Here is a 72,089-nt window from a genome sequence, read left to right as displayed (position 1 = left end):
AAACTTCTTTCTTATGTAAGCTTTCCAAGGTTATATACTACAATAAAGGACTACCAAATGACATAAGCAGTATTCCAGCTCTCAAAACTTTTAAATGGAGACTTCTGCTTGTCAAAAAATAGGAAATAAAAAGTTCCTGAGTGTCAGGGGATGAACAAAAATTTCTAAACTGCCATTTTGTTCCTTGCCATGGCACAATAGCTGAAGAAAAGTTATAGTCTTTTTCTGTTCTAAAATACTATGCTGTTCTTTCAAACACCATTATACTTTATCAAATATATGCTTCTCATTTTTGTCTATGAGGCTTAAGAACATATGCCAGTTTAGAGCTCTCCTGCATAGTCTCTTAGCACTAACACCGTCCTGATGTACAAGTGACCCATAGAGACTTGTGGGACCTGGTAATCAATACTGCATGCCTAAGACAGATATGGAATCCTAGTTCCCAGCCATCAGAGTTTACACTTTAAAAACAAAGGATGTTCCATAGAATATCAGTGAACAGGTACCACAAATCATGCTCAGTGATTAAAATTATGCACAGTGGAACCCCCTTTAACTTCTCTCTAAAAAGCAACTTTAGCTATCTTATCTATGCTCCAGTTACATAAGGTTTCCAGTAAGAAATAGGACATCCATGAAAGATCCATGATGTATGCTCCAAAAGGCAGAAGTCTATCAAGGTTTCTAATTCTAGGAGTCTGTGTACTGATTCCAGAAGAAATTCCAACAGGCTTTAGAAGGGGCAGTTAATTCAGGCTGGATACAGGCTCAAGCAGCAAATCACTGAGTGTGTTCATATTCAACTTCTTATTGTGAGTTTCAGGATGTAACTGCAATGTCAATGCAATGGAAAAGATCAGATAGTCTTAAAAGATAACAAAAAGAAGACAGTTACACAGCAAGAGTAACTTGTTATGCTCCTCAACTTTATGTGTATGACAAAATGTACTGAACAGCAAAGATTTCTTAGAATCTCTCTTCTCACATGATGACACCAGGTCAAAATTAAGTCATAGTCAAACACCTGGCTGTATCAGAAGATTCTTCTTGTGAAGAGAAAATAGGGAACATAGAAACATGTGAGAGCAAAAAGCTGCAAGTAGAGAAGGTTAGCTTCACAGTCTCATACCAATCAACTAAAGGTTTCTGTCACATCTCCCAGAGGATTTCTTTTTTTTTTTTTTTTTTTTTTTGGTTTTTGGGCCACACCCAGTAATGCTCAGGGGTTACTCCTGGCTATGTGCTCAGAAGTTGCTCCTGGCTTGGGGGACCATATGGGACACCGGAGGATCGAACCGCGGTCCGTCCAAGGTTAGCGCAGGCAAGGCAGGCACCTTACCTTTAGCGCCACCGCCCGGCCCCAGGATTTCTTAAAAATTAACAAGGAATTATTTTTGGAGCAATATATAAAGATTCCTCTAAAAACATACCAAAAAATTTAAAAAATACTAAGAAGACCTGAGCACTTTTCTACCGTAGTTGTAAAGCCAACATAGACACAATGCCAAGTATAGATACAGGACAAGTATTTATTGATGAACAAGATTAAATAGGAAGTATAATTTACTTCCAGAGATGCTTTAAAGATTAAGGAAGTTGGGTTTCTAAGGGAACTATACCAATGCAGGTATCAGACCAGGTAGTCAAAATAAATAATCTGAAGTCAGAATCAACAAAGATAGAGTCAAAATATGATTAACAGTCCCTGTTTCCACTTTCAATTTTCAAATAATACTATTACAATATTTCTGATAATTTCTTCTAAGATGTTTAATCTTAGCCTGAATAAAATTTGATTTGACAAAACAATATAAATCTTATAAGGGACAGTTTTGTTTCCCTTTATATTCTGTGAATCCGTGGAAGAATCTCAAGATTTCCCCCAGATTTGAGAGCCAGGAAGAAGGCAGGCCAAGGATTAGGGACTAGAATAAGAAAGAAAAATATGAGGTGGGCTGGAGCGATAGCCCTACATTGGTAGGGCATTTGCATTGCACACAGCTGACCCAGGACAAACCAAGGTTCAATCACCTGGTGTCCCAAATGTCCCCCAAACCAGGAACGATTTCTGAGCACATATCCAGGAGTAACTCCTGAGCATCACCAAGTGTGTCCCCACCCCCAAAAAAAAGAAAGAAAAAAAATGAGCAACTTTATAGGATATGATTGTAATTTTCTTATAAATATCAAAAATGAAGTTAAAACTATGAAATTGAGATATTGTTTTTTTTTCCTTTAGGTCACTGGCAAAAATTCTAATCCGATTAGAAAATAATCAAAACAGAGATAAATTGGATTCCATAAATTCCATGAATTTCATGAATATATTCCACGAAGCATCTCTAAAGATATTAGGTTTGATCTAAGGTGAGCCAGTAAAGTATTGTCATGATAACTAAATGCTACTTGGTATCTATCACTTGTTTTGCTCTCACATTTTTATCTTTTATCCTTGCTCCAAAAGATAAAAATAAAATGCAAATGGAGGCCAGTCGTAAGCATGACCATTGGGGGGAGAGGAATTGAAAACTACAAAAATTAACAGTGTGCCCTTTTCTAAGCATAAGAGTTTATCAAGGAATTGAACCTCACCTAGCTTTTACCTACCCACACTGAGTATTAAGTATCACCTTTTTGTATGTAAAGAATTACAATTCACCCAATCTGGGCCACTCATTTCAAGTTGATTAGTACTGATATGTCTGAGCTCTTCCAAACTGCCTGAGAGAAATTATTCTCATGGGAGTATATTCAGTCTCTTCCCACGGAGTAATGAAGTCATATTTGCAGAGTACTCTATACTATCTTGGAAGAAAGGCAGTGCACAGATTCACAACATTCTTTTCACATTATGTAAGAAATAGCTATCACTGCTTTCTTTCTTATTAAATCACCACGAGAGACAGTTAAAAAGTTGCTGACAGCTGAGTTTCCATCATACAATGGTTCAATACCCATCCCTTCACCAATGTTAATTTCCTGCCATTAATATCCCCAGTTATATATTTCTTTCTCTTTCTTCTTTCTCTCTCTCTCTCATTTTTTGGCCCCATGGTTTGCAAGTTACTAAGGGGTATCTTTTCAATTCCCAGTTCTTATTCAATTCCAACTATTGTTATAATTAGTGGCCCTTCCTCTTTCTTAACTGCCCACCTCCATCCTTTTGATTGTCTTTGGATATTATTCTCACATTATTAGCCATCCTTTTTTTAGTTCTTGTTTAACGCTTAGAAAAATTGTTTAACCCAATGAGTATTGTGGAGTCTTCATAAAAAAGAAATAAAGATTTTTTTTCATGGTTTTTCTAGATTTTCTGGTGAGTGTTTTGAGTTTTTATGGTTTTTGTTTGTTTTGGGTCAGACCCAGTTGTACTCAGGGCTTATTCCTGATCCTGCATTCAGAAATCACTCCTGATGGACTTAGGGGAACAGATGGAATGCTGGGGATCAAATCTGGGTCAGCCATATTCAAGGCAAGTGGTCTACCTGTTGTCTTATTTCTCTGACCCCAGCTGTTGAGTATTTTGTATTGTTTGTACCATTCAACTCTCTTTCCTTTACTTCTTTCCTGAGTTTCTAGCAAAGGGGAAGATGATAGCAACAATGAAATATAAATAAAATTAAATAAACATCTATCTTCCTTGTAGTCTCTTAGTCCCAGAAAGGTGCCTTTAAGAGGTTTTCTAAGAACACCAAAAGAACCTGATTAATAGATCTGTTCAGAGATTTAAAAGCAAATTTACAAACATGTACTCATTCTTTCTCTCTCTTTCTCTCTCTCTTTCACACACACACACACACACACACACACACACACACAAATACTCCATAATTTTTGCCCTCAAGGCAATTACTTCTTGTAGTAAAAAGAATAAGATTTGATTGTAAGGAATAATAGTGGTAATATTGGGATATTATAGATAAGATCAAAATTAAATATTAGATTCAGTAGTAAATTTAAGTATAACTCAATTCTAAATCTCTTCAGTTCAAATACCCCTAACACTCTAACCTTTTTAGTAGTCCATCACTACTTAAGAACTCTGGCCTGCACCTCAACAGGGCCTAGTTATTTCCTCCCAAATCCCAGTCAAGTTAAGAACATAGATTGATTTTGATTGTTAACCATTAATCACCCTTTAATCTGCATCAATCTCATGAACCAGCTTTCAACCCTATAAAGAAATCTCTCCCAAAGGGTAAAGATGTTTATTTTCTTCACATGCAGGGATTGTCCACTCAGAAAAACAATCAGACCCATAAATTTGCTATGACAACTTACTTTCAGAGAGAATTCAATTTTTCAGAGGGTGAAAAAATAATTAATACCTAGATATAATTCCAATTTTTAGCAGGCGTTAAGAATGTTACCAGTATGGCATAGTAAAATCCAACTACAACCTACACTGTTTTCCCCTCAGGTTATCAATTGAAATCACTCTCGCTTTACATTCAAATTATTCTTTCCTTCCTACAACTTACTCAAAGACTCCTTTAAGATTTCAATGGAAGACCTAGCTTCAAATAAAAGTGCTTTTCCTATTACCATAGAATCCTCTTCACACTTTGATCTGTCTATTCATTTATTCCAGACTTCTGACTCTAGGAATCATTAAGTAGCCTTTCCTCTTTTAGATAGCAAACTCTGTCATGCCTCATAATTGAGTGGGCACTCAATAAATGAATGCTATAGTACTCTGAGGAATAATACACTTCCTATTGGCAGCAAATCCAAGAGAAACTTCCTCAGAAGAAAGAACTGTCAATTACCACTTAACAAGCCTGTGTTTTGGCTCCCCTAGAAAAAGCAAACAATAACAACTTGCTCCCCAGCAGCTGCCACATTGCTCTCTGGTTGTAGCCCTCCGGTCACCTGGCACATGGTGGGCCTCACAGAGGTGTTCAACAAGTTATTGTTGAGAGAATGAAAGCCTGAGATGGGTGGTATGTAATCCATCACTGATAGGCTGATGCCAGCTGGGTTCCTACCAGTCTGGCTGTGCAGTGTCTGACCTCCCATGGTTCTTGGCTCTCCCACACATTTAGCTAGATTTGAGCTGCCTGCCCAGGAGTGAGGACTGGAAGGCCATTCTGGAATAGTGAGTGAAGGGGGATTTGTTTTTGTTTCTTCTACAGAAATCATCAGCCTATAGTGAAGTCTATTCAAACATGACCACACAGTCTTCCCTCTATGTTCCAAGGCTGGCCAAAACTTTAGGCTTGACACAAAGTAAGCCACAATTAGAATGTGAATCACTTGGAAAGCTTGCAAATGCTCTCTAATACCAAGGCCCCATTTCGAGATATTAGTATTCAATTGCTTATGTGCAGACCTTCAGTGAGTGTTTATAGAATTTATAGAATTCATAGGTTGGAAATCCACTGCACTCCATTGTTCTAATCTTGGGCTTATATCTTTGATTCCTTTGAATTTATCTTCTCTCTCTCTCTCTCTCTCTCTCTCTCTCTCTCTCTCTCTCTCTCTCTCTCTCTCTCTCTCTGAATTTCTCTTATCTCTCTCTCTCTCTTAGCCCATCCCACTTCTTTGGATTTTTTTTTTACCTAGGAGCATTGACAACAGAACAACAGCAGGAAAAAAATCCCATTATTATTAACTGTAGTAGCTAATAATTCCTGTGCATGTATTATTTCCCAGACAGTTCTAAGTACTTATAGAAATGTACTGAGTTCTTGCAAGAAATGGGTGTACTTGTTATTCCTTTTCTGGGTAACAAAAACAAAACAAAACAAAAACCAAACATATAAAGTGATTTAAAATTTTCACAGCTAATAAATTATTGCCAGGCTTTGAATCCAGAAAAATTGATCCAGCACTATCCCTGAAAATTCTTCAATGACTCTGTATTCATTCAATCACATAGAGTTGAAGGCATAAATCGGTGTTTTCTAGATTATAAACAGACATGATCCCTTTCTTAGTCATATTTCTTAATACACAAATATGATTTTTTCATCTCTTGATCAAAAGCTTACTACTTATTAGATAAAAATCCAAATACTACTGAAATAGCAATTGTACTTGGCTACCTCAATGGAGAAACTCCACCTTTAAGTGGAGTTTTACTTTACTGCCACTCTTCTAATTCACTAAAGAACCCTCAAAGGAGCTTGAAATCAGGTGTACTTTCTACAATTTCTACTTTCAGCACTCCAGATGAGATCATGAGTAGCATTAGAATTCCAATAACTTGGGGCCGGGCGGTGGCGCTAAAGGTAAGGTGCCTGCCTTGCCTGCGCTAGCCTTGGACGGACCGCGGTTCGATCCCCCGGTGTCCCATATGGTCCCCCAAGCCAGGAGCAACTTCTGAGCACATAGCCAGGAGTAACCCCTGAGCGTTACCGGGTGTGGCCCAAAAACCAAAAAAAAAAAAAAAAAAAAAAAAAAAGAATTCCAATAACTTTGTTTCTAAAACAAATTAGAGATATTAGGACAAACTGTTCAATCAAGCCATGCTGGAAGAAAGTGTATTCATTTAGAAACTCAATTCTTTAAGAAGTACAAATAGCAATACAGGATAAATTTATACTTCATCACATAAACAAGCAAGATAACATTAATTACCTCAGCATTTACTTCCACAGAACTTCTAAAACTTGAAAAAACCAAATCTTCATACAGTAAATGACTTAAGAATTGCTGCACAATTCAAAATTTTAGATTCAGTTCTAATGCCCTAATAAGCATCTTAATAGACTTAGCTGGTTCAGCATGGGCTTAAGAAGCTCACATTCCAAAGAGAGGGCCCTTGTAAGAGTAAGAGTGTTTTAAATATTATATCACTGCATTCATTCCAAAGTCTCTTTTTAATTGGAATTTGCATTTATGATTAAATTGCATTTATAACTAGTGAAAAACTCAAATTTGGGGCAAGAATCATAGAAATTACTGATCAGAGTTCATGGAAACTAAAGCAGAGGTAGGCAAATACTTCATTCCTATGTAAGAAAACAAACCAACCCAACCAACAGTGGGCAAAATAAATGAGTTTAGAATATGGCCAGAATGAAGCTTCTCTTAGACCTGTTTAATTCAGTTTAAATGTAAACTACTTATGGTTTGCTTACATCTTCCAGCCCTATAATCTACCTACTCTCCTCTAATTCACATCTTTTCATCAACTGACAAAGTTCAGGATTTGCTTTCCAGGGGTCTCAAACTCAATTTACCTGCGGGCCGCAGGAGGCAAAGTCGGGGTGATCCTTGAGTGCAAAGTCAGTAGTAAGCCTTAAACATTGGGGGTGTGACCCAAACAATTAAAACAAAACAAAACAAAAAAAGATTCCTCTAGGGCAGGGCCACAAAATGTTGTATGGAGGGCCTTTTGCGGCCCGCAGGCCGCAAGTTTGAGACCCCTGGTTTAGACAAAGTATTTTTCTGGTGAGCAAAGTTCTAAATAATTTCTCTCTGATTTGTTCCATATTAAAACCTCAGACATTTAGAGAATTATTTAAATTTACATAAGTTTATTTTTAATTGCTTTATTTAAGCACCATGGTTACAAAATTTTTCATTGTTGTGTTTCAGTCATACAATGAACACCATTCTTCACCAGTGCACCCTTCTCATCATCAATTCTCCTGTTTCCCTCCCACCCTTTCCCCCTTCCTACTCCTTTCAATAATGAGATATCATCTCATACCACAGACTGGCACACATTACAAAGAACAAGAACAATCAGTGCTGGCATAGATGTATTGAATCACTTAGAGTTTTTTTTTTGTTTTGTTTTGTTGGTTTTTCAGGCCACACCCGTTTGATGCTCAGGGGTTACACCTAGATAAACACTCAGTAATTGCCCCTGGCTTGGGGGGACCATATGGGACACCAGGGGATTGAACCTCGGTCCTTCCTTGGCTAGCGCTTGCAAGGCAGACACCTTACCTCTAGGACCACCTTGCCGGCCCCACTTACAGAGTTTAAAACATTCCTGATGTCTAAAATTACTAAAAATCTAAGTGATGGCCAGTCCCCAAACATGGCAATTACATCCCAATAATATATCCCCTATCTCTGATAGGCATCAGTAAATTTAGGGTAGGAGAATTTTGAACACATAGGACCACACCTAAAGTCATACTGAAGCACTCTAGTGTGTGTGGCACTAGGGATGGAACTTGGGTCAGCTACATGCAAGGCAGATGTCTTAAATCCTATACTATTATGATGAAACTTTATAATATGCATCTCTGGATTTATAATTGATTTATAGCATGTACTCTAAAGAAAGGATTTTATTTGTGGGCAGAAAGTTGTAAAAGATACCTACCCTGGCTGAACTTAGAATGAACTTCTATGTTTCAAGCTAAGAAAATCCTGACTGTAAGAAACTCATTGTACGCATACTGATAAGATGTCGTGATGTGAATACATCCCCACATTGCTGGAACATGAAGCAAAGTAATGATAATTTTGGAGTAATGTCCTATAAAATTAGGGTCTTGGACCCCTGAGCTTTGTCTAAGGTTTCAGGTGCTTGTCTAATCCAAACCAACTGGTATAATAAAGACTGCCTTGTTCTCCTGCCATCAATTTTCAAAGTCTGCTTGATTAAGTCAACACCTCTTATAAAATTTGGAGACCCCAGTAAGATCTCAGAGATATTGAGAAGCCTCCTAGCTCTATGAGTGCAGGGAGCCTGGATCTAAAGGGCAGGTGACCCTACAAAATTCAGAAGCCACAGAGAATCAGATTCCCCTGACACCAAATGACATAGGAGGGGCTCTCATTTACAGAAAACAAGGTTAATTTATTTCAAGTACCTTTCCTCCCTCAGTCCCCCCGCATTTTCCCTCCTGATGGTATTTTGGGGAGCAGTTTGGAGTTTTTCCCCTCTCCCTGAAGGTATTTTGTGAGAGTTTTAAAGTATGAGGATTCTACCCTCAACGGTATTTGCAGGAAAAATTCTCTAGGTCTTTAAAGCCTGATTGATGAAACCCAGTGGAAACACTGGTGGAGTCTATTAAATCTATTACATAGGTTTGTGACAATAACCTGAACAAAAATTTTAGGGAGAGATTGTGTGTGTGTGTGTGTGTGTGTGTGTGTGTGTGTGTGTGTGTGTGTTATGTAACAATTTGTTTTTAGGAATTTCTTTTTGATCATTTGATGGCCTTCCTCTTTTTCACTGCTACATACAAAGCTAATATTCTTAATTTTCTGACACTTCCCGAAGTTCATAGTCAGGGTGCCTTTACCACCCACACCATCACTTTAGAAATTGAAAGCTAGGAATGATAAAAAATATTACTGTCTTATGATGATTAGTTTTGAAATTAAGAAGTCAAAGCACTGAATGCTTTATTCATTGCTGCAATAAGCAACAGCTAAGAAATAAAATCAACCTAGGTGTCCAGTGACAGATGAATGGATTATGAAGATGTGGTACGCACATACACACAGCTTCAAAGAATCATGAAATCATGCAATTTGCTGCAAACTGGTTAGAACTGGAAGATATAGTGTTGAGTGAAGTAATGCAAAAAATAAAAATACAGAATAATCTCACTTATCTGTGGCATATCAAAATAATTATATTAGAAATTAAAATGTAGTAAAGGGGGATATCTAGATGAGCTTTGTCTCCAGAGTACAGGGAGGAAAAGGACAGAAAAGAAAAGAAATCAAGGTGGAATGAAGATGAGAAAGGGAAGTAATGGGGAAATAAGAATCAGAAATTCAGATATATTGGGGGTGTGGGAGAGTGATTTAGAATATCCAAAGCACACACTCAATAATACTGAAAACATGAGCTCTAAGTGAAACTACTGAACTTATACTGTGCCTGTCAAGGTGGCAGGTAGTGGGGGAGAAGTTTGGTTTGGGCCTGGGGAATGATGGAGTATGGTAGAAAGTGATGAAACTTGGCATTGGTGGTGGGATTGCTGATGAAATAATATATACCTAAAACTCAACTATCAATAACTTTGTAAACCATGGTTCTTTAATTAAATAAAAATGTGTAATACTAAATACCTTATGAATATAGAATATCAGAAAGACAAAATAAGTATTTATAATAAAATATATTTAAGATTTAAAATATTTGGTATAATACTAGAGTTTGACCTTTAATTTGGAAAAGACGAAAAGGGGCCAGAGTGATAGTATACTTGGTAGGGCTCTTGCCTTGCATACAGCCAACTCAAGTCCTATCCCTGATACCCTGGTATCCTAAATGATCCTCTGAGGACAATCAGAAGTGATCACTGAGTGCAGAGCCAGGAGTAACCAACCCCTGAGCAACACTGGGTGACATCCAAAAACCAAAATAAAATAAAATATGAGAAAGAATATTTGACATTCAAATTAAGATGAGCATAAGTAATTGAAAATTTTGTCCACTTTTCTTTATATTGTGATATTTTTAAAAACTGCTTTAAAGATGTAAGCTTATACTGCTTATAAGGTTATCTGACTTATGTATATAAAATACCTAGACCACATAAAATGGATTGTTTTTATAATTTAAAGAAGAAAGTCAGAACATCACCTGTTTTAGAATAGCCCATTAACATGATCCTGATTTTTAAATAATATGGTCCTGATTTAAATAAATGTAATTTTACTTGCAATCTTGTGTGTTTTTGATAAATGTACCATTTTGATTAAATGTACAAATAAATGTTTCAGAATCATTTGTATAAAATTTGTGGAAATTTATAAGGTTATAAAAATTGGTCCTTAAGATAACTGATTGGTAATTAATTCTTTTGCAAGAGAATAAACAAATTATTATTGTATAAATGTAAACAATTTGGAGATATCATATGCTTTTTAAGTGATTTAAGAAACTTTCTGTGGAAGACTCTATTATAATATAAATAAAATATTTTATTTTCTCTCTCCTTTATGATTTTTCTACATTTTTATTTTAAAGCAATGTCTTTTTTTGCATAGACACAGGAAGACAGATAATGCTGTTTTCATAACGTGGGAGTTAATTGGCTCTAAAAATACTAGTGTTCATATGAATCCTCATAAAATCCTGAGAATTCATTATATTTACTTAAGTTTCCTTTGTTCTAAGATTGTCCTTAGTTCCTAACACTTCAAAGATAGGTCCCACTAACTAAAGTCCCCTATCTTGGGGCGAGCCTTAAGCTACCTAGCTTTAACAAAGAAGGGTCTCAGGGCCACAGAAGAGTGTGATCATGAAATAGGCTCTTACCTAGAGAAAGTAACTGATAAGAACCCTATCGGGTTTTGAAAAGCTAGCCTTGCCTGAGGACTATAGTCTCAGAAATATGACGAGATGTCTCCAGGTAAAATCACTCTGCTCAGACCTTTTCCTTGAACCCAGAAAGACCATTTAAGCTGATCAAAGTGGTATAAAAATGAATCTCTATGTTTTACTGTATTATTGCAAATGACTGTAAATATTTATCAGAAGTAAATTATATCTGCTACTGTGTTTGCTTAGTGGATTACCAGTAGAAAAAGAGAGAAAACAATGTTTCAGTAATTTGCCCTTTCATATAAATTAGATCTTGCAGAAATAATTAAACAAGTGTGTCTTAGTAAGTTGATTTATGGGCACTACCACTCTAAAGTTGGTATTTCAGAGTATCAACCAGAGTGAGTCCATAAACTCCCCTCTGCCTGAGGATGTCCAGGTAGCAAAAAGATTCCAGTGATATTCTCACACATGTTCATGAAGCTGTCCAGCCAGCAACGCATAAGCTTGAGGAATGCAGTATTCCACAAGTTGAGGATAGTGCCTCTCCATCTTTGCAGTGTGCTGACACATGAACTCTGCTACTGATACATAGACTGGTGGTTAATATTTCTGAGGATTGGGACTGAATAGAAAAGACTTTTTAGTAGCCTCATTTATTTGGCCCCCTAATTTCAATTGATATTCATGGGATAGAAAAACCATTCTTTTGCTACTTGACTTTCTGGTTAGACCTGTCATTTGTTAAATCGATGTTAATGTGCACTCATTGTAGCCCTGTTTTTCTGACCAAATATTTGAGGAATAAATTATTTTATATTTATCTGAACAGAAAGGAACATTCTGATGGAAATTTATATGTATCTCTATTTTTTATACTTGATTTATAGCATAAACTCTAAAGAGATCATTTTGTTTGTGGTAGAAAGGTTTTAAAGATGCTCACTCTGGATCTGAATTATAGGACAGAAGGTAGGGCACTTTCTTTGCATTCAGCCAAGCTGGTTTCATGAGCCAATGTCACTTGCGGTCCCCACGAAGCCACCAAAAGTGATTTCTAATCACAGATCCAGGAAGTAACTCTTGAGCACTACTGGGTGTGGCTCTTCAAAAAATATCTGTATGCACTTAAGATGAACTTCCCCTTATTCCAAGTCAATACATTATTATTTTTGAAAACTTTCTATAGCTATACTGATAAGATGTCATGATGTGTGCAGGCCCTCACATTGTTTTAGCAGAAGCAAAATAATGATGAGTTTAGAGTGATGTCCTCTCAAAATAGGGTCTTGGAGCTCCGACTTTTGTCTAAGGTTTCAGGTATTGGATAGACTGATGTCTTGGTGTGCTCAATTAAGTAAAAAAAAAAAAAAAAAAAAACCAATACAACAATTCTATCTCTCCAGGTCCCAGACTTCAGTGCTTTTACATCTGTTTGAGTGATTCTGACGCACAATCAACTGTGAGCACCATTGATTTAGATCATTAGACACCATCCAAGAAACCAGAAACGGAATGAATCTCATTCAAAGTCACACAATTAGATAATGATTTAATGGAAACTAGGAAGCTACAATCAAATGACTTTATACACTTTATTTCACATCTTACTTTCTGTGATGAAAAAATACAGTAATCATCACTTTTCCAACTAGCAACTCGATTGATGATTTCATCTTCTGTCTACAATTATTAGCTTTCAAAGCCTGAAGAAAAGTAAATGGACAATGCTAGTTTTCACTGACTATGTGCTCTAACAAGTCTCCTTAACAAATGAAAGAAATATATTTATTTAGTCGATGAAACTCCATAGCAGATGATCTTCTCTAAAAACATTTCTTATAGGTAGTAGGAAGCGTGCACTGGTGAAGCATGGTGTACATTCTATGACTCAGATCCAACAATTTTGCAACAATGGTACTTAAATGAAATGATAAAAAAACACACGATAAAATGATGAATCTAAAATCAAACAAACAAAAGAAACATTTTGAAACAAAAGAAACATGTGGTCTCTAAAGATCACAAGGTATAAATAAGGTGACATACAATTTTGGATTCTACTCCAGACCTATTAAATCAAGATGACCAAGGAAGAAGCTAGAAATCTTCATTATTACCAAATATTTTAGTTGTTCTTTATGAATTAAATGTGTTCATGTTTTAAAAATTAAATCTAGGGGCTAGAGTGAAAGTAAAGATAGGTCATTTGTCTTGCATGAGGCAGATCAGGTTAGATCCCAAACATATCCATATAGATACCAAAACCTGCCAAAAGTGATTCCTAAATACAAATCCAGGAATAACCTATGAGCATTGCTGAGTTTTCTGAGCTTAGCTCCAAACTAATAGCATAAAAACAAAACAAAATTATATTCTACCTTGCTTACTAAATAAGCCACCCATCACAGTGAAATACAAATATTAAGCCTTGAACCAAAACCCATTGCAATAGTATTTTCCTTATAGGAAACAACTAAATAAATTTGTTAACTGTCAGCATTTTATTTCTTGGAGGCAAAAGATAACTCACACTTTTAAAAAAAATTATAATTTACAAAATAATATTAATTTATAGACCCACAACTGAACCTATTGTAATAGGTTAACTCAATAATGTTACCTGACTATTAAATTAAATGTCACTGGTGGTCTGGAAGACTTGCCTTGCGGGAACTCAGCAGATCTAAGTTTAATCTCTGGGAACCCCCACCACATGGTCCTCCAAGACTTCAAAAGTGATAGATCCTTAAATATAGAGCTAGGAGTAAATCCTGAGTATGGCTGGATGCAATCCAAAAACAAAGAAATAAGATAGCTTAATATCTTTGGACATGAATAATACATTATTTTCTCTTCCTTTTTATGCTTTTATGTATTTTATACTTGCCTCATAGTGAATTGTACACCTTAATTTTTTTTTATCCGAGACAGTAGTGATGAAGGCTGGAAGGACTGGCCCATAATATGAAGCTTACCACAAAGAGTGGTGAGTGCAGTTAGAGAAATAACTACACCAACAATCATGACAATAGTGGTGAGTGAGAGAAATAGAATGCTTGTCTCAAATACAGATGGGGGAGCATGCAGGAGATGGGGGCATTGGTGGTGGAAAGGCTGCACTGATGAAGGGGGGTGTTCTTTTCTATAACTGAAACCCAACTACAAACATGTCTGTAATCATGGTGCTTAAAGATATTATAAAATTATGTTTAATCTATTACAATTATTTATCATGGCCATGGCATTTATCATGGTGCACTCATAAGGGTCAGCATGAAATACAAGTTCCATGTAATTCAAATCTCACCTTTCTTCCTTAATTTCACTTCTCTTTTTAGTCCATTTAAAATCCCCTACTCCATAAACTATTCTTAATTCCTTTCATTTATTTAAATAATCAACATTCTTTTTTCCTTCTGCCTCTCATGGCCTTCTTCCCTCTTTAGTCAGTGTTTCCATCATATTAAAGTATGTTGAGGGCCGAAGCGGTTACACAAGTGATAGGGTGTCTGCCTCACACATGCTAACCTAGGACAGAGCTCGGTTCAATCTCGCATTGTCCCATATGGTCCCCAGAGACAGGAGCAATTTCTGAGCGCATAGCCAGGAGTAACAACCCCTGAGTGTCACTGGGTGTGGTCCAAAAATAAAAAATAAAAAAAATATGTTGAGTTAATGGTATTAGTACCTAAAGACAACAAAGTTACTGTCTTGTTCTTTTAGGATCAATGTTTTTTGTCTTTGTTTCTTTTTTTCAAAAAGACAACCATGATAAATATTTTAGGTATACTCACATTTACTTATGATTGATAACATGAAGTTTTATTCCAGATAATAATGGATGGAGCTTTCCCCATCTTGTAGTCAGACATTGGGTACAACTTCAGTACCTTCATACACATTTCATGTGCAGTAATTTGAAGATTATTTGCTGTCATATAGTAGTGAAAATGGAATAAGATGTGATGGTAAACCTTAGATGCATGGTATCTTTATTGTTCTTGAACTTCTGAAAGGCCATCTGATAAAGAGCCACATATGAGCAACAATTTCTTATGCATATTCAACTTTTATAGTCTTTGAAATATTGCAAAACCCATTTTATTCACAGCCATAAAATTAGCTCTGACCATTTGCTGACCTCTACTCAGTGACCACTGCCAAAAACATGCAGACAGAAAAACTACCTATATAGTCATTCATAAATTGAAGTAAATGACAATGGAGTCAGACTCTTCTTGTCATCATGACGAAGGAAAGAGAGAAGAGGATTAATTGAAATACTCCAGGCTACAAGAATCAACCAATAACTTCTGCTTGGAGGTAACTATCCAAATTAGTCTTCAATCCCATTCAATAAAAAAGGAAGTAGGAAGTATGATCCCACTATATATTGATCAATATATAAAATAATAGCTTAGAAAAAAATTGATAACTCTGTTAGGCAGGAAGACAATGCTCTGATAAGTCTTTTCTGGTACCTTTATCCCTTAGTCAAATTTAGCTACTCTTCCTCTGAAAGCTTATAGCTTCATGAAAAATCCTGCACTATCTATGGGCTACCATAACTGCAACTGCTCTACTTTCCAAGTAAATCCTGAACTTCCTTGCAGTAATCATCTCCATAAACCAAGCACAAGGTCTGCTCTTAGTGGATGTTCAAGGTGTGTTTGTTTCTTCAACACATACAATAAATGTGCCAGTTCAGGAAGTCAATGGGAATGCCAACACATTTCTCTGAAGGCTTCTAAATCCATCACTGCCAACTTCTCTGGCCCAGTTAGTTCAATCACGTGTCTCCATTTAACATATATTTTCCTACACAATTTTTGTTATTTTCTCCAATTAACAAATTCATCCCTTCTTATTCTTATTCTTGTAACAACCAAACCTTAAACAGAACTGGTTCCTACAACTACAGACCACTTGGGTCCTGTGTAGATCAGTTTTGTTTTCAGGTTACAGGTCAACAGTTACAAGGCTAATCCTTTTGATTCAATTAGAAGAATGTTATGGAATTGAACTTGGAGCTGCAGCTCAAGTCACCTGTTAGTATATTTACATTAGATGGAGAGATAGATAAAGTAATACATGTTGGTCAGAGATAAGACTTACTGTGCCCTATCAGTATTTAGCTTGTAGCTGTGTGCATTTATCTTAATAAAATATTAGAAACAAATCATGGCTATTCATTAATGTTATAACCTATTATATTAATTCCATTTAACCAATGAACCACTATCCCTTTCTGTAGTTATGCATCTCATTATTACATGGCCTTTCAATAAAAAAAGTAAGTAGGAAGTATGATCTTCAAGAACATCGAGAACACCACAGACACCATGTAACTAAAGTTTTACCTTCACATCTTATTGCATCTTCATTACTATAGGACAATAAATAATCTTCAAGTCACTTGCACATACAACATGTGTGAAGTGCTACAGTTGAACCCCAATGGCTAACTACAAGGTGTGGGAAACAACTTCAGGTCATAATACTGGGTCTATTAGTATATGGAGTAAAACTTCATGTTACCAGTCACAAACTGGAAACCTGCATAAACTCTGCTTCCCACTAGAGTGTATCCTGAATCACAATTTTCTCCTCTCTGCCTCCTGGCTATGCTTTAGACTTTTAGACTTCCCGTCCCAGGCTACACTGACAAATAATACTTTACAGAATCAGGACACAAAGAATACACACACACACACACAATACTTTACAGAATCAGGACACAAAGAATACACACACACACACACACACACACACACACATACACGGAACTGCAAACCACTTCTCAGATTACCACTAGCACAGCAACCAGAGCATGGTTTTCCTGTCAAGATTGAGTCCTACAACATAAAAAACTTCTTGTATATGTGTGAATAAACCATTTTAAAAATAAAGATGTAATAACTCTGACGTGCCCTCTGACTCCTGTTTGGCACTTAACTGACCACAGCAAACAATACACCACAAATAAGAGAAAGTGAACAAAACTGAAAAATAGGCTCGGTACCGCCCAACAGAAAACAAGAATCAGTCCCTCCTTGGAGTCTTGCCTTTGCTTCTTTTCCACTTTCCTTAAGCTTTATAATTGAATGGTACAAAGCATATCAAGAAGAATAAACCTATGGGCTCCCCCTCCTCCAAACAAGAAAAGGTTAAGCGTTTAATTATAGGCCCTGAACTATCATTTTATGCAATTAGCAATTAACTATAATCGTTGATGAGAGAATGCAGAGCAGCGCTGGCAACTTCCCTCCTCCTCATCCCAGACTAGGTTATTTTAGCCCCGTTCTCCTCTTCTGAGGACAAGCTACAACCACTCTTCTCTCTCTCTCTCTCTCTCTCTCTCTCTCTCTCTCTCTCTCTCTCTCTCTCTCTCTCTCTCTCTCTCTCTCTCTCTCTCTCTCTCTCTCTCTCTCTCTCTCCCTCTCTCCCCTCCCCCCCTCAAAGATACATTTACTTTTCTTTTAATAGCAAAATGCCATCTCAATGTGCACTTGGGACAGGTGTCTGGACCACCATACCAAAACAGCCCCAAACATTTAGGAATCACACACCTCGACCCTCCCTTTTGTTTTCATCACTTTTCACTTGGAGAGTTGCTGCCCCAGAAAGATGCTGCTACCTACCAGCCTCAGTCCAGTACCAACCTCTCTTGGAGGTGCAGGAGAGGGTGGTAGAGAGTTGCTTATTGCCCCCCACCCCAGGAAGCTGCAATTCTCCTCACACACACCCCCCGCCCCCGGGCTGCGCTGCATGCCATGCATGCCCCGTTCCTGGGAAGGCGGTGGCAACAGCGGCGACAGTTGCATCAGCGGTGACCGCGGCTGCCTTGACTGTTGGCTGCAGCAGCGGGTAGGACAGATACAGTCATGACTGTAGGGAGCGCACAGCTGCGGCGGCGGCAGGTTCGCTCCCTGGATCAGGAAATTAGGGCAGGCACCGGGGATTGGAGGCGAGGGCGGCGCGCGAGCCAACCAGCGGCCGCCCCGGGCCCCCGTGAGCCCCGGGCGGACGCGGGGAGCCGGCGGAGCCCCAGGAGCAGTCCGGGTGGCGGCGGCGGCCACGGCCACTCACGCACGCACGCTCGCTCGCTCGCTCAGCAGCGCACACCCCGCGCAGGGAGGCAGGCAGGCGGGCAGGCGGGCGGGCGGGCACCTGTCTGCCCCGAGCTTCTGGGAGCGACGCGTCGAGGGGCCAGGGGGGCGCACTTCTCCGCCGCCCGCACCCCAGCCCCGCTGACCACTCCCCCTGCCAGCCCCCTCCTTGCTTCTCACCCTGCCTGCCAGTGTGGGTGCTCCGAGGCCGGCTCGTCGCTCGCTCTTCTCTCTTCGCCTCTGCTCTCTGGGGGTGGGGTGGGGGGGCTCCCCACCCCTTTCTTGTCTTCTCCTCTCCTTCACAACCCCCCCCCCCTTCCCCAAGCCTTCTGCAAGCGCTCGCATTATTTGCTGCCAGCAGCAGCTCGGTTTGCACGACTGCAGCCGGGGGAGGTGGGTGGGTGGGTGGGTGGGGAGGAGATTGTGCAAGTTGGAGAGGAGGGGGTGCCTTCTTCCCAGCTCCTTCGCGATCCCCCCTTTTTTTCTAACTCCTTCCCCCTCCTCCCCCTCCCCCCTCCCCGCCCCCACCTCCTTCCTCCTTTGCAAGGGCTGCTAACTTGTTGTGCGGAGCGAGCGAACGAGAGAGAGAGAGCGAGCGAGCGGCGGCGGCACCATCCCGGCGGGCACCATGGGCACGTCCGCGCGCTGGGCGCTCTGGCTGCTGCTCGCGCTGTGCTGGGCGTCCGGGCAGAGCGGAACCAACGGAGCGGGTGAGTGTGGGGGCGCGCCCCTCCGCGGGCGGCCCAGAGGGGACCCATCGGGGTGTGCCGGGGAGCCCGAGTGGCGGGGGTCTCCTTCGCCCACCCCCCTCCGAGGAGGCGCCTCTTGGCTCCCGTCGCCTTCTTTCCCTCCCTCCTACCCTCTCTCCCTCCCCACCCTGGTGGCGCCTCTGAGCTGTCAGCGCCGCAGCTAAGCTACCGGAGCGGGGCTCGGTGGGGGGGACAGTCAGGGTGCCAGGAACGGGTGGCTAAGGGGTGACCTGAACTCGTCTCCCTGCCCTTCTCCCTGCCTCGAAAGTCGCCGCTTCGCCCGGGTTGCACCCCCGCCTGGCAGGGGTTAAGGAGATGTGGGCTTCCGAGCCCTTGAACAATGGTTCTGTCTCCTCTGCCAGGCGGAATGTTAGGAAGAAGGCAGAGGGCTGGGCCCAGACGGGGAACGGCCTGGGCGCGCTTCTCCGACTTTGACTTCAGGGCCCCATGCCCGCGGGGCCCTCTGGAGGGTGGTGGGCACCTTGGGGGGCGCGGGTGGGGCGCTGCCGGGAAGCCTGGCGGAGCCCGCACAAGTGCGCAGCGTGCGCGCCAGGATCGCGACCCGGTTCCCGAGAGCGCCGGGCCGGCTAGTTCTCCGGAGCGCGCGGGGGGTCTGAGGATAGTGAGGTTGGAAAATACGAGTCCCGTTCCAGGTGTTTCTCCCTACTGTGCTTACCCCTCCCCTTCCTTCCTGCTTTGAGCTGCGTTTGTAAGCCTCCCCCCTCTCCCCGAATCTCGGGATAGCTACACGAGGGAGGGGATCGAAGACTTAATCGGGTTACTTGGCTGGTCCTCCTCCCCCACACCCTGAGATTTCCTCTAGGGGAAACTGTGTCCTAAAGCACGGGCTGTAATTAGCCTTTTCTAAACAATAGATCAAGGGTAGCTCCAGGACCCGTGTGTGCGTCTGTGGTTGGCTGGAGAGAACCCTGGGGACTGCTGTCCAGTCCCCTGTGTCTGCCACCCGGGCCTTGGAGAGAACCTTATCCTTAGCCAGCCTCCACTTGAACTTTGCAGAAGGGGCCAGAAGTCTTTCCCAAAGATCCTCTTGGGATCCTGGCTGGTCTCTGAAGTGGGCTTGACCTGACACCAAAGGGCTTTCTCTTCAGCTCCAGGGAATCGAGACCTAAAGCACCCTGGGGAATGAATACCGGTGCCAGAGTCCCTGGCTCCTGGAGTCTACTGACTTAGGAGGCCCTCCTGCCTGCAGTCATGTGTCTCCCAAAGTGCCAGGGATCTTTACAATTTGTGGGCAAGCAGCCTCTCGGGCAGTCCTTTCAGCCTTTTCAATCTCCGAGTGTCCTCTGCCCTTTGGTTCCCACTGTCCCGAGCGAGCGTGTGAAACCAGGACTGGTGCTTCTGCCCGCTGCGATTGGCTGTCCGCCCTGATCACGTTTGAGCAGGTCACATGGCTCTGTGCACTCTAATTTAGCAACCAGAACTGGGCTATCTTCAGGGAAATACGTGCAAGGCCAGAAAGGCACCGTGGAACTCTTCTCTCAAATGCTTTCCCACTGCCCTGGCTCCTTGACAAAGGCCAGTCAAGAGAGAAGATGGCCTCTGATATCTAACAAACTTCAGAACCTGGAAAAAAAAACATGCTTACCCGAGTTTTCAGATTCAGATAAATTATTAATGAATAAGCAATGCTAACTTTTTAGACGATTCTCAAAATAATGCTTTGACTTGTATTGTACTTTCCATGGCCTTTCAAAACACTAAAAAAGGCCAGAAATTACTGACAGTTATTCAGGAAGATAGGAAAAAAGATCCATCTCTTCCTAGATTTGAATTTAAGGTGTGATAACTTTACATGGACTGCTAACTTGAGCCTAGGGGGATGCTAGAAATGCACCTAAACAGTGGAAATGAGTCCAATCCTTATGTTCACCTTGGATTACCTAATTCGGAGAAGGATCCCTCTGCTCTCTTGGTCACATATCCTACTTGTGACATGCTACGATCAATGGAAAGTAGGAAGAGCACGCAAGACTTAGTATTCATCAAAGAAAAAGTGGCACTTTCTTGTTAAACTGGAAGAAATTTGGGATTGGCTGTATTGAACCTAGGCCAACACTGGCTCCTGCCTGAACTAAAACTAGGGTATGTGGGCTGACTTTTTTTTGGCCTTGGTTTTGCCAAGATTTCCTCTCCTCCATCTTCTCATGGTGCTACTCCAGAAAAGGTCGGGCTTGCTCACAGAGTGGAACCAATTTAAGTTAACCAATTTAATTTAAGTCAGGATGGTGTGAAAAGACAAAAGTCTGTAGTTAGCCTATTTGTGAACATCCATGAGAGTTCAGTATTTTCCTCCAACCTAGGGAGTCAAGATAAATGTCTGGAGTACCATCTCTCTAGGTCAGAGGCTACAAGTCCTGTAGTTTTGTAAGGGGCTTAGATAGGGTTTGCACTTAGCAGAAGAAAGGACAAAAGCTTCCTTATGAGGGGAATGGGCTGGTAAATAATGCTGGTTATCTGGTTAACCACTAGGAGTGGTAATGATTGTAATCCCTAAGTAGGCCAAAGAATGAGCAGGTGAGAAGACTAAAAAAGTAGGGGACACCCTCATTGTTAGTGACAGATCTTGTTAAGTGTGGAACAGCTTTGTTCCCTTGAATCACCCCCATTTTCTACCCCATTTGATGTTTAGCTCTGTGCTTATGCTGTATAATTTTGACTTTTTATTGTTTATGTCTCTAGATACCTAATGCATGTATAAAGGCCAACTTAAGTGAAATTGCCAAAAGTTAAACTTGATTGCAACAAACTGGATATTTAGTGATAAACCTTTCATGCAAAGGTAATTATGGCAATCTCTATGCTCAGTGGAGGTTTGACTGAAATGTCTGTATTGTGCAAAATTGGATAATCATAAGAACAGTTTTACTTGAGAGAGAATATATACATATTCATGTGTAGAGTGCCATTCACAATTCTAGGAGATGGGAAAGTCCTAGTAAGTTTTTTCTGCTCCAGCAGTATACACTGTTAAGACTTGGTAAGAGCTGGAGTTCAGATAGCCCAAAGAAACCAGCAAATAGATAGCTTTCAGCTTTGTTGCTTTGTGCTTTGATTCGAATACTAGAAAACTTGGAGGACAGCATAGAAATTGAGATAACTGACAATAACTAGGTCAGATTCTTTTTCCTCACCAGATGTAAGTTATTCTTTTTAGTAGAGGAACTGGTAATCAATTGGCTGTAATCATATTTAAATTTATTTCAGATATTGACCTATATATTTAAAGGTACCTCACATACTAGCAAGTAAGAAATTAAATCTCTGGCCAATTCCATTTCAACCATATAAGCCCCCCACCCTCCAGCATGTCAAGGATATCCTTAAAGCACAGAAATGAAGAATATGAGAACTGGTCTCTAGTAGGAAGCTTCACTGGGAGTTGGAGAAAAGACTGGGAGGAAAACACTATGATAATGTTGGGGAGAGTAGCTACTTTGGAGGAAAGGGGGTGCTGGGAGATGGTAACAGGATTGCATGAACCCTTCTGTGTTGTAAACCAAAGTGACTAAAAGAAAAAAATGGTGCCTGCTATTGAGGCAGAATGGAGAGGTGAGACAAAAACTGGAAACACTAGTGGAGGGAAGTGGACAATGGTGAAAGGATTGATGTTGGAAAATTGTATGCCTATAGCCCAGCAACTCTGTAAAGCAAGTTGCCTCAATTTAAAAGGAAAGTGATCTCTGAGCACAATGCAAAGAGTAAGCATGAATACTTCTGAGTGTGGTCTGACTCTCCTCCACCAAATTTGAAAGAATATAAAGTTATGTGGCTAGGATGTACATACTGTACATACATTGGTACTGTACATACATACGTTGGTACTGCATATCCTTTAGGATACCACTAGCTGTGTTCTGTTGTACTGGCAAGGCTATTTCACAGAAAAAGAAAAAGAAATAAATTTTCATTACTATAACAAGGCTTTTTATGACACTAGCTATAAGTGTCTCACTTAAAAGGACTGCTCATGGTGGACCACTCTTGTTACTCTTCAGATAACTGGTAGCTAAGAGTTATTCAGGATGCTTCCTTCCATTCTAAATTAATCTTTACAGAGTACTTAGGCCCATCCAGAAATGCTACCTTTAAGTTCAAGAATCCAGTATTACCTCTGTGGAGAGGAGAGATAAGATGCACTTACTGAGTGCACAGGGCCATATTCTTATTCTTTCCCTTTTTGTTTTCCTTCTTTTCTTTTTCCCTTTCCTTCTCCTCCTCCTCCTCCTCCTCCTCCTCCTCCTCCTCCTCCTCCTCTTTCTCCTCCTCCTCCTCCTCCTTCTCTTTCTTGCACCCATCTAAAAGGTTATTGACTAGGAAATCTGAGGATGGATAGTTGTTTTGTTTTGTTCGCTCTTGCACATAGGAATTACTTTATTTTTTTAATTTTTATTTTGACCAAAGTGGATTACAAATCTTTCACAGTAATGTTTTAGGTACATAGCAACTTTGAATCAGGGGCATTCCCACCACCAATGTTGTCCTCCCTCTACCCCTTTCCCAGCATACATCCCATATCCCCTTCCTTTACCCCCCAGGCTGCTAATATAAGTGGTCCCCTCTGTGTTTAGCATCTTGTAGATTGGGTATTGATTCTGTTGTCGTTGGCTTTAGATTTGGTGTTTAAGTCTGATCATTTTTTATTTCTACTTAATGTTCATACAACTGTTTGTTCTTGGTACCCTCCATTATTTCCCCCTCAATTTGTGAGGTGAACAAGATGGTTCAATTTATATGGTTTTGTTTGAAGGAAAGAAAAAAAAATAAAATAATATTAGGCAAAAATTAGACAAACAAAAAAAATAGGAGTCCTTCTAAACTTATGCTATAAATATAAATTTAAGAGAAGAAAGGGAAAAGGGAAGAAAAACATAACAACAATTCTAAAAAAAAATTGAAGAATCAAATAAAAAACTGGAAAAGCACCACAGCAATAAAGACAACAGCCACACAATAACCACGGTCCTGAAATAAAAACAAAACAAAGCACAAAATAGTAAAAACATGGAATAAATAAAACAACAAAATAACAAGACCAAAAAATTTACCATAGCAAGACTCTGGAAACAACCAAGATGCCCTTCAACAGACGAATGGCTAAAGAAACTGTGGTACATATACACAATGGAATATTATGCAGCTGTCAGGAGAGATGAAGTCATGAAATTTTCCTATACATGGATGTACACGGAATCTATTATGCTGAGTGAAATAAGTCAGAGAGAGAGAGGAAAAAAGGCAGAATGGTCTCACTCATCTATGGGTTTTAAGAAAAATGAAAGACAATCTTGCAATAATAATTTTCAGACACAAAAGAGAAAAGAGCTGGAAGTTCCAGCTCACCACAGGAAGCTCACCACAAAGAGTGATGAGTTTAGTTAGAGAAATAACTACACTTTGAACTTTCCTAATAATGAGAATGTATGAGGGAAATGGAGAGCCTGTTTAGAGTACAGGCGGGGGTCGGGTGGGGAGGAGGGAGACTTGGGACATTGGTGATGGGAATGTTGCACTGGTTACATGACTGAAACCCAAACACAATCATGTATGTAATCAAGGTGTTTAAATTAAAAAAAAAAGAAAATTAAAAAAAATTAATTTGTGCTTCTCTTTTTTTTTTCCTTTTTTCTTGCATAGGCACACTAAATATTGGGAGATTAGAAAGGAAATTCCCTTGGTTAAAGAGATACAGGGTTTCTCCGCCCTTGAAGTATACTGTCATGGGAATAACTACAGGCTCTGTACATGTTCTTTTACTCTCCCCTAGGTCCTTTTGTGGTATCTGAAAACTTTCCACTCCACTGTGGATGATAAAATCATGCCTCTGTAGCTAGAGATCTTGGTATTTGCACTGGTCAAAGGCTGGATCCTAGGATGGAGTCTTTCTTTACGGTTCTAGGAGTTCTGTTCCATCACTGTTGTTTTAATCAGTCTTCTAGTTGGTGGTCTTGGTTTTTGCCCCGATCCTAGGATGAAGCATAAGATAGAGTCTTTCAGTATGTTTCCAGAAGATCTGCTCGGTTGCAGTTGTCTCAGTCAGACTTCTGGAATTAGAGATCTTGGTTGTTGTATAGATCATAGGCCCAGGCCTAGACGAGGGCCAAAAGACCATTTTTTGTGCCAGGAATTAGACAAGTGCTTTAAGTGCTGGCCCCAAGTTTTTAGAAGACAAACAGTCTGACTTAAGTCTGGGAGCATCAGAGTTTCTCTCTGTGTTTAGTTTGTTTGTGGATGCAATACCAAATAGTTTTTTTTTTTTACCAAATAGTGTTTACTTCTGGATGTTGGAGGTTACTCCTGATCATGGTTGGGGTCCAGATGGTAGTGGGGATCAAGTCCAGGACACATTACATATGTTAAGCATGTGTTCTAGTGCTTTAAGCCAACTCCCCAATCTGTACATTTTAATCTGAATTCTTATCTCTCCTAAAAGTATATGTGTATTTTCAATAAAAACTCTAAATCACATTAATATAACCAATTTAAATGCACTAGCTATACTATAGGAGCTAAATGAGATGACTGGTGACCCCTTACACTAAGCACTGTATACCTTCACTGAAGTCTCCTAGGAGAGAGCTTATGCCTACTATTTGAGTTATCTAAGAAAGAAAATGCTAATAATGGACTACTATTTACTTGGACTTTTTTTTTTTTTGCCTATTATGTATCTAAAGATGCTGTAGGGCTGGGTGGAACTGGAAAGGATAATTCTAATCTGGTTGTTAAGAGAAATGTTGACACTATAAACTATCTAATGTAGCCACTGATTAAAGTTGTTGATATTGTCCACTTGTATTACCTGGATTACACCTCCTGGCTAAGTCTCTATATGACTACATGTAGTATTGAAAGGGGTTGACTTGGGTTTAAAATTTTCTGATCAAAGTGGATAAAACCATTTTTGATGATAGACATAACTGATGGTTAACAAATACTTTATGTGTTCATATGTTGTCACTAAATAATTTCACAATATTTTGAGGAAATAGGGTTTCTATCTGCCTCTATTATTTGGTTGTTCTAAGAAGACTTTTCAACATCCAAATTATTAACTGAGCTATAGATATTCTTCTTTCTTTCTTTCTTTCTTTCTTTCTTTCTTTCTTTCTTTCTTTCTTTCTTTCTTTCTTTCTTTCTTTCTTTCTTTCTTTCTTTCTTTCTTCTTTCTTTCTTTCTCTTTCTTTTTTCTTTCTTTTTTCTTTCTTTAAATATATTTTATTTTATTTAAACACCTTGATTGATTACATACATGATTATGTTTGGGTTTCAGTTATGTAAAGAACACCACCCATCACCAGTGCAACATTCCCATCACCAATGTCCCAAATCTCTCTCCTCCCCATCCAAACCTCGCCTGTACTCTAGACAGGCTTTCCATTTCCCTCAAACATTCCATTATTAGGACAGTTCAGAATGTAGTTATTTCTCTAATTAAATTCATCACTCTTTGTGGTGAGCTTCATGAGGTGAGCTGGAACTTACAGCTCTTTTTTCTTTTGTGTCTGAAAATTATTATTGCAAGAATGTCTTTCATTTTTCTTAAAACACATAGATGAGTGAGACCATTCTGCAACTTTCTCTCTCTCTCTGACTTATTTCACTCAGCATAATAGATTCCATGTACATTCATGTATAGGAAAATTTCATGATTTCATCTCTCCTGACAGCTGCATAATATTCTATTGTGTATATGTACCACCGTTTCTTTAGCCATTCGTCTGTTGAAGGGCATCTTGATTGTTTCCAGAGTCTTGCTATGGTAAATAGTGCTGCGATGAATATAGGTGTAAGGAAGGGATTTTTGTATTGTATTTTTGTGTTCCTAGGGTATATTCCTAGGAGTGGTATAGCTGGATCGTATGGGAGCTCGATTTCCAGTTTTTAGAGGAATCTCCATATCGCTTTCCATAAAGGTTGAACTAGATGGCATTCCCACCAGCAGTGGATAAGAGTTCCTTTCTCTCCACATCCCCACCAACACTGCTTGCTCTCACTTTTTGTGATGTGTGCCAATCTCTGTGGTGTAAGGTGGTACCTCATAGTTGTTTTGATTTGCAACTCCCTGATAATTAGTGATGTGGATCATTTTTTCATGTGTCTTTTGGCCATTTCTATTTCTTCTTTGTCAAAGTGTCTGTCCATTTCTTCTCCCCATTTTCTGATGGAATTAGATGGTTTTTTCTTGTAAAGTTCTGTCAGTGCCTTGTAATATTTTGGAGATTAGCCCCTTATCTGATGGGTATTGTGCGAATAGTTTCTCCCATTCAGTGGGTGGCTCCTGTATCCTCAGCGCTATTTCCTTTGAGGTGCAGAAGCTTCTCTGTTTAATATATTCCCATATGTTAATATCTGCATTCACTTATTTGGAGAGTGCAGTTTCCTCCTGGAAGATGCCTGTAGTCTCAATGTCCTGGAATGTTTTACCTACATGTTGTTCTATATATCTTATGTTTTCAGGTCTGATATCAAGGTCATTAATCCATTTGGATTTTACCTTCGTACATGACGTTAGTTGGAGGTCTAAGTTCAATTTTTTGCAAGTGGCTAGCCAGTTGTGCCAACACCACTTGTTGAAGAGGCTTTCCTTGCTCCATTTAGGATTTTTGCTCCTTTATCAAAAATTAGGTGATTGTATGTCTGGGGAACATTCTCTGAGTATACAAGCCTATTCCACTGATCTGAGGGCCTGTCTTTATTCCAATACCATGCTGTTTTGATAACTATTGCTTTGAAGTAATGTTTAAAGTTGGGGAAAGTAATTCCTTCCACATTCTTTTTCCCAACGGTTGCTTTAGCTATTCTAGGGTGTTTATTGTTCCAAGTGAATTTCAAAGGTGTCTGATCCACTTCTTTGAAGAATGTCACACATATCTTTAGAGGGATCGCATTAAATCTGTACAATGCCTTGGGGAGTATTGCCATTTTGATTATGTTAATCTACTAATCCATGAGCAGGGTATGTGTTTCCATTTCCACGTGTCTTCTCTTATTTCTTGGAGCAAAGTTTTATAGTTTTCTTTGTATAGGTCGTTCACATTTTTATTCAAGTTGATTCCAAGATATTTGAGTTTGTGTGGCACTACTGTGAATGGGGTTATTTTTTTTAATGTCCATTTCTTCCTTAGTACTATTGGTGTATAGAAAGGCCATTGATTTTTGTGTGTTAATTTTGTAGCTTGTTATATGAGTCTATTGTTTCTAGAAGCTTTTTGGTAGAGTCTTTAGGGTTTTCTAAGTAGAGTATCATGTCATCTGAAAACAGCGAGAGCTTGACTTCTTCCTTTCCTATCTGGATTCCCTTGATATCTTTTTCTTGCCTAATCGCTATAGTGAGTACATCCAGTGCTATGTTGAATAGGAGTGGTGAGAGAGGACAGCCTTGTCTTGTGCCAGAATTTAGAGGGAAGGCTTTTAGTTTTTCTCCATTGAGGATAATATTTGCCACTGGCTTGTGGTAGATGTCCTTAACTATATTGAGAAAGGTTCCTTCCATTCCCATCTTGCTGAGAGTTTTGATCAAGAATGGGTGTTGGACCCTATCAATTGCTTTCTCTGCCTCTATTGATATGATCATGTGATTTTTATTTTTCTTGTTATTGATGTTGTGTATTATGTTGATAGATTTATGGATATACACCAGCCTTGCATTCCTGGGATGAAACCTACTTGATCGTACTGGATGATCTTCTTAATGAGGCATTGAATCCTATTTGCCAGGATTTTGTTGAGAATCTTTGCATCTGCATTCATCAGCGATATTGGTCTGTAATTTTCTTTTTTTGTAGCATCTCTGTCTGATTTAGGTATCAAGGTGATGTTGGCTTCATAAAAGCTATTTGGAAGTGTTTCCGTTTTCTTCAATTTCATGAAAGAGTCTTGCTAGGATTGGTAGTTTGAAAGAATTCATTAGTGAATCTATCTGGGCCTGGGCTTTTATTTTTTGGGCAGACAAATGATTGCCATTTTAATTTCATCAGTAGTGATGGGGGTGTTTAGATATGCTACATCCTCATCATTCAACCGTGGAGTCCAAGAATTTATCCATTTCTTCCAGGTTCTAATTGTTAGTGGCATAGATTTTCTCAAAGTAGTTTCTGATTACCCTTTGAATCTCTGCCATATTGGTAGTGATCTCTCCTTTTTCATCCCTAATACAAGTTATCAAGTTTCTCTCTCTCTCTCTCTCTCTCTCTCTCTCTCTCTCTCTCTCTCTCTCTCTCTCTCTCTCTCTCTCTCACTCTCTCTCTCTCTCTTTGTTAGTTTTGCTAGTGGTCTATCAATCTTGTTTATTTTTTCAAAGAACCAACTTCTGCTTTCATTGATCTTTCGGATTGTTTTTTGGGTTTCCACTTTGTTGATTTCTTTTCTCAGCATTTTTATTTCCTTCTGTCTCCCTATTTTTGGATCTTTTTGTTTAGCACTTTCTAGTTCTATGAGCTGTGTCATTAAGCTACTCAGGTAAGCCCCATCTTCCTTTCTGATGTGTGCTTGCAAAGCTATAAATTTTCCTCTCAGTACTTCTTTCGCTGTGTCCCATAAGTTCTGATAGTTTGTGTCTTTATTGTCATTTGTTTCCAGGAACCTTTTGATTTCCTCCTTGATTTCATCTCGGACCCACAGGTTATTGAGTATGAGACTGTTTAACTTCCAGGTGTTAAAGTTTTTCTTCTGTGTCCCTTTAGAATTCACATATAAATTCAGAGCCTTGTGGTCAGCGAAGGTAGTCTGCAAGATTTCTATCCTCTTGATATTATGGAGGTATGTTTTATGTGCCAGCATGTAGTCTATCCTGGAGAATGTCCCATGTACATTGGAGAAGAATGTGTATCCAGGTTTCTGGGGATGGAGTGTCCTATATATATTCACTAGGTCTCTTTCTTCCATTTCTCTTCTCAGGTCTAGTATATTCTTGTTGGGTTTCAGTCTGGTTGACCTATCCAGTGTTGACAAAGCCGTGTTGAGGTCCCCCACAATTATTGTGTTGTTATTGATATTGTTTTTCAGATTTGTCAACAGTTGTATTAAATATTTTGCTGGCCCCTCATTCGGTGCATATATGTTTAGGAGAGTGATTTCTTCCTGCTCTACATACCCCTTGATTAATATAAAATGCCCATCTTTGTCCCTTACAACCTTCCTGAATATAAAGTTTGCATTATCTTATATTAGTATGGCCTCTCCAGCTTTTGTATGGGTTTTGTTTGCTTGGATAATTTTCCTCCATCCTTTTATTTTGAGTCTATGTTTGTTCTGACTATTCAGGTGCGTTTCTTTTAGGGAGCAGAAAATTGGATTGAGGTTTTTGATCCATTTAGCCACTCTCTGTCTCTTAACTGGTGCATTTAGTCCATTGACATTGAGAGAAAGAATTGTCCTGGGATTTAATGCCATCTTTATATCAAAATTTGGTGTGTTTTTTTGTTCAGTCTTTTCTTAAATTAGGTCTTTCAGTTTTTCTCTTCAGACTGGTTTTGTGTCTGTAAAGTTTCTGAACTGTTTTTGTCTGTGAAACCATGTATTCTTCCAACAAACCGGAAAGTGAGTTTTGCTGGGTACAGTATTCTAGGTGAAGCATTCATTTCATTGAGTTTTGTTACTATGTCCCACCACTGCTTTCTGGCCTTGAGTGTTTCTTGTGACAGGTCTGCTGTAAATCTCAAGGATGTTCCCTTGAATGTAATTTCCCTTTTTGATCTTGCTGCTTTCAGAATTCTGTCTCTATCTGTGGGATTTGTCATTGTGACTAGGATGTGTCTTGGGGCACTTTTTCTGGGGTCTCTTTTGGTCAGTACTCTTCAGGCATGCAGGATTTGATCGCATATATTTTTTTGCTCTGAAAGTTTTTCTTTAATTATGTTCTTGACCATTGATTCTTCCTGGAAATTTTCTTCCTGGGTTTCTAGTATTCCAGTGATTCTTAAAGTTTTTTCTGTTGAGCTTATCATAAACTTCTATTTTCATCTGTTCCCATTCTTTGACTAATTTTTCCATTGTCTGTTAAGTTTTTTTTCTAATCTCTCCTGCTGTATGGAATTGTTATTTATCTCATCTTCCACAGCACCATTTCTATTCTCAGCTTCTGTTACCCTGATGTAGAGCTTATCCATTTTGTCATTCAATTCGTTTACTGATTTTTTTCAGGCCTGTTATTTGACCTGTTATTTCAGTTTGGAGTTTTGTGATTTCTGTCTTCATATTTTCTTGGTTCTTATTAGTGTTCTCTTCAACTCAATCCATGGTTTTTTTGAGTTCTTTGAGCATCTTCCATATTGCTTGTCTAAACTCCTTATCTGAGAGATTGATTAGTTGGTTGGTCGTTTTCTGGTCATCAGAACTGTCATCTTCATTCTCTATGTTTGATGCTGGCCTGCATTGTTTCCCCATTGTCACACTTGTATTGTGGGTTTTTCTACATATTGTGGTGGTATTCATTGGCTAAATGATATACAGGACACGCTCCTCTGGCTCTGCCCTTTATGGGTGGGTTGACTTGCCTCCAAGTAAGGGGTGTCCTCCATGGATGAAGCCTCAAACAGGATGAAATATTAGGCCCGAGCATACAGCAGAGAAGACAGTCTGGGGAGAAATGCTGGGTTTCAGTAATCTAGCACAGTTCTCAGTGTGATTTTTTTTTCTTCTTGTTTAAATGGCATTCTTTCCTTATAAAGAGCGCGTAAGGAAGTGGAGTGGCCGTGCTCTGCTGGAGCCTCTTTTCGGCCCACTCCCAAGAGGTTCAGGTGACAGGACAGAAGACAGACACACACTGGCAGCACTCACAATTTCTCATGGTCGGGCCCCACTGGGCAGGCTTAGTTTTGTACATTTTCCCAGCCTGACGTCACCAGCTATAGATATTCTAAGTGGTGAGAGATTAATAGTAGCCTTTCATGGACATTTACTTGAAACCACTTGACTTGCATCTTGGAACACCTACTACCTGTCATGTGACAGTCACCAGGTATACAGGACACAGTGACCCTAATGGTAGCTGGTCCCTTTCACCATGGCATATAATTTAGTGGGAAGGGGAAAACAAGAAGTCAGTGACCAAAAGAGAGCCTTAAATAGAAGCCTTGGGAAGGAGTAAGCATATCATGCAGTTACAAGAAAAAATGAGAGCATAAAAATTTGCTACTGGGTTAGAACTGATGAGCACTCTCCGAAGTCAACAAAACTAAAGCTCTGATATGACTAAAGCAGAAATTATTCTACTCCTATACGTGATCTCACAAAGATTATCTGAAACAGTGTACTGCCGCAAACATAGCCAAAAAATGCTAAAATACACCAAGAAGTAAAATTGGGGTGCTTTATGTCAAATTCCTAACTTGAACATTTAGCCCCTGCTAGCTTCCTCTGAGTGTCAGAACATCACTCCTCACATGAAATGAGGTTGACCTCACCAGCCTGACACACTCATCCTGCTGACAACTAAGAGGAGGATAGATCGTTGTGTTTAGATAAAGTGTCACAAGATGAGGTAAAAGTACCCTCAGAGCTGCTGGGAACAGTGGCCCTAACCCTTATAACCCAACAGAGGTCCCGAAATTTATTTAACCTAAGGTTCCCATTTCAGGTGTGTGATGGGGGTGAGAATAACTTAGTGCGCCACCTGGAAATCTTTTAAATCTTTTAAATATGATTAGAAAGTGCCCCTCCAGTTGTAACCAAGGTTATACAAATGACCCTTTTGATCTTTCAGCACACTCCTTCAGCAATAGTATCCCCCACTTTGAAAAACATAGAAAAGTATTTCAAGTATTCTAGCTAAGGAAGGAAATAATCACACTTGATTTCAAATTCAGGACTTGAAATAATTAAATAAAAGAAATCTAGCTCGTAGTAGCTTTTTTAGAGAATTAATAATTTAAATAGTTGTACATGGAAATACTGATTCTAAGGATCTATTGATGTCAGGTACTCATTCCTGTGTAATAATAATAATAATAGTAGTAGTAATAATAATAATAAATTTCAGAATCTACCATATATAATCCTCATTTACAGTGATGGAAAGAAGTATATAAGGACATCTCAACACATAGCAGTTTTGTGACAGACATAGTGGGATATAAGAATAATCTTATTTAAGAGGGATCATTTAAACACATTCCAGATAATGAAAAGGGGTTAGGGAAAAATCAGGACAAAAATGGTAAAGGCACAAGCCAAAGAGGAAAGTGGATCTCTTTCTGTGGTCAGATTATATGGTGTGTGTTAAGAAAAGGTGGAGGGCTCTAGCCTTGAGCAATAGTACAATGAATAGGGTGCTTGCCTTGCACACAGCCAACCCAGGTTGAATTCCCAGTATCCCATCTGGACCCCCTAATAATGCTAAGAGTAATTACTGAGTGAAAAGCCAGAACTCACCTTTGAGTATCATGGGGTGTGACCCAAATAGGAAAAGGTGGAAGTAGGAGGAAACCAGAATCAATCCTTGAAGACAGCAGAGGCCTAGAAGTTCTTAGTACTCCTTCCCATTTTAGGTTGTGTGAATCTCCTGTTTGATTAGGATGCAGAATATGGCAGTCTCCATCCAAGCTGTGGAGGAGAAAAATTCAGATTGAGATGAAAGCTTGCAGATGGTTAGGACTTGAATATGAGAGGAGAACTGTAATTCATGATTGAATAACTTCAAACAAGTCATGGAGCCCAAATCTAGGATAATGGGGTGAGGGGAGGTATATTTTACACAAGCATGTTTACAATGCATGTCCGTTAAGACATCTAAATAAATTTACCTAGCTCAAAGCTTTACCTTAGGTTGTCACCAACTGGCATTTATCACTAAGGTATATCTAGTGGTGGGCAGAAGGGTTAGTATTATATACTGCAATCCTAAAGTTGAAATAGTTGCCTCCTATTGTGGGTAGAATCTTTGCTGCCTAATCTTTGTGCACTGGTTTTAAAGTGTGGTCAGGGACTGACTAGTTATGTCATCATACAGGAACTTCTTAGAAATACAAGCCATGGGTCCACCCTAGTTCCACTAAATCACAGTGTGAAGAGGTGGGGCCCAGCTCTGTGCATTAATGAACCCTCCACATAATTATGATGATTTAGTCACAACATGAGCCACTGACTCAGTAGTTAGTCTACAAGGACTAATAAAGTGCCATGTAAACAGGGTGGAGAGTCTTTGGACAGTATGTAGTAAATAAGAAAACCAAGCACTTAGGATACTCAAAACTATTTTTTGTTAGCTTTTGTGCCATACCTAGTGATGCTCAGGGGTTACTCCTGGCTCTGCATTCAGGAATTACTACTATTGGCATTTGGGGGCCCATATGGAATGCCAGAGATCAAACTTAGGTTGGCTGTAGGCAAGGAAAGTGCCTACTTATTGACCCCCTCACAACTCTTTTTTTTTTTAGAAGCTGAAATGGCACTGAAAGGAAGGGATCTACCTTAAATACTAAGAATATTAGGAGGGACTGGAGCAATAGCACAATGGATAGGAATTTGCCATGTATGCAGTCTACCTGAGTTTGATCTCCAGCATTTCATATGGTCCCCTGAGCCTTCAAGGATTAATTTCTGAGTGCAGAGCCAGCAGTAACCCCTGAGCACTGCCAGGTATGGCTCAAAACAAAAAGAATGTTAGAAACATAAAATCTTGACAACCTATCTATTTCTGAATTCAAGCTGGCATTAGTAACTAAATTATATTAAGTTAAAGGTAAATTTTTGAAGGCAATAGGAGGTACTCTGGTATGTTTGCATACTCAGTAGTATAGAATGTGGAGCCAAGATTACCTGGATTTAAATTATCATCCTGCTCAGGTTCATCTGGGAAAAGTACTGGATTTCCATTTTCCAAACTGGTTCCCTAACATGTGGCAAAATAATGGCCACACTGACTGTGTGGCCACAGGATTGAAATTAAATGAGCAAAGAGAAGTGTGAAAGAAGAACCATTTTAACACATCGTCCTTTTTTCATTAAATCTTAAGATTATCTCAACCCAATAGAACTGGAAAAATTATTTGACAATTGAACTCTAGGTGTCTTTTCCTTCAGTGAATTTGAATAACTACCCTAATTTCGAACAGCCTTCAGTTGGCAAACACTGGTTCTAACATTGCTTCAGAAATATAACCTATAATCCAGAATATAACCTTCGCACTTGACAGAACAGGCCCTCTTTCTTAGCTTTACTGATGGCCCTTCTTCCCTCTAGAATCACCTTTGCTGACTTGCAAATCTGTTTGTCTGAAAATAAGGTGTTTTTTCCCTAAGAATGGAAAGATTGGCATTAAAGCAGCAAGCAAAGTGAGCACAACTAAAAATAAATGCCCTTGGCAGCCCCACAAGTGCCAAAGCAAATGAACTGAAGAAATTCCAGTAGATGATAACACCTGTATGCTCAAACAGTGAGAAGGGGTGGGAGAGATCTGAAGCTTTGGCCCCACTCTTCCCAGTGGAGTGGCCAGTTCAAGCTCATGGCTAAGCTTGGTGTGCAGAAACATCTCCATATACAGGGCATTACTGTTGGCGCATACCCACACAAGAGGTGCCCAAGCCCAACTAGGAAATGTGTGGCCCTCTTTGAAGACTCAATATTAACTGTAAGGTCTCTGAATTATTTGGCTGAAGCTTACATATTGTTCTCCCATGTTAACCCTTGCAGGGATAATTAGACATCAGCAGGCTGACTTCTATATGCATTAAAAACCCTGAGTTTCTTGGAGCCAATGAACTGCCAACATGTCTGGGTAGCAACGTTTACTATTTAGGTAAGCAAGGCTCCTGGGACATGGGTGCCTTGAACAAAGTTTGCTTAGTCTGATTCCATCTGTGTAAGTGACAGTATAAATAAGTAATTTTCCACCATTCCTAGGCATTTATTAATTGTAAATCTAAATCATATCTGTGACTAGATATGTCTAGCCCTTTGGGTTATTTGATACTTATTCTGTGTATTACAGATCCAAATCATCTAGAATTTTTTTAAATCAATATGATCTTTTCCAAAATTTTTAAAGGTTAAAAATATCCTTCTGGTTGAAAGGGGATAAAAACCTAATTTTCCTACTCTCTCCATTTGTACTATCCATGACCCTAAGACTATCCTGTGGAACATAGGACTTTAAAGAACTCAGTAAATATAGCATTCACTCCTTTTGGCACAGATAGACATTGTGGTTTATAGAATGTCTAACACTTCGACTCCTAAGTTTATTTTTAAAGATATCTTAACTTTAGCTTAGCCCAAGTATTTAAAGAACTAGAAAAGTGATTTTTAGCTCAAGATTTTCCCTTTGTTAGACTATGACACTGAGCTGGAGATTTAACTGTCATAGATGGAAATAGACTATGGTTCACAATCCTGTAATCTCTGAAGCTTTGGAGACAAAAATCTTCTTAACTTGCTTGGGTTTTCTCTGGAGTTCTGCACATTCCCAGTTGAGCAGTCATAGTGAAAAGGTAAAATTTTAGAATCACAGGGGAAGAAATAGTATTGTAATAACATGACTGAGGTCTCAGTCTTGTGGTATAGAATCTGAATTTTCACTGCTATGCATGATACAGAAAATTAAGCAGAACTAGGAAGCACTTTCTGCTGAGGAGAAATTTTAGGACGACATGTTTAGAACTCCTGCATGGCATATTGATTCTTGTGTGTATATCCAGTGGCTTATAATTGAAATTTTTTTTTTTTTTGGTTTTTGGGCCACACCCGGCAGTGCTCAGGGGTTACTCCTGGCTATCTGCTCAGAAATAGCTCCTGGTAGGCACGGGGGACCATATGGGACACCGGGATTTGAACCAACCACCTTTGGTCCTGGATCGGCTGCTTGCAAGGCAGACGCCGCTGTGCTATCTCTCCGGGCCCATAATTGAATATTTTTAATTAACACAATATTCAGGGAACCTTTGGTAATATATTACATTCCAGAATCCTATTATGGAAGTGCACCACTTTTGACAATTGGGAGACGCTTGGGTCATGTCAGAGCATGTGAGATCAGAAATCTAGAAGTTATGGGGAGACCAAAGTCAGGTAAGACCCTGATTTGATCCCAGGTTTAAAGTATTATCCTTCAAATACTATCAAGGGTGATCCCTGAGAAACAAGCCCAGAGAAAGCCTTAGTAATAGCCAGGTGTAGCCCAACCCTTCTTCTATCCTCAACTTTCCAAAAGAATATAAATTACATTTCTTTTAACTAGGGTTTTAGAATACTGAAAAAAATGTCCTCAACCAGCTCAATATCAAGTACTGAAGTAATGTTACAGGAATTTTGGTTTTATTAATTAGTGCTAGTGAATTTGTATGTCACTAAATTTAGATATCTTCAGGGCTTTGTTGTTTTTGTTGTTGAGGTCAGTTGGCAGTTGTGGCAACCATGTGGCCCCAGGGATTAAACCCAGAGCTCCTACATGCAAAGTATATATCCCAGCCTGCTGAGCCATCTCCCTGACTAGAGATGCTCTTTAAGGTGATACTGATCTGAAAGTAATACATCTGTTTAGTACATTATGTGTCTTTATTAAATATTAGACCCATTTGAGAAACTACAAAATACGTAATCTTCAGTTTTTATTTATAAAGAGCTCTTCTAGGTCTGTAACTCTAAAATAGAAATTCATTATTTGCCACTGCCATTCAGTTCTCCTTGTCCATATTGGTTTTTTTTTGTGGGGAGGGCACACCCGTTTGATGCTCAGGGGTTACTCCTAGCTATGCGCTCAGAAATTGTCCCTGGCTTGGGGGGACCATATGGGACGCTGGGGGATCAAATCGCGGTCCTTCCTTGGCTAGGGCTTGCAAGGCAGACACCTTACCTCTAGCGCCACCTCACCAGCCCCTCCTTGTCCATATTGGATGATATGATATTATTTTGGACAATTGACATTCCAGTACCAATGTTTTGGTCTCATTTGACTGAATAACTTTTGTGAACAAACAATTCAGGACAGTGGTTGGAATAGAGCAGTCAGGGCATTTTCCTTGCATGCAGATGATTTGGGTTCAATCCTTGGCATCTTATATGGTCCCTGAATCCTTCAGGAGTAACTCCTGAATGCAGAGCCAGGAGTAACCCCTGAGCACATCTTGGTATGGTCCCAAAACAAAAGCAAAAATTAACTTGAGAACTTTGCCATCTTCACTATAATTTGGTATATTTTTTGTTTGGGGTATTTTCTTTCTTTTTCTTTTTCTTTTTTTCTTTTTTTTTTTTTTTTTTTTTGGTTTTTCAGGCCACACCCATTTGATGCTCAGAGGTTACTCCAGGCTAAGCACTCAAAAATTGCCCCTGGCTTGGGGGGACCATATGGGACGCTGGGGGATCGAACCATGGTCGTTCCTTGGCTAGCGCTTGCAAAGCAGACACCTTACCTCTAGCGCCACCTTGCCGGCTCCTGTTTGGGATATTTTCTAAAGACAAATTTATTTTTCTAATAAAACTTAAAGTTGGTTCATCCCACTGACAGTCTTCAGAGGTAGTTAGAAAGAATATAGAGCAAGAGTTGGAAACCCTAGAAAAGGTGCCCTCACATTGAGAAATCTGAGAATATACTGAGATGACAGTGATCATGGAGGAGAGGGCAGGGAACAACTGGCCTTTTGCGATATGGTCTAGCAGTATCAACACTAGCAGATTATGCATCCTGATAACCTCTGCAGTTCCCTCTTTTATACTCCAATCCAAATTCCTAAGACCTTATACCCAGTAAAAGCTATGGAAAAGATTGAACTGTGTGAAATGTAGGTAGCAAATTTTCTAGAGTCATACCACTTTGAATCTGTGCCTTAATTTCTCTAGACTCTTAGTAGTAGAGTGGTGCATATGGTTTTTCAATCATTGCATTTAGGATCTAGGAAGCAATCACATCCTTATGGGTAAGCTTATCTTAGACCAAATTTTCATCTCCTTAGGAATTAACCACATAGCATAAATTGCTCCCAGACAGAAGGGTGTAGTTGGTAGTGGGGGTGGAGACAAACTAGAGTTCTGTGTATATAATACAAGAGTTCCAGTCTGTGCTTGTCACTGTAGTATCTGTTCTTATGCCAACATGCCACAGCTGCAGATGCTGAAAGGTGGCAGGAAACTGTGAGGCTCTCAACTTGGAAAGCATCCCTCAGAAATCATCATGAAGTATAGGTCTCCACTGGTGGTCTCAAATATTTGCAATTTGCAATAGATTTGCAATAAGCCACCAGGACTTTGCCTCGTATGTCAAAAAATAAAATTCTCTAAGACAACCTGTGGATGATAGGAAACACCTGTATGTTAACTGTCCCATGCGAGACAAATATACTAAAAGCCCTACTTATGAGAATTAGTTTCTATTTGTATGTGAACTTGTGATCTGTACGGTGAGCATAGGAAATCTACGGGTCAGAGTAACTGTGTACAGATCCATAACCAAACCAGCTTTGCTCTTTTCCCCATCACTAAGCTTTAAAAATGACTCTTTTTGTCTCTTAACTGTATTTTCTTCATGCTTTTTATCTTATCTTGAAGCCATTTTGTGAAAATGTCTTTCTTTTTTCAAATTAGACCTCAAGTTCTAAGAAGAGGAATCATGTATTATTTGCTTTACTTCTATCCTCTCCCTACTTTTCCTTTCTAAATCTTTATTTTTCTTATGATAGGATCATGGTTCAATAATAAAAGTATGCAAAGTGGCCAAAAATGGCTTGGTAATGACTTAAAACTTCATTACATAATTATAGAGGCACTAATGAATTAATGAGGAAAAGGGTATCCAGAAGCAGGGTGAATTGACCTCTGTGGTCCATGAATAATCTGGGTTCCTTCTATTCAGTCAAGCTCCATTGATCCAACATTACTATTTCAGCTACCATATCTAATGTTCAGAAGCCACAAAGGAATAAGAAGTTAGAAAACATATCTCCTAAAAATATACCTTTGAGAACGTTTTCTAGAAGTTGTTTATATGGTTTCTTCTTTAAATTCCATTAACCAGAACTTAATTTCATTGTCATCCCTTTAAGGGTTAAGGAACCTATCTGATGTAGTTGACATATGTCCATCAGGAATTCTGTTACTGTCAGTCACTGTGTCATGGACCATCCAATTTTGCTGATTAGAATGATAGCCTACTGAGTCTGTGTGTAACTATGAAAAGATCCCTATCTTGAAGTCTGGGGAAATTGCATCTCCCCATTATCTCCCTTACATCCAATATTTAGCTAATTATTTTCCCTTAATTTTAGGGAAAAAAGTCAAATGTGACTCCTCCCAATTCCAGTGCACAAATGGCCGCTGTATTACAATGTTGTGGAAATGTGATGGGGATGAAGACTGTGCTGATGGCAGTGATGAAAAGAATTGTGGTGAGTACAGAGTCTGACAATCTCACTTGTCACTTCAGCATTTTATTGAAATGTCATGATGTCATATTCATTTCTAAAATATATAGAGATCCTGAAATTGTATCCAATTGATTTGTACCAAGGTTCAATGGTTTCTAGTCTAGAAAAATATTTGACTGTTTGACATGGGGTTACCAACTTGAGCATGGGTTGTTAAAGAGGAGTTAAAACGACAAAAACTGGTTTAGCTTAGTTTAGCAAACTTTTGATGTAGGAAGCTAGAAGGAAGGATCAGAAGTAGAGACAAAATTGCTTAGTATAAACTTTATTTTTTAATTTCCAAATGGCTCTTATCCTAGAACAAAAAGCAAACAACGGGTACTAAGAAACTGCATAAAGCTTCAAGGAACTTCTGCATAAAAAGTATAAGCCTTGTTGGGGCTGGAGCAGTAGCACAAGGGGTAAGGCATCTGCCTTGACCATGCTAGCCTAGGACGGACCACAGTTCAATCTCCTGGCATCCTATATGGTCCCCCAAGCCAGAAGTGATTTCTGAGCACATGCCAGGAGTAACCCAAGCATCACCTGTTAAGGCAGAAAAACAAACAAACAAAAAACTATAAGCCTGTTTGGGCTGCTGGTGGTAAAGAGTTAAGATAGCAATTAGAACACATAACTACTATTGTGCACTTGACCTGGGTTCAAGTCTGTGCACTAAATAATTTCCCAAGCATTGCCACGTGTAGACCTGGAGGCCCCAAACACTTCCAGTGTAGTTCAGAAATATCCAGAGTTGAAGATTTAGCATTAGATAAAACCTTCTGGCCCTTGTACTGAACCACAAGCCAGCACAAGTTAAAGACCAGAGAAAGATTCTTTATTTCTCTGTGTGTCTATAATAGAACTTGGTTTTGAAGTATTGAGCATAGTGGAAGACACTGTCCTTCCAAGAGATTTGGGATATACCATCACACCTGTAGATCAACATCAAAATATTAGTGTAGGAAATGCCCATTAAGCCATATAAATAACCTCATATCAAACTCTGAAAACAATTGTAAACTATTCTTCAAGGTGGATGTAGATATTCTGAATATATACTAAAGTTTCCCCATGATTACATTGTTCTATTATTTAAAAAATTATAATATAGTATTGTGTGAATGTAAGGTATATGTGACATTGTTATTTGACTTTAAAAAGTATATATACGGGGCCAGCGAGGTGGCGCTAGAGGTAAGGTGTCTGCCTTGCAAGCACTAGCCAAAGAAGGACCGTGGTTCGATCCCCTGGTGTCCCATATGGTCCCCCCAAGCCAGGGGCAATTTCTGAGCACTTAGCCAGGAGTAACCCCTGAGCATCAAACGGATGTGGCCCAAAAACCAAAAAAAAAAAAAAAAGTATATAAAGCTATCCACTAAACAGTCTAGAAGTGCAGACAGTAGGAGCCAAATGCAAGTTTAATTGCTGACATTTTGTCATTACCTTACCTATCTTTTCATTCACAATTATGAAAACATTAGAGCTTAAGCATCATGGTCAACTTTGTGTCCATAGGAGATCAAATGGTAAATAAGTATATAATCAACATCATACTACATGGAAAAAGCTAAATATAAGCTTAAAGGTAAAGAATAAAAGTGGAGGAAAGCCATAGAAAATTCTAAATGATTATTTGGTTGGGGGCCAAACCCATCTGTGCTATGGGGATCATTTGGTGATCCCCTTTAGAGATTTACCCACTGTATAATCTCTGATTCCTAAAAATAAATATTTTTAGATCTTCTTCCATGCAAGAAAAATGCTACAGTGTTATTTAAAATTTTGAAAGCCACTTCCTAGCTTTCCTCCATAATCTCTTGTTACTGAACTTGGTTACAGTTTTTAGCAGGAATTTCTCTCAAGCATGTTCACTAGCATACTTAATCTTCAGCTTGTTTTTTTTTTAATTTAATTTACTTTATTTAAATAACATGTATTGTATAGTTGACACCGCTGATTATAATACATTTATTTCCAGGTAAGTGGGAGAGAAATTATTAGAGATAGAAGAAAAAATAAAATAGAGCAACAGAAAAATTTGTGAAAATTATTGTATCTTGCAATGAGATGATTAAGTCAATATCAGAAGGTTTAATAAGCTCTTATTGCTAGTTGACCATTCTATTACTTCATTTGTTTCTGAGAATCAGGTGTGTTGCATTAAATAATTAACGATGGGGCTGGATGGCGGTGGATTTCTTTCCGTGCCATCCCAGTCCACGTGGCTCTGCAACCTCCATGCAGTCGGCGAGTTCCAGGCCCAGGTGAAATCACTTACTCACAGTCAGGCGTCAGAAAGCAACAACTTTATTTAAGCCCTAGCCACCACGTGTGTGTGGCCTATTCATAACCTTTCAAGCACAGCAATATTTTGCTAGCCCTGCATCTTATTTCCTGTTAGCCATCTTCCCTTTGGGCTCCATGCTGGTCAAAGACCAGAACACAGAAACCCAGAAGCCAGAGCACACAGCAGCGCAGAAAGGGCAAAGAGCCAAAAGGGGCCGAATTTCCTTCGTCCAAGCCTTATCTAACATTTCCAAAACCCCTCCCAGGAATGGGAGGGTCTCGCAGGTAAGGTTACACCTACTATTCGGTTCCCAAGACCCCTCCCAGAAATGGGTGGGTCTCAGGGTCTCAAATAGGTACACCCACAAGGTGGATTTCAATACATACTGACATCTAAATTGTTGTGTGTTTCTATGTGGGTGACAGTATTGAACAAAAGAGTTGTCACACATACAGCTGTGTGGTTCAGGAATTCCAAGCACTATTGCTAATTCTGTGGCTTTTATGGTGTATGTTTTTGACTGGTCTTCCAAAAATACAGGAAGGCAGGGAAAAGGTGCCTGCACTCAATCCAAAAAAAGCCCTGGAGATATCAGCCCAAATACCAGCATACCTGGAGTTCTGGTCAAATTGGTATCTCAGCAGAGAACTGTTGAGAAGTGGTGAAGCAGGACCACTAGTGAAGTGATGATGGTGTATGATGGGTGCAGCAGGCACTACTTTGGCAGCATAGGGACTTGGCTTGCCCTCTTCTTTTGAGATTGTCAACTTTCAACTGTGTTGCCAGTGTACCCATAATTTATTTCTATTGGTCACATAGTTCATTCTTTTTGTTTGTTTTTGGGCCACACCCAGTGACACTCAGGGGCTACTCCTGGCCATTCGCTCAGAAATTGCCCTTGGCTTGGGGGACCATATAAAACGCTGGGGGATCAAACCGTATTCCTTGCTAGGTTAGCACATGCAAGACACACGCCCTACCGCCTGTGCCACTACTCTGGCCCAACATGGTTCATTCTTTTATAAGTGCTAGGCTAAGATAATAAGTAACTTAGATACTCAATACATCTGCTATGACATCTTCCTTCCTGTAGAATACATCTAGATTTCTATTTTTGTTTCTAAAGACCCAGTTCAAATATTATCTCTTTACACTCCCTGTTTATACCAATGAAGATAAAATCTAAAGTTTGTTTTTTTCTATTTATCTTTTGTTTAAATATTATTACGCTGCCAATCTATTCTATTCTTGTGACATTTTTGCTTCCTAAAAATCACATGAGTTCGAGGCTAAGGAGATAGCTCAATGGGTACATATCTTGAATGCAAAGACCCCAATTTTAAGCCTCAGTACCACATGGCTCCCACCACATAACTTACTCTTAAAACCTCAAGAGTAAACCAGAATCAATTAACAATATTGAGGAAAATATAGTCAAACTCTCCAGGAAATAGACTTCAGAATATCTTCAGTGATTTGACTACACTGAAACTACATCAAACTAGCATTTTTTGTTATAAACATGTTTTTAATAAAAATTTAGGTTGAAAGTATAGGTGTGCAGTTAAGAAAACATGGTCTGAGAAGTATAAGTTTAGAGTATTCTATGTGACTACCTCTCAAGTCTATATCTAATCTCTAATATCTTAAGAAATAGGGGAACAAAACTGGTGTCCTTAGGAAAATCTTGGTTTATGTTCATCTTCCTACTATAAGTAACAGTACAACAGGTATAAACATGAGACATATAAATAACTTCTGGAATTGTTCCTCTATGAACAACAAATTGTATAGTCAACCTAATCATAGGCAAAGGCCTACCCTAGTAAGAATTAAAAAAACTAACATCTTACATAAGATTGTTTTATGCCTAATGTTATAGTCGCTTCAACAACTTTTAGCTGGATGGTGTTAGTACTTACCTTATTTAGAATCCTAGTCACAAGAAAGTACAATTTTTGCTATCTGCCATTTTCAATAAGGATCTGGTAAACTATGATTCAATCATTAAATAAAATGTTTGACTATAAATAAAGTACTTGAATAATGTTGAAAAAACTCACAAGTAGGATAAGCTTATAATTTTGTGATATTAATGTTTTACATCGACTTCAGTATCTACCAAATCATTAGTTTCTTCTTAAGTATTTACACCAACTAATGTTTCCTATACCTTAAGACTTTTGACAATCTTTTTCCTAATTGTTTCCAATTTTTAAGAATAAAGCACAACAAAGTAGTTTCTTTTTTTTGTTTGTTTGTTTTTTGGGACCACACCCATTTGATGCTCAGGGGTTACTCCTGGCTAAGCGCTCAGAAATTGCCCTGGCTTGGGGGGACCATATGGGATGCTGGGGGATCAAACCGCGGTCCTTACTTGGCTAGCGCTTGCAAGGAAGACACCTTACCTCTAGCACCACCTCGTCGGCCCCCTATTAAAGTAGTTTCAAAGTAATTTTATTCCTAGTGAGAATAACTCTGAGATGATTTCAACTTTAACTCTAAAAATTATTTTCATAGAAAAGAAGACATGTGCCGAGTCTGACTTTGTGTGCAACAATGGCCAGTGTGTTCCCAGCCGGTGGCAGTGTGATGGTGACCCAGACTGTGAGGATGGCTCTGATGAAAGCCCTGAACAGTGCCGTGAGTAGGACTTGCTTGAGACTTAATTTCCAAATATTCATAGCTCTAAGTATTCTTTATTATTTGGAGTTAGTGGGGTTTTTTTTTTTGTCTACTTAATAAGTTGATCAACTGTAAAGTGCATCAAGTCATTAACCAGTGATTTTTCTTGAAAGAATGGTTTCCCTAGTCTAAGAAGACTAACATTCTCTTGGGCAGCTTTACTACTGAAAATTTAAGACTGAAGTCCAAGTTTTAATTAAGAACTCCTTGGCTAGGTGCATAGATTACAAATGTTTAATAATCATGACTGAGCAGATGGTAGTCTGGTCCTGGAAGCTAAGTCAACACCTGAGGATTCTTCTGACCCAAGTAGAAACATTTGATCCACTGTTTTTCATGGTATAAAAAATAAAATAAATTAATGAAGAGGTTAGGTTGCTAGTCATGGGGTTATAGAGTGATTTTAACACACAACAAACCTAAAATTATTAAATTAAAAAAATTATTAAATTAAAAAAGAGAAACATTTCAAAGGATATGTATTACAATGATATTCAAAGAGAAAGTCTCCGAGCTGATAGAAAAAGATGGCTTTAGTAAAATCAATTATGATTGTTTGAATGTCAAGATGAAAAAGGCTTGAAAGGCTCAGAGTTCATTTTGAGGCAGTAGAGTCTGTCAAAGCAATAAAAGAGGATGACTAATGTTAATGAATATTTAGTTCCATGAAATGGCTACAAAAGAAAATCAAGCAGAAAGATAAGTGTGTTCATTTCCATCTTCTAACAAAGAAGTGAAGAGAGTGATAAGAATAGTGGTTAAGGCAACTAAGCTACCACAGATAAAGCCTAAGACTTAGCTCCAAAGTTTTACTGGTGAACTAGTAAAGAAGTAGGGTATATCATAACTCTTTGCAATATGTAAATCAAGTTGTTTGTGGAAAAAAAAAACCTTTTCAGGAATCCAAGCAAAGGAAGACATCACAGTTGTTAAACCATCCAGTAGAAAAATAATCAGGAGCAAGCCAACTAATAAATATTGCCACACTAAATCAAACAAAATCTAGTATGAACATGCAAATGGAACTCTAAAGTAGGAACATGGCCAAAGTGCACCTTTGGTCATGGGTCAAAGCCAGGTAGTGTAGTTTGACATGGCTTCAAATAGAATTTGCAAAGTTTCTGCCCTGGCTTCAATTAGTAAGTTCAGTTTAACCAGTGGCCAGGCCACTGAGTTTTATATGTAACATTTCCAGGCAGCACAGAGCAGCAGCTTTGCACTGATGAGTTTGAAGGCTCTTTTGAGACTGTATATCATCAACAGATATGAGAACATGCCGCCTAAATGAAATCAGCTGTGGCGCCAGTTCTACTCAGTGTATACCAGTGTCCTGGAGATGTGATGGTGAAAATGATTGTGACAGTGGAGAAGATGAAGAAAACTGTGGTAAGAAGATCAGTGTTCAGTGGCTTATCCCAGAAGCCCGTTTCCACAAAAGGGTGGGCAGGGGACGCTAACTTAAGCGTGAAGATGGTAGTTACATTGACTTGCTTTTCAGTGACTTCACTATCTGCTCAAATACTTGTCCTTCCTAATTGTCTTTAACTCTGAAAAGTTCACATGGTAATTGATTATTGCTTGCTTTGGTGTTTCTTCTAAGCAAATAGAAAGAAGGTAAGTCATTCAAGACACCAGTACATAAAAGCTTAGTGAAGATTTTGTTCCTTTACAAACTGCAATCTGTTTGCCTTCCTCACTAGTAAAAATAGAAAGAGACTAAGGCCAGGAGCTGGAGCGGTGGCGCTAGCGGTAGGGCGTCTGCCTTGCAAGCGCTAACCTAGGAGAACCGCAGTCCCCCGGCATCCCATCTAGTCCTCCAAGCCAGGGGCGATTTCTGAATGTATAGGGAGGAGTAGCCCCTGAGCATCACTGAATGTGCCCCTCCCAAAAATAAAGAGCCTAAGACCAGAAAACACTTTTGGTCCAAACTAGAACTACTAGTTATAATCAGCTCAGCATTTTATTAACATTTTTCAAAAATTTTACCTGTGTAAAAGTTAAATTGGAGAGAAATGTGAATCAGCAACTTGCTCACAGTTTCCAAAAGAAACTCTTCTCAACACACAATACCTTTGACTTCTACCACAGTTCTTACTTGCAAAAACTGTTTCCTATTCTGTAATATGACTTTTATTGGAAAATGTTCTTCTCATAAAATGCTACACATTGAAGGCGAGGCCCTGGGAAATTCTTGAGTTTATGCAAACATTGCTTCAAACACTTTCAAGCTGACACTCACTTTATAGGGCTCTAAAATGCCAGTTTTCCAAGTGTGTCTCCTGATGACGTATAGCAAGTGAGCTGAAGGCACTTACAGTTGAAACACCAGTCTTGCATGTCGAAGTCATCTCCTGAGGTCAATTCTGCTGCACCTAGTCCAATGAGTTTTGGTGTTTAATCCTAGAAAAAATTCTAGAATTGAGCTGTTGTGTGTTGGTAAGCCCTGACGCTGCCAAATATTTGCTTCTTAATTCTTTGCTCCCCAAGAGAGTTATGGTCTCTACTTTAATCACCACCAAATTGTGACTTTAATTTGTTTAACAGGAATTTGAGTCCTAGTACAAACAGGCTAGTCTGACTGGCTTATCATTATTAGCATACCTGACTGCTAGATTGCTATTCAAGCCTTAACTGTGACTTTTTAAAACCTCAGTGTTGAAAACCTGTTATGCCTGACCCTCATTCACAGGACCAATAGAGGAAAAATCTATGCATGGTAGTATAATAAATAGCTTATTTTTATACTGTTGTGGTACTTGTCATAAGTACATGTTTCCCCATATTGCTAGTGCCTAATAGACTCAACTGGTGATTATTTAGGGAAGACTGATATGTGGTATGGTCATTTAAAAATAACTTAATTTTTGCCTCTGAAAATGAATTCTTTATAATTAAGTAATTGATCACTCTCTCCCTTGAAGAGTTGACTATGGTTCTTATCTCAAGTTAATTAAGTATCTTCAACTGTTTTTGATTCTTTACATCTAGTACTATTCAACTGTTCCTCCTTTTCCCTTTTGTATTTGTTATGATGAAAATATCCTAATATTTGAGGAACTTGGATATTGCTATGGTTTTATATTAGCTTTTTTAAGTAGAGTTTTAAAGATTCATGATCAAAGATCAGTGTAGGAGTTTTGGGGTTTTAAAACCAATCCTTATTTCTCTGCATCTTCTTTCTCAATAGGTAACATCACATGCAGTGCAGATGAGTTCACATGCTCCAGTGGCCGCTGCATCTCCAGAAACTTTGTATGCAATGGCCAAGATGACTGCAATGATGGCAGTGATGAGCTCGATTGTGCTCCACCTACATGTGGAGCCCATGAATTCCAGTGCAGCACCTCTACTACCTTCTGCATCCCCCTGAGCTGGGTGTGTGATAATGACGTGGACTGCTCAGACCTGTCAGACGAGACCCTGGAAGAATGTGGCCGCCAGCTAGTAATGCACACTAAGTGCCCAACCAGTGAAATTCAGTGTGGCTCTGGTGAATGCATCCACAAGAAGTGGCGATGTGATGGGGATCCTGACTGCAAGGATGGCAGTGATGAGGTCAACTGTCGTAAGTAGCTTTCTATCACAACAGCAGATTAGTTACAGGTACAATTACCACGGGAATCATTTGGATCACAGCATACTGTAGTAATCCCTTCTTTGTAGCTTCTAGAACCTGCAGACCTGACCAGTTTGAGTGTGAGGATGGTAGCTGCATCCATGGCAGCCGGCAATGTAATGGCATTCGAGACTGTGTAGATGGATCTGATGAAGTCAATTGCAAAAATGGTAAGGCCCTCTTCTTGAAAGTTCTCAAAACAGCTGCTCTGATTAGACCCAGTAATGGAATCCCTCTTCTGTGTTTCTCTTTATAGTCAATCAGTGCTTGGGCCCTGGAAAATTCAAGTGCAGAAGTGGGGAATGCATTGATAGCAGCAAAGTATGTAACCAGGAACAGGACTGCAGGGACTGGAGTGATGAGCCCCTGAAAGAATGCCGTAAGTGAGGGACTTGCTGATATATAGGCTGGAAAGGTTAATTGGACTCAGCGTAGCTTTTGCTTTTTGGATTCTGCATACTGCCCATAAAAGATTCTACTTTTTTTTATTGTAAGAATTTATTCAAAAGACAAAATTAATTAACATAATGAGGTAAACTAACATAACATAATATAGTGACATAACATAACATATAATATAATTGATATAATAATAATACATGTAAGTCAAAAAAAGTTTCTAATTAAAAACATATTTTTTTCTATAATGGCTTACATATCTTTCACAGTAGTATTTTAGATACATATTAACATTGGGTCAGGGGAATACTCATCACCAACTATGTCCTCCCCCCATTCCAGTTCCCTTTCTATAAACCATATACCATCACCTCGCGGGCTGCTAGAGTAGGTGGACCCCTCTTTGTCTGGCTTACTATTAGTGATCACATATCTGTTTGGTCCTGGAACCCTCGTTTCCCCTTCTATTTAAGAGACAGAGCTAGAAAAATCGAGGTATGTGGTTTTGTTTGAAGGCAGGAAAAGCAATAGAATGGGGTACAAAATAAGAGGGAAAAAAAAAAGAAAAAAAAAAGAAGTCAAAAGTCAAATACGCTGAAAATGGGCTGAATCTCTCTAGAGGCTTCCAACCTCAGTTTGAGGGGATGTGAAAAAGGTAATTAAAATACCACAATACTACCGAAAAAATTATCGAATTAAATAACTGGTGAGCACTACAGCAATAAAGATAGGCACCACACAATAGTCTCGGTTCTGAAATCAACTCATGCTCGAGTGCAAAAAGAAAGAGAAAGACAAGACAAAATAAAATAATTTAGAGACATCAACCGTAATCTCCACACCAAAATAAAGACGTCAAAAAAATCGATCAATTGATAAATAAACATGTGGAAAAATGATTTTTTTGTGCTTTTTTTTTTCTCTCCTTTTCTTTATCCCCCTGCATAGGCACAGTAACTATTGGGGTTATTGTAGAGGGAAAATATTCTACTTTTAATGAACTAGTTAAACTGATGATCTTATGAGTGAAATTTGATTATTTAAAAGCCCAGGCAGTGTCAAACTGGTTCATAGTTTTACCCAAAGTTGACTGAACTATAGACACATACTAAGGATAGAGGGTCTATTATCCCTCTATATTCTCTGAAATATATTATTTTTAACCACAATAATAGATTAGGACTTCTTTATTCATGGATCAGACCAAACTAATGATATATTAGTTGTAACAAGTAGCTGTGATATTTAAGGACAAAATATTTTTATAGAACACCAACTTGGAACAAACTGAAATAACTCAAATATATTTAATTTCAGATGTAAATGAATGCTTGATTAATAATGGTGGATGTTCCCACATCTGCAAAGACCTAGTTATAGGTTATGAGTGTGACTGTGCAGCTGGATTTGAACTAATCGATAGAAAAACCTGTGGAGGTGAGTTCAAGAAGAGAATCTAATCCCTTTAAGGGATGGGAAAGGATAGTTTGTCTCTGGCAAAAGGAACAGCAAGACTAACTCTCAACTCCTTTCTAGATATTGATGAATGCCAAAATCCAGGAATCTGCAGTCAAATTTGCATCAATTTAAAAGGTGGTTACAAATGTGAATGTAGTCGTGGTTATCAAATGGATCTCGCCACTGGTGTGTGCAAGGCAGTAGGTAAATGGACTCAATACTTGGTCTAAGCTTTGTTCAAGAGCCATAAAATCTGTACCAAATGGCACTGGTAGGTAAATGGACTTATACTTATACTGGTATTACTGATATATACTGGTATACTTATACTGATAATTCTCTAGTACCTTTATAAGTTCACAGGCTTCTCAAATTGCAACCATTGACTCCAATAGAGTAGACAAGAAATTAAATAGCAAATGTCCTCAGTTACATTCCTTGAACAATCCTTTGGCCAATGACACTATTATATTGTGCAGATTTGCTTGCTCTCGGCTTCTACAATTTGAGAGGAATTTAAATAAGTCAATTGTTCATCATCCACTCTATTGTTGGATGTTGTGATCACACGCACACATACACACACACACACAAACATAAGCTCACACACACAACTTCTTTTCTTCCTTCCTTCTTTCCTTCCTTCCTTCCTTCCTTCCTTCCTTCCTTCCTTCCTTCCTTCCTTCCTTCCTTCCTTCCTCCCTCCCTCCCTCCCTCCCTCCTTCCCTCCCTCCCTCCCTCTCTCCCTCCCTCCCTCCCTCCCTTCCTTCCTTCCTTCCTTCCTTCCTTCCTTCCTTCCTTCCTTCCTTCCTTCCTTCCTTCCTTCCTTCCTTCCTTCCTTCCTTCCTTCCTCCCTCCTTCCCTCCCTCCCTCCCTTCCTCCCTGCCTCCTTCCTTCCTTCCTTCCTTCCTTCCTTCCTTTCTTACAACTTCTTTCTTAACAGTGAAAAGTGCTTAGAGGTCCCAAGGCATGAATTCTGTCAAGAGTACTCCAGAAAGTACTTTAGCAGTGCTTTCATTTTCTAAATCACACTTTGTTGGGTAGAGGAAACTTAGATGGACCTTGCCTTGCTTCAGTGAAGCTAAAACCTGACTTTTGTCTTGCAGGCAAAGAGCCAAGTCTGATCTTTACTAATCGACGGGACATCAGGAAGATTGGCTTAGAGAGGAAAGAATATATCCAACTAGTTGAACAGCTAAGAAATACTGTGGCCCTGGATGCAGACATTGGTGCGCAGAAACTATTCTGGGCTGATCTAAGCCAAAAAGCCATCTTCAGGTAACTTTAGTTCTAATCTAAAGTGGAACAATTTGGAGGAATTTAGTCCAACCTAAAATTAAATTAAATGTTCAATCTAAGCTCTGGTTTTTAGTGCTTAAATTATTACTGCTTTCAAATTAGAAACTAGCAATTACTTATAAAGAGGGCTATAGTTAAAAAATATAGCAGATGATGTATTCTTTCCTCACATTTTCTCTCTCTCTCCTGCAGTTAATTGAAAATAGTAGTCATTACAGAAAGAAATACTAGTGACAATTTTGGCTATAGTGAAAGTGTGCAAAACAAATTATTGAACAGTGTTTTGTTCTTACATTATAGAATAGATATCAGCAACTAGACAACCAACATTATTAATTCAGTATTAGTAAGCAGCTTCATTAGATAAGTTGAGTTCTGAACTATGGTCTTGCAGAGGTCCTCTGAACAAAACTGTTGATAATTTTGCAAGCACAAAGTCCATTTTATAGGCTTTGATGGTGTCAAAATCTTAAATTTCTTGTGGCCTATTCTGTTTCAGTGCCTCAATTGATGACAAAGTTGGTAGACATGTTAAAATGATCGACAATGTCTATAATCCTGCAGCTATTGCTGTTGATTGGGTGTACAAGACCATCTACTGGACTGATGCAGCTTCTAAGACTATTTCAGTAGCTACCCTAGATGGAACCAAGAGAAAGCGCCTGTTTAACTCTGACTTACGAGAGCCTGCCTCCATAGCTGTGGACCCATTGTCTGGGTTTGTATTTTGGTTTTTATTGCATAGCCTTTTATATCCTGTATGAAGTAGTATTGAAAGTCCATAACAAATAATTATCTGGCACAAGCTGCCAGTGTTGCTACATTGACCAATCCTAGGATGGTCTTATCTAGATTAGAGCCCAAAATGTATCCCCTAAGCATTATGAGTGTCGACAACAGCACATTAATGAAACCTTTCAGATCTGAACCCTGTGGCTACTCAGCTTCAACACAAGTAGTTTTTAATTTTTCTCTGAACACTTTGTCAAGTTAGTTCTGTAGGATCAGATCTAAGCACTAGCATAAATTGTGGGGAGTTTGGGTGAACTCATTATCTCAAGGCTTTCATCTAAAAGTTCAACTTATCTGAAAATCTAATTAAAATAGAGATTCCAAGAACATTTCTAGGAAAGGTTTTCCTAAATTGCCACTTACGAATATGGAAAACCCACTTAGGAAGTTGACTAAGCCTATTGAAATCACAGTAGGCTCCCAGGAAGCCTCATTAAGAGCACCATCAAACAGCCTTTAATATAAAACTCAACAGATACTCATCTTTCACACTGCAAAAAGACTTGGCCTTTCATAACAAGTGTATAACCTATGCCTTTAAGCTAAAATTGAAATGTCAGCGTTATAGAGATTAATATGGTTAACAATGAGCCTGTAAATTCTTAATGTTAACTTCTGTTTACTGAGAACATAATTTAGACCCTAAGTGTTACTGTTTGTCTTTAGAGAAGTCAATCTCTAGAATTATTTAGTCACTCTTTGAACTTGTCTCAAGCTACAACTTTATTCATTCTAAACATCTATAACTTATTTCTAATTTAATTCTTCCTAGCTTTGTTTACTGGTCAGATTGGGGTGAACCAGCTAAGATAGAAAAAGCAGGAATGAATGGATTTGATAGACGGTCACTGGTGACAGTGGATATTCAATGGCCCAATGGAATTACACTTGGTATGGATCTGATTCCTTCATGAATTAAGCTATCTTCACAGTTTTAACTCCTCTCTATAGTTAAGTCTGTACTTTCAGCAGATATCTTTCATGGTTTGCCTTTAGAATTGAAATTTTGGATGAGAATTTATGTGGAATGGTAGACTTAACCAGTTATATGCTCCATAATTACTAGGATTATTTTTCCATTTGTGCATAATATGTGACAAATTCATTGACAATCTCCCTAAACCCCTACCCCTGCAGGGTCTGATTGTCATTCTAAATATTCCTGGCATGGGTGGCATAGCATTTCATGAATTAGAAAACTAAGTTTTTTTCTTTGTTTTGCCTGGGAACACTACCAAATCTAGCTTCTTATACTACTTCTGTAATGTAAATAATATATTTTAAGTTGTTACTTTGAAAAAGTTGAGGATCTCCTTGCGTCCTCCATGGGAGTGAACCATGTTTCTTCTAATGATTAGTGGAACCCATATTAAGACCCCTTTGCTTGTGATATATATGAGCTTTTTAACAGCTTGTCATCAGGTGCCAGTGATGAACTGACTTACCATACAATGACATATTTTTTTCTATTTAGACTTAATAAAGAGCCGCCTCTACTGGCTTGATTCCAAGTTGCACATGTTATCCAGTGTGGACTTGAATGGCCAAGATCGAAGGATAGTTCTAAAGTCTCAGGAGTTCCTGGCTCACCCTCTTGCACTAACAATATTTGAGGTAAGATATTTGTCTCATACCTAAGTATAGCATTTAAATACTTTAGCATCACAAAGAGGAATAAAAATGCAAAGAGGAAGGAGCAGAAAAGTATAAATTGAATTAATTTCAACTTAAACTTAGGACAGAGTAAAAGTGGATTCCTTTTGACACTAAGACACTTGAACTTCTTTCTCTATGGATGTATATCTATATGGATGTATATCTGATGCCTCAGATCAGCATTAAATAAGTTGTTCCTTAAATTGCCAGTAAGTGACAAGGAATTGAAATTCTGATGTTAGCCTTTTACTTTTATACTAATTTGAGGGTTATGTTTTAGGATCGTGTCTTCTGGATAGATGGGGAAAATGAAGCTGTTTATAGTGCCAATAAATTCACTGGTTCAGAGCTGGCCACACTAGTCAACAACCTTAATGATGCCCAAGACATCATTATCTACCATGAGCTTGTACAGCCATCAGGTAATGTTGGAAAGCATAGCCCTTAATGATTATGCCACAGTACCTTCTAGGGATCTTTTGGAAAACAACTTGCTCTAAAATGGACATTTTCCCACTTGCACCTTATCTAAATGTAAACATGTCAAATATTTTGAACCTATTATATTTTATTTATTCCCTAATGAAAGAGTTATAAACCTTCATCTCTTATTCATCCTCCCAGTCCCCAGTGTTCAATCTCCTTGTCCTTCATATCAATGCCCTGCATTACACTTTTTATGCCACGACATTCTCTACCTTTCTTTCTCTTTTTGTTTTTGCTTATATATTGATTGTCTAATCATCAACAATTTAATAATTTTTGATGGTCTAATCTTCAACAAGTTTGATAAATTTTGTTCCTGATTAAAACACTTGACTCATTCTATCTAAATGATTCTCCTCATACTTCCCTATTGCTGGGGGGGGGGGGAGGAGCAAGGCAAAACAAAACAATGAGAACATGCATAGCTTCTTCCTTTGAGTTTTCATGAACCAACAATGAATGCCAGGTTTGGCACTTTTTCTTTTCACTCACATTCTTTTTTTTTTTTTAACACCTTGATTACATACATGATTGTGTTTGGGTTTCAGTCATGTAAAGAACACCATTCACTCACATTCTTACCAAAAGTCTCTGCATTATAGAACTTATATTTCGTTTTGTTTTGTTTTGTTTTGTTTTTGGGCCACACCCGGCGGTGCTCAGGGGCTATTCCTGGCTGTCTGCTCAGAAATAGCTCTTGGCAGGCACGGGGGACCATATGGGACACCGGGATTCGAACCAACCACCTTTGGTCCTGGATCGGCTGCTTGCAAGGCGAACGCTGCTGTGCTATCTCTCCGGGCCCAGAACTTATATTTCACTTACAAAAAATGTCTTTGTCCTATGATGTTCTTTGAGCATACAGCCTGTACCCTTATGTTTACTTTTCCGTGGTAGTAGTTTCTCTTTAAAGACAAGTTTCATCTCCTTAGGTCAAAGATATCTTTAGAATCTAGAATAATAGAGCTTTCTGTGTAGCAGACACTTGGATGCCTACTTTAAGTAACTTTTGCTTCTAACTAGGCAAAAATTGGTGTGAAGAAGATACCGCAAATGGAGGATGTGAATATCTGTGCCTACCAGCACCACAAATTAATGATCACTCTCCAAAATATACTTGTTCCTGCCCCAATGGATACAATCTAGAAGAAAATGGCCAGGGGTGTCAAAGTAAGTTTTACTTATCAACCACAAGCAGGTTGTGTGTATGATAGACTAGAAGCTCACTACAAAAAAAATATTAAATTTTAGGGATTCTGTTTGAACTAACTCTTGGCATAGATTTGAGATTATTCCTGCTATGATTTCAAGGACTCCTATTATTCAAAAAATTTTTATTCATTTCAGTGTACATTGAGTCTTTATTAAAATCTCCAATACTTAAAATCTTCAGGCTACTTATACTGACTTAAGTAATTTTTCCCAAAACAGCTATTAGTTAGCCAACTTTCAGATAATTAGTCTTAACATTCTTTTTCGAAAGGAGAGAGGCAAGAGATTTTACTTATTGAACATCTCATGGTGCAATGGGTGACACTCTCATAAACACACTTCAACAAAACTTGCGGTTTACTTTTCTATTCTGAAACTCTTGACTATTAGATTAAACTTGCATATTGTGAGCAAGGACTTTATTGTGAGGCTTTTATTAGCTTAATATGGGGGGGGGTAACTGTGGTATAAGCCCAGTTTACTTAAAAAAAAAATAAAAAACTTACTACCAAAAATCTGGTAGTAAGACCAGTGTGCCTAATGAGATTTTAGAGAATATATTTTGTAACTCCCAGGAGTCTGAATATTGCTTAGAGAGGTAAGTAGCATTAAATATACCTTTTTTTTTTTTTTGAATTTTCAAATTTAAAATGCTGAAGGTTCTGCATCATGTCTCAATGTGCTTCCTCTGGATTTGCACTGAAAACTGCTGTTTCTCTGTTTTAATACATTTACCATGAAAGTTGTTTCAGCACTGGTTTGACTATCTCCTGTACTTCTTTTTAACAAAAACTGAAAAATCAATCACACGGCTTGTCTGAAGTAAGCAGCCACCCAAGTACCTAGGCATTAACCAGGTTCTTGGTTCTTATAATTCAGGTACTGCAACTACTGTGACTTACAGTGAAACAAAAGATACCAACACAACAGAAATTTCACCAACTAGTGGACTAATTCCTGGAGGTATTGGGTTCAGTGTTGCAAACTGTTAATCTTAACTAACAGTCGCACCTGTACTGCTTGTATTAAATTAATGCAGCCTTTAACTGCTAGTTCAGTCTCCTTGTTGATAACCTGCATTTAGACTCCAAGTACTTATGATTTGCAAATCTACCCTGACCTGAGTTGTTCGGGTAATTGTTTGAGAACCACTAATGGAATAGCTATTACAGAACGTGATCAAATACTACTAGACCAGTTGTTGGCATATTATAGTCAATACTGAACATGAATGATGAGTGCAAGGACATGAATCTCTACCTGATGAGCAAATTTTTAAGTCTGGATTTGTATTCTTTTCTAAGGTGAATCATTTTGTTTTCTATAGAAATCAATGTGACCACAGCAGTAGCAGAGGTCAGTGTTCCTCCCAAAGGGACTTCTGCTGCCTGGGCAATCCTTCCCCTCTGTAAGTAGATTTGTATTGCTCTGGATCAATTAACCTTTCTGATACCAAAGTCATAGTTAATCTACTGAATCACGTCTCTTACCTACCCTAGCATTGGCAATTTGTCCCACATCCTGTCCCAGAATGGCATACTGAGTAGCATTTATGACTTTTTTACTTCAGATTTGTTTCCTGACTTCTTTCACAATTAAATCTCTTTAAGAAAGAGTAATTACTACTTTATTAGCCTTTGAAATAGATCATGCTTCATGTAGAGGAGATGCCAGAGAATAGCAATGCCCCCCCTTTTTTAGAATTATATATAGGCTTTGAAGAAGCTACATTAAGAGTATGCAAACCCAATAAAAACAACCTTAAAACTGGTTATTTCGAAAGCACCCTGTTCTGAAGGCATTTTGTGCTAATTTATTGGATGATAAGCTTGAGTCGACTCTTAAAAACACTTGAAGCTATTGTAATACAGTTGACATAGGGAGGATTTCCATACTCTATATTTGACTATATGATTTTTATCTAACTGAATACCTTTATTGGGAAAAATCACTTGACCATTGGTCTGAATTTTTTGAAAGTTCCTGGACCACTTAGAATATAAATGCTGATTTCCCTGGATTCATAAAATATTTATGCATGTCAATTATCAGGGATTCTTAAGCATGCGGCTATAGTGATAACGTTGCAGGTAAGACTTTGCCTTTTACACAGCCAATCTGGTTTTGATCCCAAGCATTGCATATGGTCTTTGAGCAATACTAGATGTACTGAGTGAAGTGCCAAGTATAACCTCTGATCATTGGCAGGTATGCCCCCCAAAATAAACAAAAAGACAAAAAGGATTCTTAAAGCAATTTTTTTTTGTTTTGGGACTATATTTAACTTAGTCATCCCTCACTTCTTTCAGTGCTATTAGCAATGGCAGCAGTGGGGGGTTATCTAATGTGGAGGAACTGGCAACATAAGAACATGAAAAGCATGAACTTTGACAATCCTGTCTACTTGAAAACCACGGAAGAAGACCTATCAATAGACATTGGTAGACATAGTGCTTCTGTTGGACACACATACCCAGCAGTAAGTCATCTTTGCATCTTTACATACCAAAGTTTTCTGTAAGAATTTTTGGAAAGAGGGTTTCTATTTTATGCTATGGTTTCTGAGATGAATTTGGAACATGAGGCCACAAAATACTCAATCTACTATCTGGGGATTAAACAGTCTATAGGATCTGATTTTTATAGAATAGCATTTTGAGATATTTTTGATTATTGAAAGACATGTAAAATAGTCATATAAAACAGCTAGCTCCCTTGTCAACTATTTTTTAAATCAATTGCCTACTTAGTACTGAACAAGCAAGTTATCATGATGTAGCTAGGCAAGTTGTCTTCAAGTTAGCATATTCATTTAGCACTAAGTAACTCAAAAACATAAAAGTGTCCCATCCTACCTAGTTCAACTCATTTTTCTCTCAATGGTAGTATCATTTATTTGTTCTTCAGTTGAAAATTAAGTGCAGTATTTGACCTTTCTTCACTTATGAAACAGGATGAACCAAACAATTTTTCCCTCAAGTTCCCTTACGATACGATTATACCCAATTCATTGTATCGGGTATCTTCTTTTTGGGGGGGGGAACGGGTCACACCCGGCAGTGCTCAGGGGTTCCTTCTGGCTCTATGCTCAGAAATCGCTCCTGGCAGGCTCAGGGGACCATATGGGATGCTGGAATTCGAACCGCCGTCTTTCTGCATGCAAGGCAAACACCTTGCCTCCATGCTACCTCTCCGGCCCCTGTATTGGGTATCTTTCCACCTTTTTCACTGGGGGTTAAAAGCATTTAGTACTATCAGATTTAGTCAGACTATTTTTTATCTCTCCTATGTAGAATAGGATTCAAGTTACAAGGCAGTAGTGATACAATTTAATACCATTTTGGGTATGACTTCCCTTCATCTTTGGACTCTATATGACAAACTCCCAAGCAAGGTTCATTTTAGAAATTAGAGTTGCCACCATTATCACCAAGCTCATCCAACACCTTTTCTTTCCCACAGATATCAGTTGTAAGCACAGATGATGATCTAGCTTGACTTCTGAAACAAGTTCCTGACCTTTGAGGTCTAAAATCAATACCCCACTTCGGAATGGTAACCAAGCCAGCAGCTGAAGTCTTGTTTTTCCTCCAGGCTAGAAGAACATGAAGAGATCTTTGTGTGGATGAAGCGTGACCATTTTATATATAACTTTCATAAATATTCCTGTTCATATTCTACTTCAGCTTTGGATATGGTTACCAAATATCTCTGTAAACCTTGAATTTCTAGACAGTATTGCCACCTCTGGCCAAATATGCACTTTCCCTAGAAAGCCATATTCCAGCAATGAAACTTGTTCTATAATGTATACCACCTGTACATACACTGTATAGGCCACCTGTAAATATCCCAGAGAACAATCACTATTCTTAAGCACTTTGAAAATATTTCTATGTAAATTATTGTAAACTTTTTCAATGGTTGGGACAATGGCAATAGGATAAAACGGGTTACTAAGATGAAATTGCCAAAAAAATTTCTAAACTAATTTTGTACGTATGAATGAAATCTTTGACCTCAGTGGAGGTTTATAAAGACTGAGTGTTCAAACTATTGTACATTTTTTTTCAAGTGCTAAAAAATTAAACCAAGCAGCTTAATCATGGTTTGTGCCTATTCCTCTAGGATAAACTCCTATTAAATAGTTGATCAGTTTTGTGTATTAACTAAATGTGTGAGCTTTAGGTCTTGATGTTGTATAACCAACACTATAATTTGGCTAGTTTCTCTAACAGTCAAACACTAAAACATTCACTATTTTCTTCCCAACTATTTCATAAAAGAAACCAGCCTAACAGGTAGCTAAGAAACCTCTGACTTAGAGGGGAAATCCTTTTCTCACTAATATCCTAAGATTTCTATCAATTTCTCTTCTTCATACTCACTTCTGTTTTCCATGTCATATCATTTTACATAAATGGACAAGTGCCTTCTAAGGCATGAGAAAGAAATTTCTATTTTGGAAGTCAAGACAGCCTACCATGGAGAGATATAAGGAGGAAAACAACTAGTGTCACTCCTGTATGACCTCCACATTAATGGTTTCCCTGTGTGGTCTTAAGGTCAGTGCCATGAATATCACCTAAGAAAATGAGTCAGGACTGGAAACTCTCAGGTCCATTTTCAGACCTGTTAAATCAAATTCTAGGTATGCTAGAGTAGTGTTTATACAGTGTTTCAGGGATTCTGGTTCAATGTAAAATTCAAAAACCACAAAATTCATAAGGTATCTGTACTAGTTGCTAATTTTTTCAATCTTACAGAGGATTGAGTTCTATGAACTGCAGGAGTCTTTAATAAAAAGTATATAGAAAGTGGAACAAAAAGTTGTACAGGACTGTTTTCTATCAGATTTGGCATAGTTTATTTTTTCAAAGGCTTTAGGATACTAGCAAGAAAAGATACAGACCGTGGGCAAAGGATCTAAGTGCACAGTGCAGGGAGGAGTTCAATAAAGATGTGATTCCTTTAGGAATTAGATGCCAGTGCAGTTGCAAAAAAAAAAAAAAAAAAAAAAAAGGAAAAGTAGCTGAAGAGATAGTACAGGTAATGTATTTGCCTTGTACATAGCTAACTGGGGCTCAATCACTGGCATCCTTTAGTGCTTTTTGAGCATTTCCAGGAGTAACTCCTCCATGCAGAATCAGGAATAGTCCATGAGTATTGCCAGGTCAGTGATACAAAAACAAAAAAAAAAAAAAAAAGAAGAAAATATGTTTTGAGTAGGCAAATATGTGTATGGACAGCTCATATTTGAATTGCATGTGGTTTATAAAGCAGTTAACATCATACTCAGGCTAGGAGATGAATAATCATAAAGGCATTGTTTCAGTCATCTAGGTTCTGCTCCAATAGAAGAAAGTTAAAGGGTAGGTGTGTATGTTTTTCTTTTTTTATGATAGGTGTGAAGGTCAAGTAGAAGCAAAAGACTTAGTCATGGATGTAAAGAGCCCTGCTTTCACCTGTTGCTTACTCTACAAATAGTTACAACACTAAACATTATGTAGCCTGCTGTCATAGGATGGCTGGAGAGAATCTAATATGTTGATTGGTATTCATCAAAACTTGAAGATATTCGGTTCTTTGGAATGCTAGGAAGCTTAAAGATGCCATTGTTTACTCCACTACAAGGATCTACAACTTTCTCACTTATGCTGTACAAAACCATCGTTTTTAAGAAAAAATAAAGCATTATTCTTCATCTTCTTTTATTCTCTGATATACACTCTGATTTAGGCCCAGATTTCAGATTCCAAAGATCTAAAGTATTTCATTCTTTTGCTTTGATTTCAGTAATTATTCATGACAGAAACTCTAACTTAAGCAGTACAAACTCAATGCAATAAACAAAATATTGCTATTGAAATAAAAGCAGTAATTCACCATGTAATAATATACAGTTTATGGAGAGTAAGAATTTTGGATTTAGTATCCAAGTGAGAATTTTAAGAATATTTAAAATATTGGAAGTTTTTTATCTCGAGGGTTTAATATAGGACATGAGAACTAAGACAAAATATGAAACTTATCAAATACTAAAGGATGGTGTTTGCAGTTAAGTTCTTTTTACATAATGTGATTAAGTGCCAGTCCTCCAGAAATTTTGGGTACTGCTACAAATAATTGATAAACTAATATATTTGTGGCCTTTGGTACATACATCTAGCCCAAGTCTTTGAATCTAGAATTTTAAGTGAATTTTGTATCATATTAAGCAAGAACTTGTTCCAGCTATTCTTTGGCTGCCTTAAAACATTCTGAAAGCTACTTCGAAAACTTGCTATTTCTAACCTATGGCTTTCTATTCTTGATGAGCCCAAAGGAAAAAATTATTGCAACTTAAATTCTGACATTTTTTTCCATATTTTATAGCTTTGTAAATCTTTTAGCCATTTTTAAAAATTTTTAAATAAACTCTAATTGAATCACTGTGTTCATTATTGAGTTGCAGTCTTAAAATGTACAACATTCTTTATCAGTGTATATTTCCCACCACAAAAGTCCCCAATTTCTCACCTGTCCTACCCCTTCCCTCCTGCATGTTTCTGTGGCAGACATTTTTCTTCTCTCTTTTCCTTTTATTCTTTTTTAGATATTTTGGATTGCAATATTGTCATTGCATATCACTTTATCTCCTTTTAGCATCTAGTTCTTATCCAGGATGATCATTTCCAACTATCACTGTAATGGTTCCTTATCTACCCTAAATGCATTCCCCACTCTTTGTGGCAAGCTTCCTACCATAGACTGGTCTTCCCAGCCCTTATCTCTACTGTCTTTGTATATTAATACCATACTATATTTTTTAAATCTTACAGATAGGTGAGATCATCTATGTCTATTCCTCTCCTTCTGAGTTATTTCACTCAATATAGTACTCTTCCATCTCCTTCATGTATAAGCAAATTTTATTACTTAATTTCCCTAACAGCTGCATTATATATATATATCTTGGTTTCTTTATCCACTCATCTGATCTGGGCACTTGGGTTTTTTCCAGATTCTGGGAATTGTAAATAGTGCTTCAATGAACATAGGAGTGTAGAGGGATTTTCTACATTGTGTTTTGGAGTATATTCCTAGTGGTGGAGGTGCTGAGTCATATGGAAGTTCAATTTCTAGTTAGTTATTTTTAAGAATATTTATATTGTTTTTCCAAAATGCTGGACTAGTCGACATTCCCACCAGCAGTGAATGAGAGTTCCTTTCTCCCCACATCCATGCCAACACTGGTTGTACTTGATTTTTTATGATGTATGCCAGTCTCTGTGGAGTGAGATGGTACATCATTATTGTTTTAATTTGCATCTACCTGCTAATTAATTATGTAGTACATTTTTCATGTGCCTTTAGGCTATCTGTATACTTTCTTTGAGGAAGTTTCTTTTCATCCCTTCTTTCCATTTTTGGATATTAGCTATTTTTAAAGAAGAGAGGTATTATTATTCCCTAGTTTTTTCTTGTTTAAATAATTTTCAATATAAAATTTTAAGTATTTCATAGCAACTACAGACAAAAGACCATTTTATGAGAAATATGTGGCAGAAAAACTATGATAGTAAAAGCTAACTTTTCAATCTTGCATACTTATAAATGGACCAAGACATGTGGCTCAAGTGTAGAGCACTTGTTTTGCATGTGTGTTTTCCATGTTTTCCATGGGTTTGATTCTACCACAACCCAAGAATAACAACAACAGCACTTAAAAATAAAAAAGCATGATCCAAGTATATATTTAAATACTTCTATGTCATATAGATAAACTTAACAGTTTCCTGGTATACTAACCTGGTGTTCCAGTTAATTTTGAATTCAAATGGAAAGCAAAATATTGCTATAATGGCTTTTTGCTATTTTTTAGGTCTAAGAGCAAAGAACACAGCTCACAAATTGTGATTGCTGAATTTGAGCTCTTCAGTTTCTTATTATGTTCCTCATTCATCTGGAAAAATGATAATTGGTTCTATTTTAGTTATAGATATGAATCATGGGAGTTCCTAAATACATAAAATAGAAAACACAAATACCTTATTTTCAAATGCAGGAGAAATAAATTTAAACAATTGCTTTTTTATATGAAGTATGGAGCATTTCTAGTTCAAATAATTTCATGTGATCAGTATTCAGTTATCTTTAGACAGATCATTCTTGTCTACCCTCACACTTAAAAAGCTCAGATTAATTTAGCAGCTAGATCCTCAGTCAAGTCTAGGGATGCATCAGATAAGTTACCAAGAAACAGAATTAAGTTTTGTCCCGTTTTGGACATGTCTCCTGAGTAAGTTTCACTTTTTGAGTCTGGCTGATCTGAAAACAGAGAGATGAGCCACTAATCAACAGTTCCATGAAATTCTTCTACTTTTAGAACTCGTACAGAAATCAGACAAGCTGAATGTAGGATGTAGGCCCTGGTAGTGAACTATGGCAAGTCTGAGAAAAAGCTTTTTCTTGACTGTGCATAGGGGAAACTCAAGTGGGCAGCAAGGTGATTCTTAGTATGGTCTCTGTGTCCATTTTGTGTGTAGTGTCTTTGGGAAGTTACTAATTCCTTCTGGAAATAAAATGTCAAGACACTCTGCTGAGTGTTAGTAAGGATTAAGTGAGAATACCACCTAGGAGCTTCCATCAGTCTGGTATTATTCAGTAGGTGCAAAGCAAAAATCACTGCTTACCATTCCCATTGGTGATTTGCCTCTGTGTTTCATGTGAAAAATGATTTTACTGGTGACAGCTACAGGTAACAACTTTATTTTGAGTGTAATGTGCATTCAATCTCATCTTACATTTTTCACTACATCTATTTGATGAGATATAATTCTAAAAAGTTAGAAAGTGATATATCTTTAGATATAAAAAAGGGCTTAAATGGGTGCCTTCTCTGCTACCCACATCACAAGCAATGTGTACTTTCTCTTTTTCTCCTGTTCTTTTTCTTGCTCTTATCCTCCTTGCAGTATTCCAAATAAAACTTTTACTTAAAAAAATTTAAAGAATTATATATTAAAATACTAGAAACAAAGCTGGAAAGTGTCTGCTTCCTTTTTACTGACTTGCCTCGAACATCCAAATATTTGTGAGCTTGGCAGCTATAGCATTTTGAATGGTCTTTAAATTCTTTCTACATGCTTAATAACATGTTGAATCAATGCAGTTATATATTTTATTTGATCTGCAAAACAACCTAAATAGGAAAGTTATACCTCCACTATGAAACAGTACAAAAAAAAAAACCATGAGTTCTAGCTCTGTGTGTTTCCATCACCTCTCAGAAAAGGAGTAATTTCTGTGTTAAGGTTGTGTCCTCTCTACTTGGGAAAGTTCCAGCAGTTTTTCAGATGTCTCAAATGTTCAGAAAGACTGGCTTTCTTTTCTGCTGCATGCCAGAAATGTAACCCTAGTAAAGCTAGCAAAACTACATCATGTTAGCACAGAATGATTTTGTAAGATGTAAGAAGTTCCAGAATTATTTTCCTTGACTATTTGTATAAGCAGAAATAGATTACTGAATTGCAAAGTAAATGATAAAGTATTTACAGTCATACAATATCTTTTTGTAAATTTTAAGACTCTTCAAACATGGCCCTTGCCCAAGAAGCAGAAGAAATGGCGACGAGTCAGCACAGTGATGCTGCTATAATCACAAGAATGGATCTTAGGTATTTTGCCTTCTACCATCTCAGATCTGGATATTTTTCAATGTACACACATGTATGAAAAGGAAATAATTCTTTGAACAAAATAACTGGTTTGACGAAAACTATCTTGTTCCTTTAAAAAAAATATTTGATACCAAAACATGAATTAACAGCATGAAATGCCTTAGAAGTCCAGGCATATAACAAGATGACCACATTCAAGATCTTCAGAAGAGTTAACTTGGAATCACCCTGTCCTGCTAACCTGTGTATACAGATCTTCTTTCATGAGTGAATTGTACATTTAAATAAAAGTTTATTTTTGAGATCGTTGTGGGCCTTCCTTTTTTCTGGATAACTTGTTTTTAGAGGCCTTTATGAAATGTCTTTTTGGATAAATCTCCATCACCTTTTTAGGTAACACTTAAGATGATGCAGATAAGAATTTATGTTGAAAAGCTAAGAGATGTCACCTTTCTCTTCATAGTTTTAAAATACAATTGGCTATAAGGAACACACACATCACCTCAACTCTCCCCAGAACTCTTCCATGAAAGAAATATGAATCAACAACTGTTGGCCAGAACTGCTGTCACGTAAAGCTTTGGAGCAAGTACTAAGTGGCCATAGGAAACATACCCCAGGCTGTCAGGACTATGACAAGCAAATTGATCACTTTTACACTTGCCCTCTCCTCAGCTTTGAAGTAATCTGCATGGAAAGACATTATGAAATAGCTAGATTTTTCTAGCTCTTAGAGATAACCAATTTGCAACTTGTCCCAAGAAATGGTTCCCCATTGTCTGAATTTGGTTGAATTTAAATGCAAGATTGAGTGAGTAGCCACATGGCCATGATATGGATGCAGTGGATTTATTTTCATGTTTTACCACCACTAAAATATCTGGCCATGTTCAAATTGCTTATCATTCAAGCTTCTGACTTTCTCTGAAAATCTTAATACCAACATCAATAGATATTCTCATAAGAAGTATCACATGAATGATGCTTTCTCCAACAGTTGCTGTTTTCTGTAGTACCCCAAATAACAATTCAGTTTTTATTTTATTGAAACTTGAAAATACTGTCAAGGAAACAATTTCCTTGTATTTCAAGATCTAATTTTCTTGTATTTGGATATCTAATTTAAATTAATCCAATTTGTAAGTTTTCCTTCTTATATCTCTCCTTAAATGCAACATTAGGTGATCTTTTCGAAATTTACTTTATTTAAAAAGCATGTATCACATAGTTATCAAAACTGATCACAATACTTTTGCTTCTACGTATGGGAGAAAACTAAGTGACAAAAAATAAAAATAAAGGAAGAGAGAGGAAAAATAAGAGATTATAGCAACAAGTAAATTTGTAAAAATTATTGTCTCTCCAATGAGGCCATTGTCATTGTCAGAGATTTAGTAAGCTGTTGTTGCTTGATGACCATTCCATTACATCATTTGTTTCTGAAAATTAGGCAACTACAGATACACATTGGCATCTAAATTGTTGTGTTCCTATGGGGATGACATTATTAACAAAAATGGAGTTGTCTAGGAATTCCAAACACTATTGTTGATACTGCACCAGTGTGTTTTCAGTTTCCAAACCTTTCAGATGTACAAGAAGGCAGGGAGAAGGGTGCCCACCTCTTACACCAAAAAATTTCTGGTGATAACAGCCCCAATACTGGTATACCTGGAGTTTTGGTCATATTAGTGACCAAAAAAAAAAAAAAAAAACCTCTCTCTCTGCAGAGAGCTATAGAGGAGTGGTGAAGCAGGGTCAGTAGAAAAGTGGTCATTATGGGCAATGGTTGCAGTAGGAGTGACTTCAGCAAGGAAAGGGCTTGGTCTGCTCTCCCTTTCTGCAATTGCCAGCTTTCAGCTGTGTGACCAGTATACCCATACTTTTTCACAGATCGATTTACATCTCTTAAAAACAATGTGAATCTATGTTTCTGGCCAAGTGCAGACATCTATTTGATGATCTCTTTTGCCACTAAAGCAAATTAAGATTGTCAGTTGATCGTCCATTCAAAAAAATTAATTGTCATCTATAATCTGCACCTATAAAATTTGAACAAAGTCTCCTATGAGACTCAGCTGAGTGAAGCGCATAGGTGACATATTAGTCCACCAATTATATAGAAAGTTCTTCCCATTTTTCTTTGACTACTCCAGCTGTAGGACCATTGTCATACCCAAATAAACCACTTACTTTTCTGCTTTGCCACTTCTACCTTAACTCTGTCCTCAGGAACTCAATTTCACAATTATTCCATGTTCTCTGCTACATTTCACCTCTTTGGATTACTTAACTAGTACATCTCAAATAATGATTCATCATTCTCTATTTACTTTCTTTTTTCTTTATAGCTCTTACTACCACCTCCGAGTCCTAACTAGGATGAGCACCACAAAAGATAGAATTGTAACCTGTTCTATTTTGTAGACTTAAGTTTTTTCAGAATCCAGAACATAGTACACTGAATAAATGTGTATCTGTACACATTTGTATATGAGGAGGTAGCCCCTAAAGGGTCTGATCTATATGTCCTTTAATCAATTTCACTGAAATAAGGCCTTTTGGCATCGCCCTCTTATTTCAAACTTATTGTGAGCCTATTATAAAACCTGTCCTAGAATCTTTTACAAACTTGTCACTGAGTTTCCTAAGACCTGATAAGAAATGCAAATTGTAGCTATCTAATACTATCTTCTAGCATGGATATATCCTTTTCAAGAAATTGAAAGACCATTTGTGCTCAAATTAAAAAGGAAATTTACTTTTAGCTTTTAAAAAATATAGCAGAATTTTATGGTAGCCACACCAACAGCTGCAAATGGGAGAAAAGGGAAGAACCCTAATCCTCAAAAGATACCACAGGTGGGTAAAATTGAAGAAAAGAAACTACTTCTTTGTTTAAGAAAACAAAACAAAACATTCTGCCTTTGATCAACCAGGAAGCAAGTAATGCTTCTAAAGTAGAAACTACACTACTGGTTATTGTTTAGACCCCCAACTGGGCTTCTTTTTTTTCCACATTTTCTAGATTATGGGACAGTTGCATTTTAGGCAAAGGGGTCTGACCTCACATAGAGGGTACAGAGTTCAAACTGCCATATACAAATACAAAGACTAGTATTCTTCAAATTTTATTACATCTGCATACCAACACTTGTCCTGCCTATCTTTCCATGGACCAGTAGTTCTCACCAAGGGTTGAAGAGGGGTTTCTGTATTTCTACACCTATAGAACAGCACAGGTCTATGGATCAGTGCTTGAAGACCAGTAATCTCAAACTTAAAAGACTGAGGTTGAAACTTAGAACTCGAGAACCAAAAAGATAAGAAAGTGGGTAGGACACTTGACTTGCACACAGTTGACTGGGCTTGATCCTTACCATCCCATATGGCCCCAAGCCCTGCCAGGAGTGATCCCTTAGCACAGAGCCAAGAGTAAATTCTAAGAACCAATGAACTGGGCCAAAAAAACAAGTGACAACAATAAACAGAAACTTGAGTTTCTTTTTAAGTGACTTATCAACACCAGGTGATCTAAGAGTAACGTAAGTACCATTCCATTTTCTCTGGGCTGCTTTATGGTGAAGATACTGCAGAAAGACAAGGCCATAAATAGGAAATAAATAAGAAGCCACTGGCAGTAGGTGGGTGGACATTCATGGCCTGGGAAGAGGTGAAGAAAGGTGGAATTAAAAAGAATTTAGCTCCATATTCAGTATCATAATGAAGTTATTCCTGAATAAGCAAAAGTTCTTTGTAATGTAGACTCTTATGACAGATATGACCCTACATTCAGGAAAATGTAGCTGAATACTCTTAATGGTGTTGTCTGCTTGTGGAATGTCAATGGTTGACTCTTAGCTGGGTAGAAGTGATAGATAAGATCAGCATGGGGAGAAAAAAATCTCAGTATGGCTTCATGGGAACTGGAGTAAAAGTAAGGGCTAAAGGAAAGTCTATAAGAAAGGCAACCTGGTATCACAAGTACACAATATGTCTTAGTAAACAAAGTAAATATTTACCCATCCAAATGAATTCTACCTCCAGAGGAAAGGTCTTTGGATACAGTCCTATGAGAGCCATTTGAAAGTGAATTTTTGTGATATCTTGAATAATGGTGCCTTTAGAAGCCTTTGTATGTGCTGTGGGTAGCACTTTTCTTTCCATTCTTTCTTTCATTCTTTCTTCTTCCTTTTTTTTTTTTTTTTTGAATTTTCGGGCCATATCCTGTCTGTGACGCTCAGGTTACTCCTGGCTATGTGCTCAGAAATCACACCTGGCTTGGGGAACCATATGGGATGCTGGGGGATCGAACTGAGGTTCCTTCTGGGTCAGCTGTGTGCAGGGCAAACATCCTACCACGGCAACATCACTCTGGCCCAGCACTTTTCTTTTTTAATGCAATGATCCTAAGGTCTAGAATCCTCTATCTATAAATGACTTTTATTTTTCTGATTATCAGCTGATCCCTAAAGGCTTCATAGAATCAAATTACTTAGTCCAAGAAACTTTTAGTATTCTGGTATATTTACTTAAAAGGGATCCCAAGTATACTGTTAAAAGATGTTACTGGGCTAATTGCGAAGCAAGAAATAGTTGTCTGAGTGGACAGAATCTTTGCTCTCTGGCCTGAATCTTTCCTCCCATGCTAAAAGACCAGGACTGATCCCCTGACAGAGTTCTGTTCCCTGAACACTGCCAAGAATGACCCCCTAGCCAACAGTAGCCCCAGAGCCCTGCTGGGTATGGTTAAAACAAAAATATGCTTGATGTTGCCCAGCAAAGAGACCCATTTATGAGACCATACAAAAATCACCCCCCTCCAGAGTCAAAATTATACTATAGTTCTAGAAATCCAATCACTTGAGCCTTTTGTTTAAGACTTAAAGGGAGCATCATTTTGGAAGATCTGAGCTTCCTACAACCCAGACTTGGAAAAAAAAAAGTTCATGTGTTTCATGGATTAAGAAGTGAAGTGAGTTTCTCTAGTGCAAACAAGCATTTCAAAGTTTTGATGCAGGACAACAGCCTCTACCCAGCACCTGTTCCTATACAGTAAAGCAGCTCAGCCTCTTCAATTTTAGTATTTGGTCACCTCCAAAAACAAGGCTGATAACAGAGTCTATGTGCTATTTGTTCTCCCTGCTTCTCCCTCTTATGCAAAAGGCACCCTGTTTCCTGAACTCTGTAGTTCTCTGAAGCTAGATAATTGTAGTTCAAACAACTCTGAAGATGATGACTCGTCTTTATCAGAAGACAGACAAGATTGCAATGGGTCAAACAGAGCCCATTTCACTAAAATGGGCACAACAGTTTCTACAAAATCTCAAGTTCCTCCAGAAACCAGTAAAATATGGGGCTTAAATGGTTATTTAATATCAAAATGAGGGGCTGGAAAGATTATACAGTAGGTAGGGTGCTTGGCTTGCCTGTACCTATCCTGATTGAATCCCTGGTATCTCATATGGTCCCATGTGCTTGCCAAGAGTGCCTCTCAAGTTCAGAGACAGGAGGAATCCTCTGCGCACCACTGGGTGTGGCTCCAAATCCAAAATAATAATAATAATAACATATTAAAATGAATAGTAATATAATATTTTTCTGGGTTTCTTGTTTGGTTTTTTACGTAAGCTGGAAAAGAAAAATTTATATTGCTACAAGAAAAGAAAAACTTTTGGGGCTTTACCAAGGGTTTCCTAAGCAGGTGGGTTACAGATTACTGGATTTTTTGCTCTGCGTTCTAGGAAAAGAGATGAGAGAGGTGGAGGAAGTTATGGCATGGGGTTATATATGGAGCAGTATCTTAGATAGGGGCTGGACCATGCTATGGTTGCCTCTGAGTAAGTCAACTCTTTAAGTCGTTTGCTCTGGAAGCCCTTTCTCCTCTGCAGTCCTTCAGTAAAATGTCTGGGACACATTAACTCCAGTGAGTGACTCTGAATGTAAGTCATAGAAAAGAGCCCCATGAATGAACAGAATTGACATAGGTTCATAACAGGAAAAGGACTTAAGGAACTAGACTGCTAAAAGCAAAAGAACCAGGAAGCTAAGAAGGGGAAAGCACCTGAGGCCCCATGTTTTATGTCCTATTCCATCCAAGGTCTAGACCTGTTAAACCCCAAGAA

At 38.3% G+C, this 72,089-nt stretch overlaps 1 protein-coding gene across 4 annotated transcripts; it reads left to right on the top strand.

Annotated features, from left to right (window-relative positions):
- The first annotated feature begins 18,798 nt into the window (after nt 1-18,798).
- On the top strand, nt 18,799-62,011 carry VLDLR (very low density lipoprotein receptor). Of its 4 annotated transcripts, XM_049773179.1 has the most exons (20): nt 18,799-19,019; nt 40,272-40,391; nt 45,220-45,342; nt 46,648-46,770; nt 48,572-48,949; nt 49,048-49,170; nt 49,257-49,379; nt 50,717-50,836; nt 50,936-51,061; nt 51,964-52,135; nt 52,656-52,874; nt 53,721-53,839; nt 54,423-54,562; nt 54,885-55,026; nt 56,114-56,260; nt 57,182-57,265; nt 57,630-57,710; nt 58,612-58,781; nt 59,765-61,465; nt 61,511-62,011. In XM_049773179.1, the coding sequence occupies exons 1-19, from the start codon at nt 18,938-18,940 to the stop codon at nt 59,798-59,800; spliced, it is 2,628 nt and encodes an 875-aa protein (XP_049629136.1). In that variant the 5' UTR covers nt 18,799-18,937; the 3' UTR covers nt 59,801-61,465; nt 61,511-62,011. The 4 variants fall into 4 exon arrangements, with proteins under 4 accessions (XP_049629136.1, XP_049629153.1, XP_049629161.1 ...); XM_049773196.1 differs by lacking the exon at nt 46,648-46,770; XM_049773187.1 differs by lacking the exon at nt 57,182-57,265 and having other exon boundaries at nt 18,800-19,019.
- The last annotated feature ends 10,078 nt before the right edge of the window (nt 62,012-72,089 follow it).

This window comes from Suncus etruscus, chromosome 1 (genome assembly GCF_024139225.1).
Source record: "Suncus etruscus isolate mSunEtr1 chromosome 1, mSunEtr1.pri.cur, whole genome shotgun sequence".
Lineage (NCBI taxonomy): Eukaryota > Metazoa > Chordata > Mammalia > Eulipotyphla > Soricidae > Suncus > Suncus etruscus.
Note: the sequence above shows the minus strand (reverse complement) of the source record. Positions and strands in the feature narration are given on the sequence as shown.

Coding starts and splice junctions, on each gene's coding strand:
- VLDLR (XM_049773179.1), top strand. CDS start 18,938: ATGGGCACGTCCGCGCGCTGGGCGCTCTGGCTGCTGCTCGCGCTGTGC. Junction 19,020..40,271: donor GAGCGGAACCAACGGAGCGG/GTGAGTGTGGGG, acceptor CCTTAATTTTAG/GGAAAAAAGTCAAATGTGAC. Junction 53,840..54,422: donor GCCCAATGGAATTACACTTG/GTATGGATCTGA, acceptor TTTTCTATTTAG/ACTTAATAAAGAGCCGCCTC.